General features: G+C 37.6%; 1 protein-coding gene across 4 annotated transcripts; it reads right to left on the bottom strand.

Annotated features, from left to right (window-relative positions):
• Window positions 1-13,185: 13,185 nt before the first annotated feature.
• On the bottom strand, window positions 13,186-64,684 carry TBC1D19 (TBC1 domain family member 19). Of its 4 annotated transcripts, XM_038135889.1 has the most exons (21): window positions 64,510-64,684; window positions 54,595-54,667; window positions 53,779-53,824; window positions 51,987-52,062; window positions 45,523-45,597; window positions 44,493-44,556; window positions 43,501-43,547; window positions 41,803-41,913; window positions 40,921-40,993; window positions 40,105-40,143; window positions 37,482-37,594; window positions 32,117-32,191; window positions 31,563-31,625; window positions 23,612-23,696; window positions 21,308-21,352; window positions 20,085-20,117; window positions 17,618-17,727; window positions 16,304-16,395; window positions 15,459-15,574; window positions 14,555-14,625; window positions 13,186-13,569 (listed from the first exon to the last, which is right to left on the bottom strand). In XM_038135889.1, the coding sequence occupies exons 1-21, from the start codon at window positions 64,606-64,608 to the stop codon at window positions 13,495-13,497; spliced, it is 1,581 nt and encodes a 526-aa protein (XP_037991817.1). In that variant the 5' UTR covers window positions 64,609-64,684; the 3' UTR covers window positions 13,186-13,494. The 4 variants fall into 4 exon arrangements, with proteins under 4 accessions (XP_037991817.1, XP_037991820.1, XP_037991818.1 ...); XM_038135892.1 differs by lacking the exon at window positions 53,779-53,824 and having other exon boundaries at window positions 64,510-64,563; XM_038135890.1 differs by lacking the exons at window positions 31,563-31,625; window positions 32,117-32,191.
• Between the last annotated feature and the right edge of the window lie 7,405 nt (window positions 64,685-72,089).

Below are 72,089 nucleotides of genomic sequence, written 5' to 3'. Positions count from 1 at the left end.
ATATTTAAAAAACTCTCCACAGTTTCCTTAACAAAAAAAAAAAAAAGAAAAAAAATTACAAACCTCAGGGGCAGAATTTCATCATTTTGCAGAGACCAGAAAAAATCTGACAAACTAGATAAAACTGTCCAGCTGCTAACATTATGAATTACTATTGTATATACCACATAAGATGATACTTGGCTTTTTCTTTGCCCAGATTGCTAGGTTAACTTAAGCCTAACCTTAACATTCTCTGTCTTTTCTCTGGAAACAGTATTTTCACTTTGTCCTAGTTTCATGTTCTAGAATCCCGTGTAAAGATCTAGTGTATACAAAACAAATAAGTTTATTTGTACAATCTACCACCTTGGCCCTTCCCTCATCCAAAGTCTAGCAGTAGGAATGAAATTTCTGGCAATGTTTTCCGATACTTGCTTGCAGGTTAGTGCCCAACGCTCCTGTGTGTGTGATTTCTTCCAAAGCCAAGGTGGCCAAGGTCTTAGACAGGTTTTTTCCAACTTTGAGTAACACATAGGTTATCATCCAGCATGAGGAAATCTGCACTTACTATGGTGCCTGCAACATCCCTCCTTTTCTTTCACTGCTCCCTTCTAACTGAAATGCTGGCAGGCAATGCAGTACCCCCTTTGTCCACAGAGCTCTCCAGTGTCTGCATTTAGAATGGTCACCGAGGATGTTCAAGAAAGCACCCTGGGCATCACTTCCTGCTGTTTCTGGAGGACTGCACTGACAGGAAGGTCTTTGATATATTTGCCTTTCTAAGATTGCAAACCTCTATTTAGGTCTTTATTAACCTTTGTCACGATCCGCCCTTATGGACGAGATTGTGATGGTTCGTTATCTGATCTCAGGGTACAAAACACCAACACGGCAAGGGGGTTTGCAGCAACAAAATCAGTGTACTTTATTGAACAATCACAGCAAAATGCATTGGAGGGAATTGGAGAGAGAGAGAGAGAGAAAGAGAGAGAAAGAAGAACCCTATAGGAAAGGAAGGAAAGACAGAGTAGGTATATCTACCAACATAGAGGCGATGCAATTCTTCGAAGTCCAGTCGATGTCCAGTCGAGGAGTCGCCTTTACGTTGGGGAAGCTTCGAAAGGCTAGCTGACTTGAGGGGCCTTTTATGTTAAAAGTTGGGAAGGAGGGGGAGAAAGAGCACAATAGTCTTGTAATCTCAACAGTGGGGAGAGCTATTGTTTTCCTGGTTCACTGCCTGCAGGCAAACATGATCAGTTCAGTTAGCTGTTCTCCACACACACACACCGCCCTCCTCCCCCCAGATTACAGATTTCAGTCCTTGAGGAGGAAAAAGAGTCTTGTCCACATAGGGATTTCATGTCTCAGTCTTAGAGGGAGTGGTTTCTCCCATCTCAGTCCATCTGCCACGGTGGTTGTAGAGTCTTCTGTGGAGACCACCAAAGGGTAATTCCAGAAGAGAGTCCAGCCAGGCTTGGGGGTGGAAAACTCCAGGCCATTGTTACAGAGCGGTGCAGGCGAAGGAAGGTCAAGATGCTCCTCGTCCTTTTCACTGGGAGCAGTGTAGCGTGAGGTACAATAACTCAAGTTCCAGTCCCGGGAACTTGGCGAACCCCCACCAAACCAGGATGTAGGATCCTCTTTCTTTCGGTGGTCTCAGTCTTCTTTCACGACGATCGTGAGGCAGATGAGAAAGCAATCTTGGGCAGAGTCTTACACCACCCCGTGACTCACGATTGTCTTCATCAGTGGGGCTCATATGTCGGTAGTATACCTCGGAAAACAGAGACAGTATGACAGAAGGGGGAAAGAGGGAGAGAGAGAAAAAGAAGAAAATGGAAAATAGGAAAAGAGAAAGAAAGAAAAAGAAGGGAAACAATTGTTCAACATGATTAATATCAATTCAAAACAATATTCTTATTGAACAATCACAATAAATCATAAACAATTAAAAAGCAAAAGCAAAATAAAATCACAATTGATTTAGAAAATAATCTCTAAAATGATTTTATCCAAAATAATTCACGATGAATCAGAATAATTCTCACAAAATCATTAAAAGAAAACTAATAATTGTTCTGAAATACATGTTCTAGTTTATACCCATTTTGTGTCAACGGTCTTAGGAATGTCTACAGTATTGAAAACATCAGCCAAGTTGTGAGCATTGATTATAGCTGTCAGCCTAGTTAGCCGTTTCATCATTCTCCAATTCATTACAAACAAGATTATGGATAGAACAAAACCAATCAAAACTAGAATGAGAAGAACAACAATGGGATGACACATGGTATTCAGGACACTTGTGGCAGTTGGTGACCACCCGAAAAGAGTGTTCCACCACTGGTGCTCGGCATCTCTCTTTACTCTTTCCAGGACACGGTGTATCTGTTTTACATTGTGATGAACAGTCACCAAGGTTTTTTGTCCGTTTTTCTTGATCTTTTCCAAAATCTCGCTCAGGTCCTGGTGGAGCAACAGTTGTCTTACCAATGTGAGGTTCATCCCGATGGGAGTGGGTTCTAATTTGTGGATCAGCGTGTAATTGGATTGCAAAAGGTAGTGAGACGTAACCGGAGCTTCATAGGAAAAATCACATCCTGCAATCTTAGTAAAGTTACAAGCACAAAAATTTGAATGATTACTGGTATCTACGAATACATCTTCTACAAATACAATATCACAAGCAGTTCTAAAGCATGCACATCCGTTGCCTATGTATATTAAAACTGTTTTAGAAGTCTCGTTAGGATGAATTTCAAAATGACAGATGTTTTGCTCTGTGTCTAAACAAATATCCTGAGCGGTTATTGCATTGCTTTCACAGATGAACCCTTGTTGTTCTCGGACAATACAAGATTCCAGGTTAACAGTTTGCCATTTGTTACCAACGTGGCGGGCCCATTCCCTATGTCCAGAAGGATAGAGAATGGCTCCGTCGTGACTCAGCCCTAATGGGATAATAGGGAATATGAAATGTACAGAAGCATTGCGTATCGTTAACACAAAAGCTGTGGCTGTGTTTGTAATGGGGTCATAGGTAAAGTTCACCAGGTTCCACCAGGATTGGAATTCTCTTTCAAAATCAGTGGCACTTTCCCAAATTATTTTCCAAATCTCAGTAGGAAAGATGCATTCTTCCCCTTCTCTTATAATTGAGGCAGAAACGGACTGCATCCATAATTGTGCCTGGATACAGCTGAGAGCCAAAGAAACATTGTTTTGTGTAGCACTCAGTACATCAATCACCAATCTGTGGTCATCTATATTTACCTTTTCCCAATTCGGCAAAATGTTTGATAGCAGCCACTGATGCGTTCCCAGAGCCAATAAGGATGACTGCAGTGGTTGCTGAATTTTAGTCAAATCTTTGGTTGTGGCAGCCAATTTAATTAAGTTCAAATAATTTACACATTATATGTAATATCATCACCTGGTGTTACCATAAAGGGAAGGGAAAACATTATTTTTGTCGTCCAGCGCCAGTGTTGTCATGGTTTATCAGGTCTTCATGTTGTCCCTCGGAATTCTTCTGTAAAAGCAAACACAACAAACTCTGCCACAAAGAGGCAGGAAAAGTTAGAATGATGGAATTGTCAGAGAGGTTTTTAATATTAGTGGTACTTCCCCTGTAGCAGGGGAGTCCATCCAAACAGGTTGTCCAGGGCAATGTGCTGGGTTCTTGAAGTCATCTGGTTCCTGTAGTGAAGGAATTATGCTTTGAACTGTTGGGCAAAAAGCAGTGATTTTGGGACACTCATTAACCCCCCATCTATAATAAGAGGTGTGAGAAATCCATTTAACCCCTTCACCTTTTGCCCAATCCTGCACATCTTGGACAGTAAAGTGAGAAACATTATCAGATTGAATTTCCTGTGGTTTTAGGAAAATTCCAAACCATCCCTGCAATGCTTTAACAGTATTATCTCCAGTAACTCCTTTTAAAGCATTGGTCTGGACCAACACAAATAAAAACACAGCATAGGACTCAGTATAAATACAGACAAGGAAATAATTTTGTCCCTCATGTTGGAAAGTAGTCCAAATAGTTAACAGTTTTTTAACTTGTGCACTGCTTTCTTCCTCTCTGTTAGCAGAAGCGGGGGAGAAAGGAGGGGTTACTTTAATCACAGAGGCAAGTTTGTCTTGGCTACTACCCAGGCTCTCAGTTTTGGGTATTGCTAAGTTTTTATCCACTTCTATAAGAGTTAAGCTAACCACAGACACCCCCCCTTCCCAGGTAGAGTATCCTTTCTCAGCATCTTTGAAACCACGGGAATAGAAACAAACAGGTTTTGTCGGGCCCTCAGAACCCCACTGCAAGATGTGTACCGATAGTTGTGAAGAGGCAAGTTCCCACTCCACCTGGTAGGGATCTGGAGGATGGATAGGGTCCAGGGCTGCTATAGTTTTTTGAGGGAAAATTGCTATAGGTTCAAATGTTCCTGGGAGCCCTTGCATTAAAGAGGCCATAATTTCAGGCTTTACAGGTGATTGCATTGGTAACTCAGAACTAGGAATTAGTTTCTTTTCATGAATCATTTGCAGGCAGCCAGCTTTGTGAATGTTTTCCGGGAGTTGGTCAGGGGTACCAGCTATGGTTAAAAGGTCTCCCCTTTCCAAGGGGTTAAGTCCCTCTGCCCGATGAGCTGTGCACTGAGTCAGGGACTTTTGATCTCCCCCAGGGAGAGACACTTGACATATGTATTCTGTTTCTGATTTGTGGGAGAGAAGCCCATACTCCTTTGCAAGTTTTGTTAATTCAGTAGCAGTATATGGGTTTTCCTTGGTGGTTATGTGCGGGTCAAAATCCTCATCATTGATATAGTTATATTCTGTTTTAACCAATGGCCTCAAGCGAGGACAACAGTGCTCGCCGAGGATTTTTGCTGCCTCAAGTTCTTTGTGTGGATATATTTGTTTGATGTGTGGAACTTCTTTTTCTTCTGCCTCTGTAGAGGAATCAGAACTATGTGTGTTTTTAGCTTGTTCCCTTCTAAGTGCAGCTCTTAGTGTGTAAATTTCATTTCTATCTTCATTAAGTTGTTTTTGCAGAATTTCGACTAAATTTTGCAAGGATTCAATTATTGCCATTTCCTCACTTTTCCGCTTAAAGCGGGTTTCTACAGCTGCTGTGAGACAGGCTCCCAAAACTGAGCAGAGGATAGTCTTATTTTTGCCCAGTTTTAGCCTATTTTCATGTTGCAGAGAGCATATTTTATTAATAACATTTTCTAAATTAGACCAATTGCAGTTTGCCCATTCTTCTCCTTCTGTAGAAGGTGCGGCATTGTATTTACCAAGCAGAGCATAAAATTCAGCTTTACCTTTTACACTGAGGTTCTCAGTCATTTTGTGAAGGGACCAAAACTACGACAGGGAGGTACAACTTAAGTTACAAAAACCGCACAGCCTTTGCTGTGTTTCCCTTCGCTTCCCTGGGTAGTTGAAGAGACAAAATCTGTCTGAGAGGCCCTACTTAGTTTCTTCAGGAGAGTCTCTTCCTTCCCAGACAGTCCAAACACACACACATGCACATGCACACAAAGCAGTTTTTTGTGAGAGGATCAAAACTACTGCGGGGAAAATCAAACACACAACCTCTGTCGTGTTTCCCCTCACTTCCCCGAGTAGGCGAAGGAGCTAACCTGTTTGGGAGGCTCTGCTTAGTTTCCTCAGACGCCCCTTCCCTCCCAAACAGTCCAAATACAGACAAACACAACAACAAAAGCAGGTTTTTGTGAGAGGATCAAAACTACCACAGGAAAACCAAACACACAACCTCTGTCGTGTTTCCCCTCACTTCCCCGGGTAGGCGAAGGAGCTAACCTGTTTGGGAGGCTCTGCTTAGTTTCCTCAGACGCCCCTTCTCTCCCAAACAGTCCAAATACAGACAAACACAACAACAAAAGCAGGTTTTTGTGAGAGGATCAAAACTACTGCAGGGAAATTAAACACACAACCTCTGTCGTGTTTCCCCTCACTTCCCTGAGTAGGCAAAGGGGCTAACCTGTTTGGGAGGCCCTGTTTAGTTTCCTCAGATGCCCCTTTCTCTCCCAAACAGTCCAAATACAGACAAATACAACAACAACAGTTTTCCCCCTTTTGCACCGAGAGATCTTTTGTGAAATCCCAGAGACAGAGTCCCAAGTGGAGTCTGTCAACCAGGATCCTGTCCGTGACGCCAATTTTATGTCACGATCCGCCCTTATGGACGAGATTGTGATGGTTCGTTATCTGATCTCAGGGTACAAAACACCAACACGGCAAGGGGGTTTGCAGCAACAAAATCAGTGTACTTTATTGAACAATCACAGCAAAATGCATTGGAGGGAATTGGAGAGAGAGAGAGAGAGAAAGAGAGAGAAAGAAGAACCCTATAGGAAAGGAAGGAAAGACAGAGTAGGTATATCTACCAACATAGAGGCGATGCAATTCTTCGAAGTCCAGTCGATGTCCAGTCGAGGAGTCGCCTTTACGTTGGGGAAGCTTCGAAAGGCTAGCTGACTTGAGGGGCCTTTTATGTTAAAAGTTGGGAAGGAGGGGGAGAAAGAGCACAATAGTCTTGTAATCTCAACAGTGGGGAGAGCTATTGTTTTCCTGGTTCACTGCCTGCAGGCAAACATGATCAGTTCAGTTAGCTGTTCTCCACACACACACACCGCCCTCCTCCCCCCAGATTACAGATTTCAGTCCTTGAGGAGGAAAAAGAGTCTTGTCCACATAGGGATTTCATGTCTCAGTCTTAGAGGGAGTGGTTTCTCCCATCTCAGTCCATCTGCCACGGTGGTTGTAGAGTCTTCTGTGGAGACCACCAAAGGGTAATTCCAGAAGAGAGTCCAGCCAGGCTTGGGGGTGGAAAACTCCAGGCCATTGTTACAGAGCGGTGCAGGCGAAGGAAGGTCAAGATGCTCCTCGTCCTTTTCACTGGGAGCAGTGTAGCGTGAGGTACAATAACTCAAGTTCCAGTCCCGGGAACTTGGCGAACCCCCACCAAACCAGGATGTAGGATCCTCTTTCTTTCGGTGGTCTCAGTCTTCTTTCACGACGATCGTGAGGCAGATGAGAAAGCAATCTTGGGCAGAGTCTTACAACCTTGATTGTTGCAAAGCCAAACATCTACCACTTCCGCCTTTTAATTGTGTGTTTTCAAGACTGAATATTGATTAGCTGCCTAAATAAATAATATCTGCCATAAACCAACTCTGCACTATAATCCTTACCCCTTATCCCCATTACCACCTAATGCAGGAATGGACTGATAACAAATTTAAAGTTTTTCCAGGATTTCTTTGTAACAGAATAAAAATGTATTTCTCAGGGGAAGAGAACAACCCCAATTAAAAATGTTCATATTTTTCTGTAAACTGTAATTCCCATAGACAGGAAATCCAGATTAGACAAAACTATGTAAAGATATTTGCTGAAGATTGCAAAAAGAGAAGAGAGAAGAAGATAAGGCTCTGGAACAGAAAAATATAGTACTACAAGTCTGAATTTCAAAATTTATACAAACATATCAAAAAGACATTTTATCTTTTGTATGATTAACAAAACTTACTCAAGCTTTTAAAATAAAAAAAAAGGTTGAATAAAGATGCAATATAAAGTCAGTAGAAGAAAGTGTACTTTGTTAAAAATACAGGTAGCAAATGATCACTTTTTATGTTGCAGAGGTCACAGTCTACAGTGTTTGAACACCTTTTCCACACACCCTTTTTCCACACCTTTTCTCTTTCTTTCGAGGATTGCTTTCCCCGCAGTGGAAGTGCATTGGGTGAGGCAGAGGTGGCAGATGGGCTCTCCTGCCTCTGTGTTAATGGAAATGAGGGGTATTAATGCTCCTAACACCCCTTTCCCATGTCTATCAGTTAGCTGAAATGCTTTCAGAAACTGGGTACGGTTAGAATGTATTACAAACTAAAATGAAACACCTAATTATGTCTTAAGGTCAGAAATGATGGAGAGAACTTCACCAGCAATGTGAGTTCTGCTAGCAACTGGAACTTCCTTCACAAGCTGTAACTATGCCAGTTTTCCACAGTTAGAACTTGATGTTAACATTCACGATCCACAATTGGGCTTCAAAGAAATGCTTGTTTTTGTAACCTAGATGCACTTGGAAAAAAAAGGAGAAAAGGGAAAATGTTGTGACACTAGACTTATTATCAAAAAAATTCAGATAAGCAATAGTACTGAACACATTATAATAGTACTGAAAATTAAATATTATTGCTTTTTATATTTTCTGCTGATGTACTATTTATAATTAGACTTATTACGGTATAGCTATCCTAAATAGAGCTTTTCAGAGAGAAAAAAAAAACATACCCATAGAATGTAACACTCAGAGAGCATTGAGTTTCTTGAATAAATGAACAATCAGATATCTACTAAAACATATTATGTGGATAAAACATAATATTTTGCCATTGACTATCAGATTCCAACTTGTCTCTTAGCAACATGATACAGACTTTTTTGTTTAAAGCAAAGCACAGAAATTGGTCACGTGCTTTGTCTTGCACAAATTGTGTCTTCAACTCTTTTGTTAAATATTCCATTTATTTTGGTCATAATTCCAAAAGAAACAATTTGTTCAAACTGTTCAGCCAACCACAATGTCATTTGGCAAAGCGCTGTGGTCCTTCATAAAGCCAATTCTCTAGAGAGAATTGTTTGCACCTATCTGTAGTCCAACATCTACAACATGCTGATTTTGAAATCTGGGCACACAGAGGCCCCTCTGCAACTTTCTTCAGAGAACCTCAATTTCACTTCCAGTAACCACCAATGTGTGACAAGACACAAAACCAGGTGAACCTCCCTGGGCCTAAAAAAAGACTCAAAAAAAATTGCCAAAAAACAGTATTTCTCCCTTGATATTAATTTTAAGGCTGATCCCTGGTTAGATCAGTAGCTGATCCTGGTAAGCACAGTCAGATGGCAGTACCACTGTTAATGTGCTGCAGTCTTACAAAGCATGGTGATGAATCCAAGACAAACATCTTGTCCTAATCACAGACTCATTCTGTCCCCCTTAATAATTGGGGATTTGTGCTGCACTGTGTCCTCCACAGAAAATACAAGCATCCCGAGATGCCTCTCCAAAGCATAATTGGCCAGTAATGACACAATTTGGTAGGTATACTATTAATTGCCTAATTTAAAAAATACTAAGTTGAAACATTTTAACACTGTTTTAAAGCAGAGCACAACTGTCAAATGGCTGGATCAAAATGATCTTCCCTGCATTAATAATTTTGTTAAGGTACTGAAAAAGCTGAGCATAAAGTGTACAGGAAAAAAATCTTTCAGTGACTTCAAATAGCAGAATGTAATCTCTAGGTTCTAGAAATTTTGGTTTATTCCATGGTTATTTGCTGCAATAAGGGGTTCAGATTACAGATGTGCAGCCCCTCACTACATGTGTAACCTTGTGCTAAAAGCCTGAAACCTCCAGAAGGGTACCTTCTGCCTTCTGTACCGATTCCTAAAGCTGTGAAGAAACCCAAGTGCTGGAGTTGCCCTTCAGGACTTCTTCTGAAAGTACCCACAAGAATGATACCCACTATCATCCCTATGCTGGAGGAGAAATTATTCACAGGAGCTGTTTCTCCTGCGGTGCTGCCCAGTCCAACAGGAAGGCTGGCTAATGCCCCTGTGCCCGCCATTCTCAGGGGCCCTCGCCTCGCCGGGGCCCTGGCCCTGCTGCACTCCCTGCCCAGCAGCTGAACTTCCTGGGGCTGGAGGAAACCTGCTGGAGCTGGCTGGGCAACACAAATATGTGCTGCAGCTAATTACCTTTCTGCGTGGGCTGTGGGGATGGAAGCTGCTGGTCCAACACATGCAAGCCACCAGGCACGGACAGAAAGGGCCTGGAGGAAAAGGAAGCGCCCAGCAGCTCCCACTGCCCCAGCTGCATCCGTCCCCTCCCTCCCCCATTTCCTCACATAAAATACTGGACAGAATATTCTATCGATTTGTTAAAATATGTTGAAAGGCTCTTCCCCTTTGTCACTGAAGATACAGCCCTTCAGTTTTGCAATTTATTTCAATAACTTTTATAAAATGCTAATTTATTGTTAATTAACAGCTCACTGTATTGCTATCCCCAAACTGATCTTTATACAGCAATTCTGTTTCAAGGAATCCCTTCCATCTTGTTGGAAACATGTTATAAAATTCATTGGAAGATAGTAAAATAGGTGCAAGCTCCAGCTTTTTTTTTTTTTTTTGCTGTTTTCTGGTAACAAGTAGAAATGTGTCTTAAACTGGAGACTCCTTGCAGCCTTTTCCCTTTACTGGGATATCTAACTGTTTTATAGTCTTGTCATTTCTCATAATAAAATTTGTTACTATGAAAAAAAATCCACTAAAAATTGTAAACTGTTCTAGTTATTCAGTTGTTCCATGACCCAGCCATCAAGATTTGAGCTTCAACATATTTTGGAAGTACTGAAGGAAGATAACTTGGGTACATTTTTAGACAAGCCTATTTACTTTTGCATTTTTTTTACAACAGTCTATTTGACATTACAAGAAACCCTTGACAGACCATAGCCAGAATCCTAAGGTAAGCAGCAAAATATCTGATCATTATCTATAAATATGAAAACAACTGGTTCTTGTACTGAAATGTCTGTTTATATTGATTTCAGATAGGGAGGAATGGACCAAAACAATTTGACTAAATTGAGCCATTGGACATCAAGCTGAGCCTGTTTAAAACAATGTAATTATCAAATTAGATATGATTCTATAATCACATCTGGCCATTACTTAAAACAGCAAAAATAAAAGAAGAGTTTTGGGAATTTGGAAGTCAAATGACAGACTACAGATGTCAAGAAGTTTGAACTGATCTCTAAAGTTAAAGAATTAAAATTTCAATAATTGATACTAAATATGTATAAGAGAAGTATCTAGCTGCAAGACAGAAACCGGTCACTTTAACATTAAATTAAATTAGCATTATTTAAGCAAAGGAGATTAAAAATACAAGTATCAGCCAGAATCTGAAATAGAGTATTTTGCTGGAACTAAATGAGCAACTAAGGGGAACACAAAAACAAAACCGCTTCATTAAAAACAACATTTTAAAATAGATTTTTAAAAATATATAAAAATCTAACAGTATAGTTGAAGCTTAAGGTGAGAATCTAGTTCAGCTTTTAATCTCATCCTAATCTCATTTTAACGCACTTACGCTCAGTATTCCTGTATACAAGAAGGTGTGTGGGCACCCTCATGAGCTCCAGAACACAAGGTTCCCTTCCAGTCATCAGGAGAGACACTGGTGCGGGTCAGGCACAGTTTAAGTGCCCCAGTGGGAATGTAAGGAAGATGGGAGTAAAAAAGGGACCATATTCTGTTAGTCACAGAACTGCTTGTTCAAACAAGAATCCAACAGTCTCTATCTCTGCCTACTTACAGCATTTCCAAATTTATTGAAAATTAAAAAGAAGAGAAGATACTGCTCAAAAATCCTAATCTGGGAAAAGTTAAGGTGCTGTTCAGATTCTGCACTGTGTATGAGCACAAAGCAAAGGGAATTAGAGGGTCAGCAGGCCTGTAGGAAATCTCTCTTGCTATTTAGTAAATACTTTTAATTCTTTATAACGCCACAGTAACCTTGTAATGACCTTATTGAGCCTCAATCCTTGTGACTGCTTTGTAACATCATAATTTCTAAACTGCTACCGATTTTGGGATTTTAAAAACTGCAAAATGCTGCATTTTTAGATGTAGATCTGAAGATGAAATAAGATCTTGTGGTTTATACACCAGCTGAGTATCCAGAAATGCAAACAGAAATTCAAGAGAAGAGAGACTGTTCACCTCCTTGAAGAATCTACTCTGTAATCTTTAGCAAATCACTTAATCTTTCTATGCCTTCATTTCCCATCCATAAAACAGGGTAATACTTGCTGTAAAGGATAAAAGCTATCACATCTTTTTAAAAACCAAGTGTCACAGAAAAACCTCTAGTTAAACAGTTAAAACAACTTCTTGCAAATATTATGGAAAACATCAATTTTCTCTGCTATCCAGAGCAAATTTTCCCCAAATATTCTCACACATAGAATCTGCTAAGCAGTTTGATGCTTTATATAGGAAGTGATACCACCACGTCCACAACTTAACCTCTTTTTAAATTAGCCTTATAAATTTACTAGTTCAGTAAGTTTCTACTACATTATCGTGACAGAGACAACAAGATTCACAGACATATCGCTCATACCCCTACCTGAGACTACAGCTTAGATCACTTGTCAAATTTTGAGCAAGGTATGAAGGATTCATGTTTCATTGACTTACATTCAGTATGGCAAATAATGACAACTACATGTACATAAGCACGTACATGTTCATAAACCAGACAAAGACAGAAGTCCTATTGCAAATGCAGTAACTATATAATCCATTATTTTTTTTTTGGCTTAGAGCCTTTTTCAGGTGTTAACATACACTCAATCAAATCAGATTATTGATTCCAACTTTGGTATTAAACAAATCAAGCAAATTCTGTGAGGAAAACCTCACAAAAAGGTATGAGAGCTAACAGATAATGCCAGCCTGTCTGTAGTGACAATCCATCACACATCAGTATGGGCAGGCCTCTTGCACTGAAGCCTGAGCTGTTGAATCACAGAGGCTGGAAAACTGTCAAAGGCGTAGCACTGCCCTCCCAGAGAGGGTGTGGAGCACAGCAAAAGGACTCTTGGCATCATTCTCAGGGCAATATTTTGTCTCATGCAAAGACGGGCTCCAACAAGTTCTGAAGGAAGCTGTGCTCAGGCCTTCTCTGCAGGGAAACACATTTGGTGCCTTTGATGGGACTCTGGGGAGGAGTTCAGCAGACGCCTGAGATAGCTCTATACCTCACCAAAGACAAATCAGGAATGTGTGACTACATCTCTGTGTATGAAAAGAATAAACAGGAGCAGTTAACATGAGAAAGAACATGGAGAAAATTTCTGTGAAAAGAATAAATAAGATAGGGATAGCAAAATTGATGTATGATCCCATCTTTTCCTCAGAAAACAAGAAAAAATAATCTTGCAAGTAAAAGTATCTTTATTTTCTCACTTGACAGTATTGGAGATGATATCCTCTAAGCTGTGAGCCTGAAAAAGTAATTTCATGCTAAAAGAATATGAGCTTTTACAACTCTGACAATAACATCACAAAACTCAGATCACGAATTACATTTACTTTATTTAATTTAATATTACATGCATTTTAGACAGTGATTCATATTATTTCCTTGCACAAGTAGTCATTCTCAATGTACAAGTAATAACCATTGCTTTTACAGTGGAATTCACTAGCATGCACTTCACACAATCGTGTGCAAAGTTATTTTTTCCAGTTAGAAAATATTAAGGTAATTATTTCTAAATTGATTTTATACATGGAGTTTAATTTTGGTTTTATGCAGACATTGCATAGTTGATGCTTAGCTTCTCCAGAAAGACTGGGATATGGTACCACTATTGTTGAAACAGATCAAGTGACAGTAGCAAACAAGAAGATTTGAAGAAGAGGCATAACTTTCAGGGTTGAAAGGTCAGCAAGGACAGCCTAGGATGAAAATCAAAAAGGCTTGTTAAATTTGACAATTGAATCAAATTGCCTTAAAGCAAGTTAAGAAGTCAGGAAAATATTCAAATACTGACTAGAATACTGCCAATAATTAGATGTGGACATGGCTAGAAACAAATTATACTGGCTTATGTTAGTACCATATGGAATAATTTTTCATTCTAACATTTCAAAGAAAAAACAGGTTTACCCAATGTATAGTACCCAAGTAACTTTATTTTAGCCTTTAGCCTTACTTCAAATATACACGACATCATGGGTGAATAAGGAGTCTAAGATTTCAACTTGTTTCTAAAAATAATTGGGAATTAAGAATCCTTGTCCTGTGGCTTGGCTAGTACTTGTGAACTAAGTCTAATGTAATGCCTCAAATAATCAATGTCTTCTCATGAAAGTATATTTTAAAAAATGCCAAAGAAAGTGATCATGAACTCTCTAAATCTGGAAAAAATCCATCACTGTATTTTTGAAAAAAAAAAAGAAAAAAATTAACAGGTGACTATATATAGTAATAATCTTCATGCTAATAGCTTCATTTTCTTCATTTCCTATGGCAGTACACACAGTGAAATTTCAGATTCACATTGACAAAGTTATCTTGTAAAATCTTTGTAATTTGTAAAACAGAAGCAACTAAAATGTACCAAGGAAAAGGCTACAAACCTTTGCAATATTTCAAAAACAATATATACCACTAACACAGATTATATATTTAAAAAAAACTTAACTGAAAAAATAATTTTATAACACTGCATTTTTATAGCAAATATGCTTTATTTCCTTTTACTCCAGAAAAGAAGGATTATGTACTGCATGTTCACAATTTCCTTATTTTTTATCTAAGGTAAGAATTTAGACAGAAAGATTTGCACTATGCATCATGTGCCATGTGAAGCTGAAATTACTCTTACTGGCAAAGCATCAGAAACTATTTCAATCTCCTCTAAGTGAAACTTATCCTTACTTCAGCTGCAGCCAGTGATGTCACCTCCATCAGGTTGACTGCTCGGAAAGCAAACACAGCAGCTGCCAGAACTGAAAGAAAATGTCCAATATTTAGGTTTCTGACCTGATAGGTAGTGTTTAGAATTAATCTTGGTATAAACTAACAGTTTTCACTTAGTTAAATTATTTTGATTCTGGAGAATAATATACAACAGGTGGCCGTATTTGAGTTTCTTCGACTGCTCTTTTAAACAGACAGGAAAAACACAACATTCTTTCAGGAAAGTCTGAGTCAAAATGCCTGAGTTTAAGATGAATAGCTTTTAATTAAAAGGGACAAGCTGTCTTACATGTACAAATGAAACCAAAACCTTTTCTCTTCTACTCACCTACTTTGTATTTAAAAACTGACTCCACTGAAGATACATGTTTTCTTTAAAACACCCATCTTAAACCTTCCTGAACATAAGGACATTATTTAGCTACAAAACTTTCAAAGTGTCTTAAAAGATGCCACTTCTAAGGAAGAAATCCAGCAAAATCGGGGGGACTCTCAATTGCTTTAAGTACTGTAGAGGTAGTTGCCATAAATAACATGAATGTTGTATTTTGTGAAAGGTGATGAATTAATTTACCACTACCACTGAAGCTGGGAGAACATTCTGTGCTCTGTTCAGAAAGCACTTAGCATTTTTTGAGTATTGCCATTAAAAAAATTACCTGACATGTTTTTTATTAAAGATGCAGTACTCATTCAATTCCATTTTTCTAGATGATATATGCTTTGATATGTATATAACCTGCTGTCGGCAGGTTGTCAAAGAGCAACTATTTTCTTCTCATCGCAAAATACATTGAAGCAAATGAGTATTTGCCTTACATTCACACAGACTTCACATGTTTTGTAAAAATAATTCTATTACCAGCAAGAATTTCTAGAGAATTGTATCCCAGGATTCTGTCCCACAGAAGCAAGAGCTGGTCTGTAGCTAAATAACCAGAAAATGCTCGTACCATCCATTTAAATGAAATTCGTAGCCTGAAAACAAGTGACAAACAATGGTTATTATATTTCTGCCTACCATAATGACCAGATTGTCTATAAATTGAAAATATTTCATTATCTTTCTGCATTTCTCTTCTCTTCCAGGAAGAATAAGCATTTTCTCTTGTTGCAATAATAATCAATATTTTAATTTGCAACAGCCATCATAAAATTATTTAGCATCTCATTTGATAAAGTACTAATATCATTCTCACAATCATTCTGATCAAACAATCACATTAGAGTAATCTTCAGCTATTATCACCCTCAATGTTTCATCCTTTCTGCTATTATGCTATTAAGATGGATCCCAATTAAGACAAAGCAGTTTTCAGGTTCTGCTGTGCCTGGCGCCATTAGTTCATTATTGAATGACTCGCCCTCTTGCCTCTTCCAGTACCTTCTGCTGCAACTAACACACCTCTGTGTCTTCTGTCCCCTAGGAAATACATCACTTAGTTCCATCAGATACAACATGAATTACTGAAACTTAGCTGACTAATGCAGCATAGAGCATTTCTCACAGAGCAATTCTCTTTCACAGAGCATACAGAAGAAATGCACAAAGCACAAATACACAGGTTAGACAAAGCACTCCATCCGACTCTCAAGAAAAACTGGAGTACTGATATACTTTTGTGTAATTTCCTTTAGGTCTTCAATTAAAACACTACAGAACAGCACTTTCAGAATATCTGTAACAAGTCAGAAAGAAGTACTTACGGCTGAGCTCCAATTTCTCGGAGGTGATAGAAGAGCTGCGGCAGATGAGTTTGTAGAAGAGTCTCAAAAAGCAAACACAATGATACAATGCCCTAAAGAAACAAGATCATATCATGAATACTAACACTCATCCTGTGAAATCTGGGAAAACAGTAGCAGCACATAAGTGTGCATGAATTTTTAATTCAAGCAATAAAACTATTAATGATACAGTATTCAACTCAGGTGAGAAAGGCACAAGCAATTCTAATACCTTCAGTCCCTAAAGCCTTGCTCCTGAAATTCCATGTATGTATTAGCAACATGGTATGTTCTGATAGTCCTTTGCAGGTCTGAGTTACTTATGGTGTTTGTATGTCAGGGTTGAAGTACTTAATGAGTTATTATAATGTAACCTACTTGAAATACTTCCACTTTGATGAAACAGACCTCAGTTGCACTAAAAAATACAGGATGTGAGAAGACGTATCTCTCTGATAAGTAAAACCAAACAGCAATATGGATAACTACAAAAATAGCTGAACATAAACACATTTTAAAAATTGTTTCAAAAATTACCATGGCAATTAATAGCTTCTTGCTTGACCCCTTTCTCTGCTATTAAAGATGGAAAGCACATTGAAATGGCTACGTATTGTGCTTTCCATCTATCCAAAGATAGAATTTTCTTTTAACCAGGAAATATTTTCAAAAAGCAATGTAAATCTTCAGCACTTTTTGAAGGAAAGAAGAAATACCTACTCCGTTTTATTCTTCCCAAATAGAAGACAAGCCAATTTTTACAACTCTTGTACATTCAAGACAGCTGATCCTGGCCACAAACAGACAAATTATTTAAACTCATCTCATAGTACTAAAAAGCAGGTGCTGTCATACCAAGATTCTTCATTTAAAGAAACAGACTCTGAATTGGTATAACAGAAACAATATCTCTATACATATATTTTAGTCCCTTTACCCCAGACAATATTTCAGAGTCCATTTACATATCTTTAATGAAAGTGAATTTGTGTGACTCTTTGACCTGAGAAATCTATTGGATTAAAAAACTTGACTCTCATAAAAGACCTTATTCCCTCATAAAATGAGAACTTACTATTTTAATAAGGTACATTATAGCAAAGACTAACACTGACATAGAAAACAACAATATCCAGACTAGAATTACCTAATAATTTTTCCAAGCTTGCCTGAAATATTTTAGTATATTTAAAAGGATACATTTCAATCACACAGAAAACCATGCTACTGTATATTATTGTTCTGTAGCAAACAGGATATCAAGTGAGTGGATTTAATTCCTAATGAACTTACAGAGGGATGAGAAGAGATGGAATGGAGTCTGAAGAAAAAACGCACATACATCTCACGGAATATCTGATACAATTTGGAAGGTTCATGGTACAGAAAACAAAGTGGAGCAACTGAAAGGATAAAAGAATTATAATTGACTCAACACTGTAAACTGCTAAGAGTTCAATGATTAAGTGCATGAAGTATGATGAAAAGTCAGGTAATTTATAGTACCACAATTTACAAAAACAGTACTAAACCAATTACTGAGAAAGAAGTATTCCATCACAGTCTATCATTTAATGTAAAAAGTCAAAAAAGGGAGTATGATACATTCTAGATATTATTCCTACATATTTCAAGAAGCTAAACCAATTAGAACCTGCTTACTACAGTGCTGGCTTCTGAACCATAAGAAATATGCTGTAAGGAGAGCACCCCTAAAGTGTACAGCAATGTGAACAGTGTAAGTTTTTGATTAAACTGACTCTAACTTTCAGTGTGCCATGGGGCCAGTGACCAACTCCAAATTGATGCCCTAGTTGTGAGGCTGCTTGAAGACAGATATTGTGAAAATTAACACATTACAAGAACACCTTTTGGTTGCCACAATAACATCACTACGTGTGACAAACTCATAAAGACACGTTTATTTCTTACAAGATCTGTAAACCATGGACATTTGGTAGGTTACTGTTTAGAAGGCTTCGTGTAGACCTGATTCAAAAAAATAATTGATTACATTTGTAAAACAGCAGCTCTGAAACTTTGCTTGTTTTGTAAAAGTAGCATATAGATAAATCTGTTATATGCATGTGCTGTTCAAACATAATGATCATTCCTTGAGACTGACAGTCCATACACTCAATGCATTCTCACAGACAGCTGTCATACCTTTTCGTGAACAGCCTTTTGATCTGTCCAGTCATCATGCTGACTGCTTCACTTTACAGGTTTAAGCATTTTAGCTGACAGTTTACATTTTAACACACTCATAGTTTCTATCTCTACATTCACCTTCCCCTCCATTTTATTTACAATAAGCTAGGGATATGGATATATTTGCATGTGTATGTACACATACACACATAGATAAATGTACATTTCTTAATATATATACGGATATATGTACATGTGAATTTATTTTCATATCTAAGTATTACAGAGTGTGGCTTAATAAAAATGGTGTCTGTGTATGAGAGGTGGGGTGCTAAGGCAGGGTGAGATGTTCACAGAAACATGTATTTCCACAGGGGCCAGAAAAGCAAAGGGTGTTACCCGTGCTCATGTTTTCAATGCTTGAAGATGGATGTGGAAAACTTGTCAGTGTGCACATGTACATAAAGGCCCAGAGGGTAACAGAACAGCCTCTGACAGCTGGCACCCTGACAGTGAATGCATGCAAACAGGAAAAAGGGTATAGGATTTTCATAAGGACCCAGACACTTCCTCACATAGCAGCACAGCATGGAATATAGCAGATGTTCTGCTTGGTCCCAGCCACTGTAGCCACAGTCTTGAGCTACATTACCATCTTTCTGCTGCCTTGCTTTTCACCCTTCCTCCTTCTCAGAGCCAGTATATTCTGAGCCTGTGCAAAGACCAAGGACAGGAGGGAGGGAGGAAAACTCACACCTCCATTTGGGAGACACTGTTCTCAAGGGCAGAGTCAAATCCAAACATTTTGAAAAGCAGTTCACATAGAACAAGTGAATGTTTTTAAGTGAGTCCCTAAGGAAGAATTTGTAACTTAAGTGCTCATTACTCCAAAGACTCTGGATTCCCTACTCAGGTTCAAATTTGCATTTCGTATTTCAATTCCATTATTTTAATGATTGTGTGTGATCATTAAACTTCATTATTAGCAAAACACAGCATTTTAAGTATAGTAAAATCTGCTTGCCCTGTGATGCTACGAACATCTTTGATAAACCAAAAGAAAAAAATGAAAAGCCAAACCATCTAATCTCAGATCTGCAATAGCTGCAATACGTCTGTAACCCCAGCAGATCTTTTTCCTAAAAATCTTGTTGATATTTGTGCTTTCCTCTATGCAGTAAATTAGCAAGCATTATATTATGTAATGCTCTTTTAACACCTCTTGTAGGTAAATGTAGAGAGCAACAGGCCTTTCACATTATTTATGTTTTTAAGATTTTTTTTCATGGGTAACTTGGTCTACCCAGAAATGAAACACCAGAAAGAGCACTTTGTTGGTAAACTTTATCTCTCTAGTCATACACATTAAGATGCATAGCTTAGCTCAGCTATTAGCTCTCAAAGAAGGAACTTCCACATGGCAGCAAGCTGTAATATGAGTAAATAAAACAGCCTGAAATTTAAAAAATTCTATTCAACAATCTTCGTACACAAAAAACCATAAAAGTACATACACAAGTTTGAAAGTTGCAGAAAAGTATATACAGCTTTAAACTTAAATATGAGGAAAAGCAATCCTGAGGTTTTAGCTTATGAGAGTTACACTTACCATACATAGAAAAGCCATGGAAAGGAATTACACCTGCAAAACAAAAATATTTCTTTTTTTGTTCTTTAATAATCCTCTTTATGCATGCAATAAATATTATTCCCCCTCATATTATCAAATTATATTCTGCCTACATCAGGAATAAAGTATTTCCTTGTTATTGCACCTGCACAGATCTCCATCTTGTACATACATAAGTACAGTATCAGCCATGTCAGTATAATCAGTGACATGCTTAAACACAAGCTACAGTTCCTAGAAAGTCAAGTAAAGCTCAGTTTCCATGAAGTTGATACACAGAGGCTTTGCTGATATCAGAACCTAATTTCAGATAAATGACAACCCATAAATGTCATGCACTGACAAGAATGGAGTAGGAAAAAAAGGAGGCCAAGACCTCTAGTAATTCATGTAGTACTCAGGTAGAACATTCACAGTACTTGGCAGTTGTAGCATGACAGCTCGCTCTTCCCAGCTGATCTTAGCTCCCATTCACTAGATTTTATATAAGACTGGTAAGAGGTGGCTGCTTTGGCAAAAGATCGTAAGAACAATGCTTCATGGCTACAAAGCTGCAAGAATTTCAGAGGCAAACACAGAAAAAAGTGAAACAAAAGTATGTACTGCAACTGACTATACTGAAATACAGAAGACATAAAAGACAAGGCCAGAGACACAGATTTAAGATTGGTGACGTAAGGCCTTGAAAGCAATAGGAAAGAGCTTGAACTTGAAATACAAATGGAGGAAAAGGATTCAATGAGGGATTGAAATAGTCAAGGCATGAGCTGAAAAAAACCAATTTTAATAACTGAAGTTATAACAACAGCAATGATATTAAAATTACATAGATCTGTTGTGTCAACACACATTTTGAAAGGAGAAGACTTTAAGGTGTGGTTTGTTAAGTACTGAAAAGCTGGGAGGTCAGCCAGTTTCAGCATTTATCATTCAAATCCTCTAAGTGCTGATACAAGACTGAATACAAGTTGCTGTATCACAAAATGTTTTCCTTCTCCTTCCTACACACAAACTCTCTGATCACTAACACCAGGCTGAATGTGGGTTTGCAGTAGCTTCCATCCAGCTTACTCCTTCAAATTAATGGATTTCACAGAGTAATAGCAAAACATAACTTTTAACAGAAAAAGAAAATATCATGTATTTGAGAAAAAAAAATCTTTCCAAACTACCACTAGAGGAGGCAATAGTACAATTCATACCATTTGGAGGATAGAAAACAGCATATTCTTCCATTCCGAGTTTTCCTGTGAACCATCAAACCACAAAGAAAATGTAATTAAGCTGTTAAAAGGTATAAATATTTAAACAATTTAAATTAAAAAGTAGATTTTAAGTTACAATTACAAAAATCATAACTAATTACATTATTGACCATCTGACATTGTCTAAAATGTGGCAAGCAATGCAATGGGACAGGTACAATGTCAGATATAAAACTGAAATGCAGCTCCAATAAAGAAGGATGACAAAAACAAAAAAGAGGAGGAAAATTTCAGCAATGCTGTTCCACTGAGATTCTATTTGGGTGTTGATTTTATTTGGTCTTAGGAGCTCTAAAGGTGTTTGCTGCAGACCTGGAAGACAGTGAAGCTCTAGGAGGGAATCAGGGCAGACTGACCTAGGGACAGGCAAGGCCTTCAAGCAGATACAATGACAGATAAAAAATATTCAAGGCATTGTTAGGTCTGCAACAGAGGAAGATGGATGTTCTGATACAACAAACAAATATTTAAGTAATCCGCTGATGCAAAAGAATTAAATCAAGAAAATCACTGATCATATAACTTCTTAATTTCCCCTGCAAAATGAACACATTATATTATTAAACCATATTTTAGCTATAGAAATTAATAATCCAAAATCCATTAATAAAATTTAACCATTTATTTAGAAATAGAAAAGTGTTATTAAACATAATTACAACTAATTAAAACTTGCAATTATTTTAGTTCTAAAATGAGAACATTCAACTAAAAATTTAATTAATTACATGAAAATTTATAGAATATTCTGTGAACTCTATTTATTCTTCAAAATAGACTTTAGCACATGGAACTTTTGTCAGATTCAATGGAATCTGGACCTTGATGTTTTCCTATAGCATAAACTGACTAAAATAAAATAAAAATTAACCTGCAAAATTTCTGCCTATTACCCCATGAAAACAAAATCCAGTATTTTCCAATTATACAAATGAGTTGTTTCATTAATCTAAAAATTATTTTCTCCTTTTCCTTTCAAAAGTTTGCTAGTTGCGCAGCCAGGAATTATAATCTGGGAGGATGAGTATTTTTAGCATAAAGCACATCTCCTGGAAAATCAGCTAAAAATAGGACATACAAGCCTTTCGGATTTGCACTGCACAGATTTAGGTACCAGCAACATCATTCCCCAGGATTTGTCTAGGAATACGCAGGATGTTCTCCATTGCTGTGTTTCTGGGCTACCATGCTCTGTGTCTGAAGTGAGACCTGCGATCCCACTGCTGTTTTGCTCTCAGGTGAGCCCTTTGCTTATTTCAGGGAGTAGGTAAAGAAAACTCCATCATTCAGTGGAAGACAGTAAAAAAAAAAGGAATTAAAAAATTAGAAAAAAAGATTACTTATAGCGACATAAGAGGCAGCAAGATGAAAACTCTCAGCAGAGGTCTGGGGCAAAGAAAGTACTTAGGGATCATATTTGGCTAAATACACAGGCACCAGGACCAAGGAAATCAACAGGAATGTAGAGGATGAAAGTGCACGGGAAAAAAAAAAGTGATTGGATTACTGAATGACTCAAGAAGGAAGGCAAAATTAGGAACATCTAGGTAAAATCAAGGCAGCTGAGGTTCTAAGACACATGGAAACATCCACAAGAATGGTATGAGAAGCTGGCAGAGAAGGCAAGTGGACTGAATCAAGAAATCTAAAGATTGTTAAGAAAAATAATGAGACCTCAAGTCAAAGAACATCCAAAAATAAGCTAATACTCTGGAAGATGCCATGCTTTTGAAAAAAAATCAGTTCTAAGTATGCTTGGTAAAGGTCTACTCTCCCATACTACTGAACAGAGCCCACAGATCTTCAGCAACACGTTCTGCTCCTGTCTACAAATATTTGCAAAATTCACTGCTTTGCAAAGACAACATTCTATAACAACTTCCAATTGCTAAATTTATTGGAGGTGCAGAGGACAATATTGTCTATTTAAATGTCTAGCTCTGATGAAGATAGGCATTGTCGTGATTTTACCATATTGTCATAGTTGTGTTTCCTTTCTCCTGGTAAACCACTGCAGAACTATATACAGGAAAGTGGAGTAAAAGAACAACATTGCAATCTGTGATCAGCTTCGAAACTGTCGTAATAGAATCTATGCAGAAGTTAGCTGGATACATTTTTATTAACACTCTTTAAAGGGTAGTCTACTAGGTGTAATGAACACAAAGCAAATTCACAAACTGTATTAGTGCATCAGTCAACAAAAATCTACCTGATCTTTTTAAAAACAATTCTTTTTACCTTGTATGTATGATTTGGGTGGGGTGGCACTACTGTAAGTAAAGTGCTCCAGTACAGATGTATCTCGGGAAAAACACAGCAATACCTGCAGAAAAGAAAGTCAGCTGATTACCCGGATCAAAGCAATGTCAAATAAATTTAATGTCTTAATTAGTATATATTAGATGCTATTTATGAGAGCCAATAAGGTTGAAAGCTCTTCACCACCTTAGTTTGCTTTCCAGCTCAAATTTCCAGGCTCACTTTAAACTTGCTATAATTTTATATTCACTTTCATTTGTTATCAGCTTTATACCCACATTCTTCAACCCTCCTCCTTCCCTCTCGGCAGGTGTTCATCCCCTCCTGTCACAAGATTAGTGAATGTATTTGTACCTGGCTGCTTTTACATCTCTTAGAGTGTTTTTCAACTCAGTTACTATGACCTGGGGATGTCCTAGTAAGTGAATAAGCAAATTAATAATTTATACTCTCAAATGTGTGCAGCTCTGGAAGAACTTACATTTGCTTTCATTCCTAGGATTTTCAAAAAATGTTTGCATGCAATTCAGCTCTTTCAAAAAACAGATTATAATGCTCACCTTGTATCCTGAAGATCAAAAATACACATAGTATACTCTTAAGTATATTTGAGTTGTATTGTTTACACAAATGAAGAAAACTATTCACAGCAACTGAGTATAAAACTAAGCAGTAAAAGCATTCAAAAAAAAAAACCACAATAAAGAATCTCATCCTATCTGGAGTTGTAGAAATGGTAGTAATTAGTACTGCACTTTAAAATCTTCATATTTTCATGCACGGAAAGGCTGCACTATGAAGAATGTACACGAGAGGGCAGACATAAGGCAGACTTCAACCCACTGCTGACTTTTGTACACCTGAATCCCTCTCGTTGGATCCCGTTGGAGTTTAAGCCCAGCTGAAAACCAAGCATCACTCAGATGCTTGCTCAACCCCCTCCCTCTCCCTCTCCACCTGATTGGAATGGGGAGGAGAATCAAAGTAAAACTTGTAGGCTGAAATAAGAACAGTTTAGTGAGAGAATAGCAAATGATAATAATAAAAGACTAAGGCCAGACCCTTCCCAAACTCAGATTGGCCACCCAATTCTGGGTAAGTCCCCCCAGTTTCTATAGCAGGCATGACGTTCTGTGGTGTGGAATACCCCTTCCTTCAGTCCTGGCTATGCTCTCTCCCAGTTTCTTTTGTGTACCTGCTCACTGGCAGAGCATGAGACAAAGAAAAAGTCCTTAGGATAAACACAACTTAGCAATACCCCAAAATATCAGTGTGTTATCAACACCATTCTCATTGCCAATCCAAAACACAGCACTTACAGCTACTGAGAAGAAACAAACTCTACCCTAGCTGAACCCAAAACACTCTGCTCTTGAAGATTTTAAGAGTTTATTTTAACTGTAGTCAAGGTGTAAAAGGAGGAAATGTTTCACTACATAATTTATTGTGAATAAAAATGAATGGATTTTTCCTTCTACTAATTGGTACAAACATCTTTCACATATCAGCATTTGTCAAAAGGAAACAAGCAAAATGACACATCTGACTATTATTGCTTTAGTTTTTTTTAATGGAAAGCAGGTCATATTTTGAGACTTCCTACTTTTTTGAACCTCAAAACTATTTCTCAAATACAAACATATTTTAAAAACAAATACTACTTTCTTTATCTCAAACAGTTTAAACTAAATATTATTTTTGTGCAATACACAATCATGATCATAGCTGCCAAAATATCACTGACAATAACAATGCACAGGCAAATGTAATTCTATGTGTATGTTAACTGAGGTGAAAGAAAGAGAAACTAATCTGAACAGGACATAAACTATGTTCTCTCACAGGGGAAAGAATGTAACCTTCATTTGAGGCCCTCTTTTTTAGGAATACAGTGTCCAGTACCAGTATCTGGAAGTCTTTAAATGAAGACTGCATCTTTGTAAGCGATAGACTCTGCTCAAACCTAAGTTATGACTACACCCAAAAAACTCTGAGCAAGGTTCTCTGCACGTACTCATTCTGCAGGATATAAGACTAAATGATTCAAATTGAACTTCTGGCCTGAAATAAAGAATTTACAAATTTACTAATCCATATGTTATTTTCCTCATTAACAAAATGATAGTGCTAAAGAAACAATGGTCCTTTTCAAGTACAGAAATATTAACCAAAGTACTGGATATTTATAATCCAACTGAAAAGAAAACCACTAAATTAAAATCATTGAGGGAAAGAAAAAAACCCAAAGTCAAAGCTTTTATCAAAAAGAAATAACTTCATTAAAAGCACCTGTATTTTATTTCAATAGTTATGAAGAAGTAATAAAAATAAGTAAACTTTGGGAAAAAGAAAGCAAAGATATTAAAGGAAATAAATTATGCCATTTCATAGTGTTTTTCCTGAAAACAGTTGTATGCCACTGAAGAGGTACCAATAATGCAACAAAATAGCCTCATCATTATTTTAAGCCCAGATTTTCTCGTTTTGATGGACATTTCATCTGTTCCACAACACACAAAGGACACAGTCTGCTCAATGACTTGGAAAACTTAAGAGGCAGTAACTAGTCATGAAAAAAAACCATAAACCCAGTGCAAACCCAGAAATAATGTATCTGATTTAAACTAACACTTTCATTATCTATCTTATTTAGCCAATATTTAATTCCATTTATCATATTAAATCAATAAATAATTTCCCATATCACAGTGAGTCATACTATAAAATTCTTCCAGTGGCTATAGAACAAAATAATTTGGCAGTAAAGCATTTGCAAATTAGGTTGGAAGAGGAAATTATCAAGGAAAATGGATAACTTTTTTCTACAACAGCGTCTGAGGAATGCCACAAAATAGCAATCAAAACTAGAGCAACAAATAATTAGAAGTTTGAGATATTTTCTGCTTCAAAACCCTGCAGTAAAACTAGCCACATAATTTTTCAGAGATTTTTGGTGAGTCTTCTTCAAACTACTAAAGACAGTTTAGTCTTTTTAATGATTTTCATTCTGCAGCTATTCTTTTAGTCAGCAGAGATATAAAAAAAGGAAAACATTCAGCTGGGTTATATATTGAGAATGATGAGCAAAATCTCTTTCTGATGGTCTTAAAACAAAAGATTATATCATATACTAGTTCACAGTTCTTCATTGTTTATAACCCTGTGTCTACTGCAAGTGTCAGTTAATGACTAATTAATGCCATGTTAGTCTACATAACAAATGAAAAAGAACTAGGAATTGGATTTTCAAATCCCAAGATGAAGACACAGTATTAACAATAATAATGAAGATCATCTTCAGCCATTAAATCAAGAAAAATTCTTACATGTAAATATTTAGTGAACAAATATCAATGTTTGAGTTGACATTATTCAGACAGTTTGCAAATTTCACAGAATCACAGAATAACTAGGTTGGAAGAGACCTTCAACATCATCAAGTCCAACCCAAGCCCTAACACCTCAACTAAACCATGGCACTGAGTCCCACATCCAGTCTTTTTTTAAACACATCCAGGGATGGTGACTCCACCACCTCCCTGGCCAAACTATTCCAACACTTTATCACTTTCTGTAAAAAACTTTTTCCTAATATCCAACCTATATTTCCCTTGGCGCAGCTTGAGACTGTGACCTCTGGTTCTGTCAAGAACCGAGAAAGAGACCAACCCCACCTGACTACAGCCACCTTTCAGGAAGTTGTAGAGAGTAATAAGGTCACCCCTGAGTCTCCTTTTCTCCAGGCTAAACACCCCCAGCTCCCTCAGTCGTTCCTCACAGGGTTTGTGTTCCCAGCCCCTCTCCAGCCTTGTTGCCTCCTCTGGACGTGCTCCAGTATCTCAACATCCTTCCCAAACTGAGGGGCCAGAACCGGACATAGCACTCAAGGTGTGGCCTCACCAGTGCTGAGTACAGAGGGAGAATGACCTCCCTGCTCCTGATGGCCACACTATTCCTGATACAGGCCAGGATGCCCTTGGCCTTCTTGGCCACCAGGGCACACTGCTGGCTCACGTTCAGCCGGCTGTTGACCAGCACCCCCAGGTCCCTTTCTGCCTGGGCACTGTCCAGCCACACCGTCCCCAGCCTAGAGCGCTGCAGGGGGTTATTGTGGCCAAAATGCAGGACTCAGCACTTGGACTTATTAAACTTCATCTTACTGGACTCTGCTCATCCATCCAACCCTTCCAAGCCTCTCTGCAGAGCCCTCCTACCTTCCAACAGATCGACACATGCTCCCAGCTTAGTGTTATCTGCAAATTTACAATGAAAGACTCAACACCCTCATCCGTGTCATCAATAAAAATATTGAACAGAACTGGCCCCAGCACAGACCCCTGAGGGACACCACTGGTGAAAAGCCACCAGCTGGATGCAGCACCATTCACCACCACTCTCTGGGCTGGCCATCCAGCCAGTTCCTAACCCAGCAAAGAGTGCTCCTGTCCAAGCCATGGGCTGCAGCTTTTGCAGGAGTGTGATGTAGGAGACAGTGTCAAAAGCCTTGCTGAAGTCCAAATACACAACATCCACAGCCTTTCCTGTATCCACCAGATGCCTCACCTGGTCATAAAAGGAGATCAGGTTAGTCAAACATGACCTACCCCTCCTAAACCCGTGCTGGCTGGGTCTGATACCCTGGCCATCCTGTGAGTGTGGTGTGATGACACTCAGTATAAACTGTTCTGTAACCATACCTGGTACAGAGGTCAGGCTAACTGACCTATAATTACCAGGATACTCTTTCCAACCTTTTTGTGAATGGGCATCACACTGGTCAGCTTCCATCCATCTGGAACCTCACTAGAGAGCCAAGACTGCTGGTAAATTATGGAGAGTGGCTTTGCAAGCTTGTCTGCCATCTCCCTCATTACCCTGAGGTAGATCCCATCTGGTCCCATGGCTTTATGAACATCCAAGCAGCTCAGGAGTTCTCTGATTGCCTCCTCTTGGATAACAGGGGGACCATTATGCTCCCTTATACCATTAACCAACCCAAGAGGAACGCTGTCCTGAGGACAAGCTATCTTCTCACTAAAGACTAAGACAAAGAAGGCATTAAGCACTTCTGCCTTCTCCTCATCTGCAGGTACTGAGTTCCCTCTCATCCAATAGAGAACAAATGTTGGTCTTACCCTTCCTTTTGCCATTAATATATTTGAAAAAACATTTTTATTATCCTTTACAAAAGTTGCCAAATTAAGTTCAAACTGAGCTTTGGCCTCTCAAATGTTTTTCCTACATGCCCTAGCAACCCCCTTAAATACTTCCTGAGAAACCTGACCCTCCTTCCAAAGATGACACATTCTCTTTTTATTCCTAAATTCCTTCAAAACCTTGTTGCTCATCCAGGCTGGACGTTTGCCTGATCAACTAATCTTTGGGCACACAGGAACAGACTGTCCCTGTGCCCTCAAGATGTATGTTTTGAAGCATGCTCACCTTTCCTGGACTCCTTTGTTTTTAAGGGCTGCTTCCCAAGGAACTCTCTGAGTAAGTCTCCTAAATACGTCAGAGTCTTCCCTCCCGAAGTCCAAAGAAGGAGTCTTATTGATGTTCCTCCTAATGTCATCAAATATTGAGAATTCTATAATTTCATGATCACTGTGCCCCAAGCAACCTCCAACCATCACATCTCCCACTAGCCGCTCTCTATTTGCAAACAATAGGTCTAACATAGTCCCTCCCTGGTGGGCTCACTCACCAGCTGTGACAAAAAGCTGTCCTCCACACACTCTACAAACTTCCTGGACTGCCTCTTTTCTGCTGTATTAAGTTCCCAGCAGATGTCTGGTAGGTTAAAGTCACCTACAAGAACAAGGGCTGGTGATCCTGAAACATTCTCCAGCTGCTTATATAAGTTGTCCACCTCTTCCTTCTGGGGTGGGTGGATGATAACAGACTCCCAGGAGGATGTCAGCCTTGTTGGCCTTTCCCTCAGTTCTTACCCACAGGCATTCAACTTCATCATCATTAGTTTCAATACCTATGGCATCAAGAGCCTCCCTAATATAAAGGACCACCCCTCCACCTCTTCTTCTGAAGAGCTTGTAGCCATCCAGTGCAGTGCTCCAGTTATGTGACTCATCCCACTACGTTTCCATGATGGCAACTACATCATAGCTTTGCTGCTGTACCACAGCTTCTAGATCTTCCTATCTGTTACCCATGCTGTGTGCACTAGTGTACATGCACCTCAGCTGGGCTACTGATTTCACCCCTAACTCAGGCTTACCACCCTTGGGCCTGCTTCCATAGAGCCCATTCCCTTCTCCCTTCAAACCTAGTTTAAAGCCCTCTCAATAAGTTTCACCAGTTCATGAGCTAAAATCCTTCTGCCGTTAACAGAGAGATGGAGCCCATCCAGCCCCAGCAGCCCAGGTGCCGAAAAAGTTGCCCCATGATCAAAGAACCCAAAATTCTGCTGACGACACCAACCCTTGAGCCACTTGTTGATAATGTGGGCACTCCTATTCCTTTCATTTTTCTCTGCCACCAAAGGGACTGAGCAGAACACTACCTGTGCTTATGACCAATCAACCACTTGACTTAATGCCCTAAAGTCCCTTTTAATTGCCCGGACACTCCTCTTTTCAATCTCATCACTGCCAGCCTGTAGTATCAGCAGTGGCTAATAATCAGAGGGCCGAATCAGCCCAGGGAGCCTGTCAGTAATATCCTGTACCCAGGCCCCAGGGAGGCAACAGACCTCCCTGTGGGATGGGTGTGGTCGACATATGGGGCCCTCGGCTCCCTCAGAAGGGAGGCATCTAATAGACTACCCTGATTTTCTTTATTTTGATGTTAGCAGTGTTGATCCACCTGACAGAGGAAGCGTAACTGGGAGGCTCACTGGGCAGATAATTTTCTTCTACATCATCTGGCTGACCCTCTTGATTCAGGGCCTCATACCTATTCTGAAGTAGGCACCTGGGTAGGTGATGGGGGTCAAGAGGAAATTTTAATTCTGAAACAAATTCAGATATAGATCTTAATATTGTGTCTATTTTAAAATGAATATGTCATAATTTCATGAGGTTATAGCTTTAACTATTAATGTTTACATGCTGAATTATTAGCAGAATAGTATGCTCAAACAGTACTGCATATTTTTATATCTATATGGATTAAGCAGCATTAAGGACAGTTTCTTGCCTAGTTAAATTACTAGCAGGTTTATGTATTCCCATCAAAAGAAATTATTTAGTTTCACATAGCTTTAAACAAAAAAATTAAGCAAGTCTAACATAACGGATAAGACTAATGAAATCAAAAGCATTGTGGAAATGTTAAGTTTGCTGCATGACAGTTATGTTGACACTGCAATCAACTACACATTAAGAAATTCATAGATGTAATCTCCTTCTAATTATGGGCATTTGATAGGCACCTACAAAGATAATTCTTTATAAATTAGCTGTATTCCTGATTCCTAGGAACAGTTTTGCGATGGGAGAAATCCTACAAGTAACCATACCTGTCACTACCTTATTAAGAATCAATGTGTTTAATTTAAAAATATGTCAATATGCTTATTGCAATAGATCACTGTAAAGCAAGGAGGTATTTTAAATGGAACCCTGAATATACTTCTTATTACTTGATTTTTCTATACACAACAACTTTTAATTGTTGGGGGTTATTTACTGCAAAGCTGGAAAGGGTAAAATATGGCTGACTTCGTATTTTCCAGTTTAGTGCACTGGAAAGACATTGTGCACGGTCCTTGATAGCAGGAGTTTTTAGAAGCTTGCCGTGTTTAATCTGTTTAAGTGTCCAAGATTACTATGCAGAAGAGAAAGTATATGCAATGAACAGATGTATCTGTCCCACTGTAATCTGCCTTACAAAGGCAGTTCTCTCTCCAAAGATGATACAATCCCACAGGAGTATACCTCCTAGGTTTTCTAACCAAAAAATAGTTACATACCTGATATAAATAATCCTCAAATACAAAATAGTAGTCATCGTTGCTTGCTGTCAGCTTTACATCCTGTAATAAAAAAATATAAGACTTTGAAGCCAGAAGACCTCTCTTCAGATTCCCATGGAGGCTAAACTTAACATGGTGAGAGAAGACACTGTTTCACTCACTGTTTCACTGCTTCACTTTCATTCAAAGAACTACAGTTAAGCTTAGACTCCACATTTTAAAATTTAAAAATGCTGCATTAACTTGATGATTAAGTATTCAGAGTTGAAACTTGAAATGGAAGCAGTCATACTCTGTTGGTTCTTTCTCACAAACCCAGTTAACTCCTTCAAATGAAGATACCATTCCTTTATGACTCAACGGTTCAACTCAAATGTCTTACATGAGAGACAACACAGGCACAAGGAATAAGTTCACAATAATAAGTTCACACTAATTATTTTCACACTCCTCAAAACCAAACCATCTAGTATTTTATTTATTAAAAAAACCAACAGAAGATATGAGCGCGATGAGCACATAAATCACTCACTGTTTAGTGAATTACTTACTTTGTAAATCAGGCTGTCCACTAAAAGGTCGTGTTGAATCACATTTGACTTAAGCTGTTCATAATACAAGATGTCCTAAAATTAAGAATATTACCATCATCTGTCTGATTCATGACCTGAATTTATATTTTAAAAAATTAATTTTCAGCAATTAAAAAAAAAAAAGCATGTATTCAACTGAAAAAAGCACTGCATATTTATGAAGCATCTATCATGGTTTGTTCTAGTTTAAGTCCTAAGAATTGATATTTGAAACATTATAAAATGACTTCACCTTCAGATAAGTAATAAAACAAGAATGAAGGGACTAGTTCAAACCAAAGACCCCTATCTTCCAACCTTTGGTTCTCTTTACACCTAAAATCTTTTCAATGCTCAAAATCATTATGTTTTATTTCTTTGTTACCCTCTATTTTCATGCACCCCTCCACCAAGAGGTTCAGTCTTATCTTTAAGCTTTAGTGAGTTGCTGCAAATATTTGACATTAAACTAGTATGAACCTGTAAACAGGTTAAATTTGTGCAAAGATTAAATGATAAATATACATAAAAAACTGGTGAAGAGTACAAAAAACTAGGATCTGTTTTTAAACTCCAATTATTTCCTGAATGTCTATAGAACATACACACAGGTGAAACAATGGGGAAGAATCAGAAGAACTTCTCTGCTTTACTTATTCTATCCCTTCCTTCTTAGAAAGAACTTGCAAAGGAAAAATAGAATTAAATATCGCATCCCATAACTCCCAAACTCCTAAATATCTCTCTGCCATTACACCTACAGCCGAATAACAATTTCTAATTGATGTGAACTAATTGATAAATTAAGTCAGCTATCCCAAAGATCCTTTCCACTTCACAAAACTATTTTGATTTCAAGGTATCTATATGGACACCACACAAATATTTGTATATTTCAAACTTCACAGATTTTCTGCTGATTTCTTCGATAAATCCAAGTCCAGAGTAAGGATTTGAAGAACAAATGGGAAGTAAGATGAAATCTTGCAGGGAGAGAATGGTGAATAGTGCACACTTAGAAACTATTAGCATTAACATATTACTAAACTGCTAAGTTGAAATGAGGACAAAAGCTGTATTTACTAAGTACTGATGCCTCCCACAGAGAAAAATTAAAATTTTCCTTTTGAGAAATAAAAATGAGGAGGTATAAATATTACACCATTTCTTTAGGAAGGATCAGACATAAATATGTACTAAATGCAAAGTTTCTGCAGTATGAACATAGCATTCTGTTCTTCAAAGCTACAAAAAACTACTCAAATACTCAAGTCATCATTTTAAAGCATCAATACTGTAGTCTGATCAAGTACAACACTGCCAAATGAATAACATTTTTTTTGCCATCTCCAATGACTGTCTATATTAAAACACAAGAAGCTAATATTTAAAAAACAAACAACTCAACCAAAACCAAAGAAACGACACACCAAAACCAAAACTCATGGTTGGGGGGTTGGAACGACAAGATCCTTAAGGTCCCTTCCGACCCAAACCATTCTACAATTCTAAGAAGACCAGAAGGACAAGCTGTTCACTTAAAATAGAACTCATGCAAAAAAAAGTTTAGGAAACACATCAGAAATTACTAAAAAAGGACTTGAAAATCTAACAAAATTATAACCATTCTAGGAATAAAGGTTTTAACTCCTTATTTGCCATTCATTCTCTCTTAAATTGTGATTGCTGTGATGCAAAATGAAGCTGGGCTTGGGAATCATGCCAGGTTTTCAGACACAACTTGGCTACAAGAGGATCTTGCCCATGTCTCTTAGTAAGACAAGAGGCTTGTGATTGATGCTCTATTAATAGATTTATTCCTTAGATCTGAATCATAAATAAGATTTACTTTCAAGACACAAGACCCTCTGGTGATCAGTCTCTCACTTAGACAGTGAGGAATATTTTAAGAGCCTCACTTAGCCTTTAAAAAATATTCTTCTTTTACTACTTACTGGCTGCATTTCTTTTTCTAGATGAGAAATTCCACTACTAGCAAGTTTCAGGAGTGTCTAAAAATATTAAAAATATGTTACATTTCTTATGTTATTTAATTTTTTTTTCAGTTATAAAACAAAAATCTTACCATTTTCATCTGATTCAATATTTCTTCTTTGTCTGCCAAATTTTCAGGTAACATTGATTTGTAAACTTTTTCTCTCTCAAAAATGTGTCGCATTTTTATATGGATTGCAGCTTTTCTGGAAATTATATGTGGTATAAAAATACCACACCTCCAAATATACTTATCTTTCCAAACTGAAATTAAGTACACTTCAGGATTGCAGTGAGCAGCCTTCTTGACCTTACATAGCCACATCCCAAAACATTCCTATTGTATCCGCTTGAGAGCATATCTTTCAGCAGAACCCAGCAAAGCTACTTTAAACAGAATCTGGATAGTCACCTTCTCTGAAATAAAGGTTTGGATCACTCAGCAACCTCTGTGCTGGCACAGTACACCTGCGTCCTGGCATGAAATCCGTGGCACTAGAGATACACTCTCACTGATGAACTGTTGGCAGGTCATGACCCGTTTTTAGTCACCCTTGCCATGTGACTGCACTATTGCACTTGCCTTTCAATCTAACAAGGACAAAACAATTACCTAATCAGATTACATAAAGAGAAAACAGACAAAAGAGTAAAAGGAAGACCCTCCTGGTAAATTCTTGAAGAGAGTCCAAAGCTCATTCTCCTTTTGCCAGAGATCTATGAAATCTACTTGTAAAGTACATCCTTCTGCAGCCAAAGATAATGACAGTCTGTTACTGTAACTGGGTTTTCTGCTGTTTGTATGGTACAGAGGGGACCTTTGGCTACTGAGCCTAATGTCAAAAACCTTCTGATAAGGCAGATATAGATAATGTCCCATTATGAACTTGCCACCTCACCTATTTATTAAGCCTTTAAACCTTGGAAAAGTAATACCTATAGCAAAGTAAAGCATTACTGATTTTTCCATGCTGGAATTTTCAGAATTAAGATTTTCCACCTATTAACTCAAAAAACTTAGAGGGAGAAGAAAAAGCCTATCAGATAATAAACAAACTTCTTTCCTAAGCACTGTTTCAGTAGCATGCAGAGACTAAACAACTCTGTAACACTATGAATAGAAGGAAAAAAAATTAAACAGATTCTCAGTAAGTGGGTGCCATCCATTTCATGCAATGAGACAGACAGCCCACAGGAAATAACTGCGATTCCGTGATTCAAGACCACATGATTAAAGTATATATGCAGCAAATTGGACTGTTTACACAGACAATATTAACTGTGACACTGTTCACCTTCAAATGTTTGTCTTTGCAAACTTAAAAAGGCTCTTTTAACACAGTTCCTCTAAAGTGTACCAGTACAAATGAAAACTGAGAAACGATTCATTGTCAGGCAGTGTGTTTATACATTTCTAAATAATCCTGCATACCTAGCTCACAGTTTATCATTTTTATTATTACAATGCTAGATTGTTAGTATCATTCCTTGCTTGGCTGTATATTAGCTTTATACAGCAGCTGAGCTTTACTGAATAAAATTGTCCAAACAAGAATATTGGATGCTAGCACACAGAGTGCTGCCCATACCAAGCTCTCATAATGTTTCACATCAAAGAAAGGAAATTCACAGTTCATGTGATTTAAAGATTCATACAGCTATAAATGTAATAGAACTCAAATTGCAAATCAGAAATATTACAGCAAGGAATATCTGCAGACAACTCAACTCCAGCAGAGAAACTATTCACAAGAAGTAGAGAAAGGAAGTGTTAGATAAACCCATAAAATCAATATGAAATTCATCAGATTATAAAACAGCTACATGTATATGGAAACTGCTTTGCTATACTTCTCAAAAAATAAAGCCATGTATTCAGTCTATGCACAAAGGACATCTCAGGGTGTTAGCATTTTGGCAGTAGTCACACCTTACTTCTGTGTAAGAAACATTTGTTAATGCAATGCTTAAACTGAACCATGGCTATTCAGCTTATAACATAGCTGTGGTAACCCACGTGCTGTTCTACCTGATCCATGGGCAGCCTGCAAGGACTCATTCAGAAAACTGATCTTTAACTGCATGTACTCAAAGCCCATAAAACAACTTTAACTTAGAACCCAGGATAAAAAATGCTATGCAAAAATAGTCTTGGAAAAGAAGACAGAAGATTATGACAGCTGTTACATTAGAAGAACAGTTTCAGTTTTGCATGAAGAAAAACATTTACATGCACTTACCTCACAGCATAAATTATTTTCTTCAACATAGTGTATCTTGTCCCAACTTGATAATCTTTGTTTTCCATGGGTACTGAGGGTGCATTTTGTATTTCACCATTTTTCAATCGTTTATTTCAACAATCTCAAAGTAGTAGACTAATTTCCCAGTCTGCATCACTTTATCTGCCCTTACCACTTTGTCTCAATGTTATCATTACCATTTTCTAGCCACTTGCCCTCATCTTTCTGGAGTTCCTTCAGCATAATCACAAAGTATTGTCTCACCTCTAATTCCTTTCACACAATCTACTCAGTTCAGTCTCAAGGCTCTGGATCTAGCAGAATGTCTCTGAAATGAAAATTTCTACTGTACTCAGTCTCAGAATAATGTATATGTTTAAAATAGTTTATTTTTCTTTTTCATATATAGCTGACAAGTATAATTTGCTAAGTGTGTAAAAAATTATCACAAGGTAAATCATTATGTACATATAAAAGCCTCACATCAAAGTTTCCCCAATTAGGCAAAGACCTTAAAGAGGGATTTAACTTTTTAAGGTACATTAAATATAATAACTATGGCATGGCTTCAGATACTGCAAAAATTTCATTGCTGAGGACCTGCCTCAAATATAAGGTACAATAAAAAACTGTTGCAGTACAAGAAACAACCCACATCTTACCAGCTCCTCTATAAGTCTATTTGATTGTACCTATGCAGAGTATATACCATAATACATAAAGCAATTTATAAGATATGTAAATCCATTTGATGACAGGGTCAAACAACCAGGAAAAAGATATAACACATCTTTTTATAAAACTTAGCAAAGATATGAGCAGTTCAGTCGTCTTCCCAGGTATTTTTTCTTCTCCCTTCTAAAAAAAATCAGCATTGTATAGGAAAATCTCAGGAGTCGGTCAGATTCTACAGTATTTTGCTCATATATCTATTAAAAATTAGAAAGAGTGGCAAAAGCTTCACCACAGCACAGAGCTTTTTAAGTCATAGAATGTTTATCAGTTTCTGTGACAACTCAGTAGAGCATTTCTATTTTGGAAAACACATCACTAGAAGATACCTGCCTCACCTAGTCTTCACATTTTACTCTCCCTTCACTACTTACCTCTGGCTGGTTAGAAATGTTAAGAATGAGGGCCCACAGATCAGCTCGGAGTGCTGTTGGACATCCCTGACGAACATACTGCTGAGCTGCAGCACTATCTTGCTCCGCTAAAACTGCAATAAACAAAGCAGGTAAAGAGTTGATGCAGTGTAAGACTTCCATCAAATACCTTTATTTTTAACTTCAAAAACTGGCTTACCATGCTGTAAGCATTGCTTACCAATGCTGTAAGCACTAGCTAATAGGAAAATACTGAAAAGATCACGTTTCCACACTGCAATTCTTAAGTAATTCCTTGGGAAACAAGACAATTGGTACTAATCAACAAGGTTGTACTACACTTTGTCATAAAATAGCACTTAGTATGTACACATGACTATATCAAGGCTAGTTGCAGCTACTAAGCTGGCATCATGCAGAACAAGCAGCCATTTACAGCCACAAAATACTCCTGGTTTAACTATGAGTGGTATCTCAGTTCAAATAGGAGACTGCCACACATTCTGACTTTTTTTGTGTCTTCCTTCTTTCCATGTCAACTACATGAGTATCTTCACAGATAACTGTGGGGTCAGAATTTTCCATTCCATAGTGTACTGTCATATTCTCTCATTATTGGTGTATTTACTCTAGAGGATAAAGACGTTGAAAGATATTGGTTTGCCTTCATATTGACATAAAACAAGTATTCTACTGCTGACAGGTTTGCTTATTTGGGTCACTGTTGTGAAGCTTTAGGCTGCTCTGTCACAAGGGCCTCATGCTGAATGCAGTACTGTTTATACCATAGAACAGATTATCTTTTTCCCTCCTTAAATCTATAAACTTGAAAGACTCACATCTTCAGCTATTGTAATCTGGTAAAAGTGTTCCTCACCAAGGGTGTGTGATGAACTGTACCCTGATACCCAAAATGTCTTTCACATGAGAGAGTTGGGAGAAATTTCCGTGTTATTATCTAGACATTACATAGGTGTTCGACCGCTACTCGGAAGTTTCCTAATCCATTTCCTCTAATTTTTCTGAAGTCTCTATGAAACAGCTCACTTTTCTGTATCTCACTGAATTTGATATTCACAATATCTGCTCTGATATGACTTAGAAGGATGAGGTTTGGAATTAAATATCTATCTAATTGATTTTTCTTTCCTTCCCTTTTTGCTTAAATACTGAACAGACCAGCTTGTCAAATTTTTGTTTAACTTGCAGAGCTCTAACACAGACATTTCTATGATCCTTTTTCCTGCATGAAGAGGGCAAAAAACCCCATCCCTACATTCCCCACAGAACATCAGAAATACTGTGATTCATCCTGGCGTCCATGAGTATTTACCTTATTTTTCTTACTGATACAGAAAATATTAAGAAATAGTTTTGGTATATACAAGATGGTATATACAATAGTAAGTAGTTTTGGTATATACAATAAAATCCTCAGACTTGGCAATACATCTAATATAAAACCAAAATCAATACCTCAGTGGCAAACAAAGTCATAACTAACACCTGTTAGATCATGCAGCAGGACTCCCAGTGAATGAAAAGGGATTTCAGTTTTTGGTCAAGGCACTTACATATTTACAAAATTTTTAGTCTTTGAATATAGGAAAAGCTAAGGCATTCTCTAGAATAGAGCTGCTTGGTATAGACAAGAGATGACGAATGTGAATGACAATGTGGAGTTGAATGAATGGCTAAAGAAGTCCAGAAAAAATCATTTATTTGGAAGAATGGGAAAAGAACAGAGAGGTGGACAGTACCTAATTAGTTGCTCTTGGATTAGAAAATTGACAGTGCAGGACAGAAAGACTACAACAAAAGAAGCAAGAAAGCAAGAAAGCAAGCAAGAAAGATCATTGTTTTGTTACTGCAACAAAAAAATTATGATGAAGCACTTTTGGGACAGTATCCTGCCAATTTTTTCTTTTGATGCTAATGTTCAGCAGGAATAAGAAGAGACAGTAATGAGTAAACACTGATGTATTTCAATCATTCCTTGTATGCTTCTTCTATAAGCAAACTTAAACTATTAAATTATTATTTCTTTTAACTTCCCCTTCATTTGTAGGTTATTTCTTAACCTACAAAAACAATCCTGGAACTTTTCAGAAAAAGCAGTATAAAGAGACAAGTAACTGAATATTCCATAGTGGCTAACATGGAATACTAATAGTAATTGTTAATACTGCAATATTCTGCAATTGCAACTGATTATTGAAAAGACTATTCTGATTCAAAGGCATAGATCCCATTACAATAATGAGATCTTTGTGTGCAGAGGAGGGACTCCACAGAATTTTGATTTTAAACTGAAATCCAGTAGTGAAATAAGTTAAGTTGCCACCAAAAAGATGACTATGTGCTTCCTATTTTGTTTTTATTGAAATACCTGTGGAGCTTTTTATCTGATAGCTACAGGTAGACAGCAAATGTTTGCATTTCTGTCCCTGTCCCTGTCAAAATGATAACAGTATTAGTGATTGTCTATCTAAATTACAATGGCATTACTGATACTGCTTTGTGCTAGTCTAAGTCTAAAATTCTAAGAGGTACATGCAAATACAAATTTACTAAATGCATTCTTAACTACTCATAGTTTATTACAGATAAAAGAGATCCATACCTTTCTGCCCAACACGCACATGTTCATTTTCAAAGAACTCTAGAAAATAAAAACACAGAAAAGCATGGCAAAAAATAAATGAAAAAGACACCCCAGCTGATAAGGTATTTCGTATTTTTAACACACATCATTACATTCAGTTGCTATTTACTGCTAACATCACTAAAAGTTAACCTGCACCAAAGTTCTTTTTCAAAAACTAATTTTGTGTTTCAAAACCAAAAATATCAAAGCAGCACTATACTACATGATTTTCAACTAGGCAAGTTTCCACCATTTTTATGTAGAAAGACCGTTTTAAAACCTCTTCCTACAGCACGAGTTTCATACATGGAAAACCAACAGAGATTATACACTAAGTTACTAAGTATTAATATATGGATATATCCTGTAATATTTTGACAATGGTTATTTTAAATGTTTGTATGTATATTTGTGTATATATATATATATATATATATACACATATATATATAAATACACCTATCTGTTAGCTGGATTAACATTTACTGATAATTTCTGTATTTCCAGAAACAAGCAATGTGGTTCTCTAGATCTTGAAGTGTTCAAACATATTGAAATTAATGTGTTCTCTACTTAAGGTAATGACTTTAAAACTTCTCCAAATGTGACTCTTCATATATGCAATGTTTTCTATTATTAGCTAAAGTTTACTATGAAAATCCCTACAATCATAGTTACAGAACAAATATTTATAGTTTTCTATGGGAAAAATACACAATTTTTTTTTATAATTTCGAAGGATTCTACTCATTAGTGTTCTGTTTGAATGACTGGAGCATGGCATTAGCTTACCAGGAGGCACTTGTGCTGAATCATCAATACCTAGCTGTCCTATATTTAAGCCTAGTTCACTAAAGTCTTCTTTCTGAAAAGGAATAGAACCATAACAAAGTAATTAATATGTTTAATTCTTTAAATCACTTGGGATTTCTTCTGAAAGGCTTAATGTGACTATTTTCCAAACCAAATTAAGTTCTTCTAAATGCATACCTTTGAAATAGAATCTCACACCAATTCTTACTCTAGTTTTACATGTAAGACCCAGTTTGCATGTCAAGTATGAGCTACACCTGGGTGTAGTGAAGTGGTGAATGAAAGATCGGGTTAAGGATCTCTAATTCCCATCTCTTTTCCAACCCAGGTGAAGGTTTTTCTACTAGCATATAATCTGCAAAAGTCTCAGCAGTGAAGCACTGAGAAAAACTCTCCCATATAATACACTAGTGCTCAAACATTTCTTTTCATTTACAACCTGACAATAAAGGGATTTAAAATTATATTGAGAAGAAAGTCAGAAGCTAACTCATTGTCAGGCTACTGATCTTCTACAGAATCTGCAGAATTGAGATGTGCTACAAGTTTGAAGTTTCTTGTACAGAAGAAAAATGATTAAGTGAATAACATGTACATAAGTGTATTTTTGGCACAAATTAAACCTGTGTGGCATAAAATGAAAACTTCTCTACTGGCACAAATTTTACTTTTTATGTTTTATTTTTCATTAAAAATATTTTTTCATAGAACTTCTTTATGCTCTGTATTTTAACTACATATTTAGATTGATTTTCACTTTGAAAGGGAAAAATTTATGATGATACTAATATTCATTTTTATTAGTTAGAACCATTTTCATTAGAAAGAAAAAAAACCTCTTACAAGAAAAAATATACTTACCAATTCTGGAATATCTTTAACTTTTAAGGGAACCTGAATTAGTCCCAGATGATTTCTGAAACTAGGCTGCTCTCCATTTTCATAATTTGGGTTTCGAAGATTCATCAGTACCTTAAAAATTGTAGCTCTGTCATTTTTTGCTTACATTCAGAAGTCTTCTCAACATCATCAGCATTACAAACAGTACATTCAGCATAAAATCGTTTCCCACAACTTATGTATATATATATATGTGTATATATATATATACACACATAAATGATCAAATTATATCTTAACATTTTTAAAATCAAAAAGTATTGAAATTTTTAAAGAAGCTAACATAGTCTACTTTGAAAAGTCAGCTCAATAAAAAAGCAGAAAAAAATTTTAATATACATAATTAAGTGCTGGCTACCTAGTAATGTCTTGACTAAAATTTACTTCCTCGTGTAAGCTATACCAACAACATATTTGTGATGGCTACAGTATCCAGGATATTTTTCAGCATTACTTTTCTCTGAAAGAATTTCTATCCATCTTCTTACACAATCAATCTTACAGAGCTTCCAATAAAAGTGCTACATAACTTGCTCCTAAAATAATTCTTTACTAAACAACAATATATCAAAATATCTTCTTTCATATTAAAAAAAGAAATTACAGAATTGAAAACTTAAAGCAAATATAATTTAAAGGCCAAAGAATCACCTCAAGGTAAGTAACTGCTATCTATAAAGGAATTTACAGTCTCTAACATACTGCTATTCCAAGGTATAGATTTTTATATGATGTTGAACTGCAAAGATTCTTTCTAACATGAATTTCCAGCTCTTATGAAATTCTCTCATAACACTGTACCTCTAAAGTTCTCACTCTTGTTGGTATTCTAATACCATATAATCTCACTGTCAGACTTGTTAATTTAAAGAAACTGCAAACTCTGGAAAGAAAACAGCATAAAAGAAAAAGAAAGTGATCATGAGGGTCACTGAATAAAGCTAAAAAAAAAGAAGGATTTATTTACAGATCCCAGATTAAAAACACACCACAGCTGTTAGTACAATGGTGGAAAACAAAATAAATAAAACATTTTCAACATTGTTTTGATTAACTTAACAGAAGGAGTGATATGTAGTAAATACTGTTTTACTATGGTGTTCTGTGCTTGAGCCATAGAAAATGATGAATAATACTGACATTTATGGCTTTAAAGATTCCAATAGTCACCGATTTTTTAATGGTCCAGTTTGATTACATACAAAAGCCTTGAAATTCCACACAATCCTGTTTCATGTTTGATTTTTTACAACCTTCCTAGATGACCTACAATTACAACTGCATACAAGTCTGCAATCTACTATCAAACAGTCTATTAGCTTCACATATTGTGATTTATGAGCTTAATATATTGGAATTGAAAATATAAAATGGTTTACAAAATCACTTGAGAATGGCTCTCCAAGGAAAAAAAGCTGGACCCAGACTATGCTTTAGAGAAGTTTATCACAGGTTCAATTTAAAACTGCAGGTTAAAAAAAAGGAACAACAAGGTTTTGTTTTGTAAACCAAACATGGATTCATAAAAACCATGCCAAATTTCACTTGCTATAAATAACAAGTAGCATGAAATACACTTAGCAATTATTTTTCCCACTTCATATAAAAGACTATAATGGATACAAGCCAATGGCTGAGTATTGTTTCATAGAGGCTTACCTCAAGAAAATCTTTAGGTGCATAAACAGGCCGGAAAAGACTTAGATCTGAAGTAAGATTTCAATGATACTATGTTAAAACCAAAAGATCAAAAACACATGTGCCATATTTATAACACAATCTAGCAATTTAAATAACAGATTAGAGCAAATATCAAAAATCATGGCAACAACTACCACATATTCTGTCACGATTATGCTACTGATATTTGCCTTATTTTTTTAAACCTCAGATAAATGAAGAGGAGGGTGTTCTTCAAGGTCCCTTCCAAACCAAACCATTCCATGATTCTATGAAGAGAACAGTAGTCACAGGAAGCTTTTACTTAATCCTCAAAAGTGTTCAGACTGAAGCACTCTTAAATTAAGGAAAGATATGATTTTCAAAAGCAGCGTATTTTTTAACAGCTTAGATTATTGAATTACACACACTGCTGTCAAATGAAAACTGAGGAGCAGTACTAAAAAATCCATGAAAAGTGTTTGCCATCAGAGAGGTGGTAGTGTGATACAAACCAGCACCTCTGCAAAATCCTTTTAAAGGATTAATCCCTTTAAAGGCTATGAACTAGCATGAGAGTAAGCCTTGCTTTCCCCAAGTATAATATCACTGATTATTCTGTGCAAGAGTTATATTTATCTTTTGTCAAGATAACATCTTGAGCTTAATTATCCACAGTTCTGAACATTTTCTGTTAGTCTGAGTTTACATTAAGAGGAGCTCAGTTCTAGTTGAATAAATCTCTAAAGCATTGGAATATGGAATATGACACAATAACCTCTCAGTAGTGATTCAATGTTAGTACAATAACCTGAAACAAAATAACAAGGAAAGAAGTATTTATTTATGCATAATGACACATAACCAATGAAAGAAAGATCAAAATCAATTTGCCTTGAAGAGATTAGATTAACCTTTGACTGGTAAGTAAGATGTGCATCCTTCCTTTCTATGTACAAAAATTTAATGCATGTAAATTTAGTTTACCTTACCTGGCTCATCAGTTCCCATTTCATTCCATTTGTTAAGCAGTTCTTTTTGTTCATTTGCAGGCCTCTGAAATACAAAAAGTGTATCTTCTTTTTTTTTTTTTTTAACAGAATGAATAAAAATGCTTATTTCAAATATGTATTCATTTCAACTATACATTAATGCAATGTTTTACAAAATAGCAATACAAACTTGTTTGCTAACAAATTATCCCTAGCCTGAAGGTACATTACACTGGGAAAGCCCAAGTTCAGTTCCTGCAAGGAAAGAAGCCCATTAAATAGTTTCATGTGTTTAGCAATGAATTTAGGATATTTAGTACTCAGTTTTGTGTTACTGAAGATTTACTGCCCATTCCGTAGAGCTGTTGGACTCTATCAAATTCCTGTCCCTGGCAGCCATGAAAACCAAATACAGCAGCATCCTTCAGCTCATGATGAACCATAGAGGTTCTGCCACCTATCACAGAGGTAAAACAGGGGAATGAACAAAACATGCTAAAGTTACTCCCTAATTCCATGATCTATTTAAAAAAAAGCCTTCATATTAATTAAAAAGAAACCAAAAAACCAAAAAAAAAAACCAGACCAGAATGAATGACAAACAAAATCAGCAATGTAGCAGTATCTCTCACTCCTCATGTACCAGTTCAACTACAGCCTTCTCTGCACACAAAGCACATTTGTGTTGCACACAGGTTGAACAAGTTATACAGTTGAGTCTGCACACAAAATACTCTGTAAGAGCAATGAACACAGCAATTAGCTTTCCAACATGCTGCTCCCTCAAGAGGATAACTACTGCAACAGCAAAGAGGAAAATCTACCTAGAGCATTCATCTCCTCCCAAGCTGAGCTGACACATTCATTGCCACCATCTCTGAAAATTATTCTGCATTATAATTATTTAGATGCTGAACCTGTGGCTCTTGATAACCATGTCTAAAATGAAAATTACATTACAAGTGTGCAAGATGAGGCTTAATTTCAGAGAAAATGTCAGCCTGAAAACAGAAAATTAACAACACATTACCTTCTGTGCTAGTGGGATATTGAGTTCTGTGGACATGCTGTTCAGACTTTTCAGAATTCGCTTCTCCCAGCTTCCCTAAAATACACACAAAAGATAAAATATAAGGAATTTCTTTTTCCTGAAAATTGAATTTACTATGCAATAACAAACAGTTTTTTGAAGTCAGATATATATAAAAGGATAACAAGAGTCACTGACTGACATCTGCAAACATATGAAGGGAATATTTATATGCTTCTTTACATAGAAACAATAGATCAAACAGATCTCATTCTTTACAACACAAAAAAAGAACCAGAAAATTTAGTTGTTCATATTTCATATCTTTCAAAAATCATGTATTCCACAATTACTGATTTTTATATATGTTTAGTGATCAAGCTTCTTTATAGATCAACATTTAACAAATTTTTCAAACAATTTTTAGAGATCAATCAACTGTGCATAGCAAATACCTTCTCCACTTTGGGGCCTGAAGAGACTGGCAGTCTTTCTCCACAAAAAGTATCTTAGATGTTGTCAGAAATTAAGGAAAGTTAGAAATCTGGTATTCTGTAATGCTTAAAAAAACAGTTCCTCTAACACAATGCTCAGGAAATAGTTGTCTAATCAGAGAAAACAGAGGTAGACAATACCTCAGTGGCCAGTGGACAGTTTAAAAAGCAACCAGATTCTTCTGACAATTGCACTGGGCTTCAATAGTGCCTACTCCATAGCTAAGTCCTCTAAAATTAATGGCAATTAGTAATGACTTCCTTGTCAATGGACTTGGTACTTTGCTTCTGTGATTACAGCACCCCTGGTGGGTTTTATACTTAATTTAGTTTTCTGTGGATGACAAGCCAGACCTCAATCACATGAATGCAAAGACTCCTCCAAATTTCATTTAGTTCTATTTATTGTTTGTAATTTGCTCTAGACACAAATTTTACAACAGTTAGCTACTGTTTAACCATGCTCCTCAAAGTTCTGTCCAAAAGAGGCTGCTGTTTATTAGACAGAAAGCAAATGAAGGGAAGGGCAGCTAAAAAAATTTTAAATTCTTGTCTATAATGTTTCATTTCAGCAATCATTTACAAGATCCTCTCATCCCTTTTTCCATCAAAAACTTGCTATCTTTCACCGGAAATTTTTCCTCATAATCAAGTCATCCCTTCACTTTCTTTTGTATAAACAAAACAGATCTGATTTTGAATGTAAGGAATGTTTTCCAAATGGCATACTTTTTATCATACTCTGTAAAATATTTTTCTTTAACTGTATTATCATATTTAAATTCCTTTCAAATGCTGCAGTTACACAATACTATGCCACAAACTGGTTCACCTATCACGAAGTAGTAGTATCAAGCATTTACTATTTTGCTAAGAAGTGAGGTTTTGTTGCTAGAGAAATAAGGAGTGAGAGAGCATGAAGATTACTAGGCCATATAGGATAAGAAAGGGGAAATGGAGAATACACAGGTAGTTGTAGCAAAAACAAAGATAAAGTCTTTTTTTGGTAAAAGCGTAGTCTAGATCAGATTGCCAGCCTCCTGTCCAGCCAAATCCTATGTGTCCAATGTTGTCTCTCTAAGGAGATTATTCCAATAGCTGACTGTTACCTATGTGAAAAATTTTCCTCTTCTGTCCAATCAGAATATTCCCAGGAGTAACTTGTACCCATTACTTCTCATCTTTTCCATGTGACTCTTGTAATAAGGAGTCTCCATTTTCTCTGTAGCCATCCTTTAAATACTGGAACAAGGTCTCCCCCCCTAAGCCTCCAGTTCTCAAGGCTGAACAAACCCAGCTCTCTCAGCATTTCCTCACGTCAGGCTTCCCAGTTTTTTGAACATCTCTGTGGCCCTTCTCTGGACCCTCTCCAGTCTGTCCACATTCTTTACAGTACAGTGGGAACCAAAACTGAACACAGTACTCCAGATGTGACCTGACTAGTGTTAAGTAGAGTGGGACAATGACTTCTTTATCTCTGCTGGTGATGCCCATATTGATGTAGCCCAGCATCCTACTGCCTTTCTTTGATGCAGCAGCACACTTTCCACTCATATAAAGCTTGCTGTCAACTAGGTCCTTCAGGTTCATTTCCTTCAGGCTGCTCCCCAGACAGGTAGACCCAAGCCTGTGCTGCACTCTGGATTATGTTTTCCCACATGCCAGATGTTACATTTGTGTTTTTACATCGTAAATCTCGTTAGCCCACTCTTCCAGCATATCCAAGTTTTTCTGCACAGTGACTATGCCCTTCTGACGAGGCCACTTCTCCACTTGGTTTGGTACCATTGGCACCATCACTTCATGATACCATCAAAATTAAGGGAGGACAGGTGGAAGGGGCATAGGGAGTGGAATAGTAGAGATATGCTTAAAGATATGAAAGCTACAAAAGAAGATGAGACAGATGGAAGCTTTGCAACACCAAGAACCATCTAATTCCAAAGAGTAATGGAGGTCAACATACTTGGTGTGACTTACAACTGCCACACCAGACATGAATCCACTCACTGCCCTGGCTATGCAACATGTTGGTAATAAATCACAGTCATAAACTGTGACAAAATTCATCTTTCAAGACCCAGTAAAAGATATTCAAATAAATGCAAAAAAGACAAAACCAAAGTGAGGGTTATACAGCCCTTCCAAGCAAGATACCATGCCCTCTCTCCAGGACTGCAGGTACCTGAAATGAGCAGAAACAGAATGCACTGTTCTTGACTGAAATAAAAGGCAGAGGGAGAGGTCAAAAAGTCATTTTATTGATGGGAACAATACATTTAACAGGATGATTCCCCTAGTCTTATGAAGAAATTCAACACTGAGAAAATACACTATTAGGATTGCTATGGTTACAATTATTCAGTAAAATAGCTGAAACTGAGAAAGGTAGTACTGCAATTTGGAAACAATTTCATAACATCACAGAATGGTCTCTAACACCTAAAGACCATGCCTGAAGGGAGACAGAAGGATTATTAGCAAGGGCATGCAGTAATAGGACAAGGGGGAATGGATTTAAACTGAAAGGGTAGGTTTACTTGAGATAGGAGGAAGAAATTCTTTTCTGTGAGGGTGGTGAGACATTGAACAGGTTGCCCAGAGAAGTTGTGGATGCTCCATGCCTGAAAGTGTTCAAGGACAGGTTGGATGGGGCTCAGAGCAACCTGATCTAGTGGGAGGTATCCTTGCAAGGGAAGGTTGAAACCAGATCTTTAAGGTTCCCTTCCAACCCCAACCATTCTATCATCCTATGACTTACAGCATTATTTTTCATTGCCATTAATGCTCTATCCTTCTCTAGAAACCTGGTTTTCTTTTGAGGTAGGAAAAGAAAGCAATATAAAAACTTCAGTCTGCCTTCTATGAGAAAACAGAACCAATGTGAGGAGAAAAAGGGTTAATTATGAACATTTTAATACCTACTCTAGAAAAAATATTAATATCGCTTTAATCACTGACTCGAAGTCATTCCAGTAACTATCAGAGATGGTTTTCTGGGAATAGTACCCTTATTTCCAGAATTCTGAAGTAAAGCAAAATTTATTAAGATAGAAAAGGATAAAGAAGTTGTCAACAAACTTGTAACAATGGAAACAGCATCTTAAATGGTGACTGTATCTAATAAAAATAGAATATGACAAATATGGACAACATTTTTATATGGGGACAAATTTTGATGATAGCACCAAAATATTTTTTCCAACTGCTGTGATGCTAAATGAAAATAAAGTAAAAATTTAAAAAATCTACCTACAAATAAAAAAACCCAGTCTTTACTGTCAAAACATTAATTAGACTTTCAATACCTATGAAAGTAAATTGTTAAGTTTTCGCTTTTATCTCTCTCCCAAAAGGTATTAACAACCTGTACACTTGTATTTTAGCTATTTCCAAATATTTTAAGCAAACAAAATCATTGAAACACTGGCTTTGTAAGCTTTTGACGTTGTTTATTTAACCAAAAGAGTAACAAAACAAAACCTAGTTGTGATTCAATTGCTCTGATGATGCTTGTTTTCTTACAGGCCCATTATCTACAGCAATAAATATGTGTCATCTTGAAAATCAAACACTTGCATGTATCTCAGTGGTTTTAGAAAAGATAATGTTAGTTCTCTAACTGTATATTTATTATTATTTCACAACTACCCTAATTTACCAGTATTTCTCTATGGAAAGGGTTTACGAGTCTTTATCAAAGAGCTGTATTTCAAGAAAGGGTTTGAAAGAGCATTATACTGCTTTGGCTGGGATAGAGTTATCTCTCCTCATAGTACTTGGTATGGTGCTTTCTTTTGCATTTGTGACCAAAAGGATGTTGATAAAATGTTGTAGTGTGTCATTTTTGTTGCAGATGATGTAAAGTTGGTATGTTCTGTTCACCCCTGTTCACTCCTGTTACATGGTTCTGCCCTGGTTCTCCCCTCCCCATCAGTTCATGCCAATCCCCTTATCTCCACCCCAATTGTCCTTATTTGTGATAATTCATTACTGTAACCCCTCCCCAGACCCCTATCCATCACTCAGCGTCCCCTCCCGTTGTTCCAGAATCTTCTGCTGTTCCCGTCGAGTGATTGGATTAGGAGCTGGGGTCCCGCCCCCAGTTCAAATGCATTTGTTACCCCTACAGTCACTCCTTTGTTGCCCCCCACCCCCCTGTTTCCTGATTGGACCTGGGTCCAGTTCCACCCCTGTTCTCCGCCCCCTTTATAACCCCGTGTAGCCGGCTGCCCGGGGTCCCCGGTCGGCTGGTTCCCCTGGTGTCCAATAAAACCGGATTTCTACCCCCGGACGGAGACCCTCTTTTCTTCACTTTGCCGCAGCTGCCTCTAACTATTCCAGCTAGGCGCTCTCTGGACACAGCAGTGCCTCCGGAGAGTGCCCCCCGGTGCTGGCTGTGTCGGAGCTAGCCGCCGTCGATCCTGCTCCCCCAGCCGGGAGCAGAGGGACACAGTGCAGCAATAAAACACAAATGGTTTAGCTATTGCTGAAAAGTGCATACACACCTTCAAGATCTTCTCTAATTCTTCGCCAATGGCAAGGAGGCTGGGAGTGCACAAGAACTTGGGAGGAGACAGAGCTAGGACAGCTGACCCCCAGTGAGCAGTGGGATACTCTAGAGCATACAACATCATGTCCCAAATAAAGAAGCTGGGACAAGCCTGGTGATGGAAAGTAATGAATGTATTCCTATTCTGCTTTCTTGACATGTGTAGCTTTTGCTTTGCCAGTTAAACTTTCTGTGTAACACGATTTCTCACTTTTGCCCTTTTGATTCTCTGCTGCATCTCTGGGGGAAAGTGAGTGAGCGGCTGAGCTGCCTACCAGGGTTAACCCACCTGGAGGACATGGATGACTAATACTCTTTGAAATAGGGAATCAAATTTTGAAACCAGCAAAGACAGGACTTCTGCTCAGTTTTAAACTACTGGAATAACAGGTCCTTCTACATACAGCAAAAAACACTGCAAGTATTACACACACTTTTGAAAAAATAATAATCCATGAAACTGGTTCAGACAAACATGCATATAGCTATATCTCTCTGGTTTTTGGATTAATAAACTAGTAAGAGGGATTCTTTTCAGGTTGCAAATTGTGGCACACAAGAAAAATTGATTAAAGCAATCTTTAGCCCCAAATCATAAAGACTGAAACCTAGGACAGAGAAGTAAGACTTAGGGGAATAAACAACAATATGATTGTAAAGGTAACACAATTTGTTGAGTATTTTGTAAAAGAATACTGCAATGTGTTTCTAGGTATCGCGGAATTAAATACACCTTTATCCCTACCTCAGATGTTTTTGTTAGAGCATATTCTTGAAGCTTGTTATTTTCTTTTACATTTTTATGTGGATTTTTTTGTTTATTTCAAATGGCATATGTTAGCAAAAAAATTAAACAAACAAGCAAAAGTATTTTTTCCTAACACCAAAAATCCTTGTTTAATCTTTACAGTCCAGTTTCTCTTATTCTCTGTCAATATGCCTTAAGCTCCTTAGCTCTACATTTTTCTTCTTCCTTTCACATTTTTAAGAACTAAATATATCTCTTCTTTCTGAAGACTGCACTATCTCTGCAGCCTGCTATCTTTCATCATGAAACTGCCTGCGTCCCTTCAAAAAAATGTTTTTGTAACCCTAAGGAAATGACCTATAGCTACCCATTTTTTTCTTTTCAATGAAACCAAATTCTCTTCTTTGACATATTCACATCATCTCTATTCCACATTTTTCACCTACCTTTCACTATATCCTACTTCCTTTGTGGCTGGAGAATTACTTGAACATTTTCTGTATTTATGTAAAATGTCATATATACAATATTACTATTAACTTTGATGCAATTACAAATCTGTGCTTTTCCTAAGGTACAAAACCTAGAAACACAGTAACATTCTACAGAGTAAACCTCAAATAGTCTAATTAAAGCTTTGATATGAATGGTAAAATTGGTAACTACCAACCTGTGCTTTCCTCATATAGGCTAAAGGTTCTTTAATATGTTCAGGTGGTGCTGCAGGATGACAGGGTGAAGGAAACCTTAAGAAGAAAATATGGTAAACTTTAAATATTCTGATGTTTTATTTTGCTTAATTAATCCCGTATTTGTAAACCTAAATATAAGTTCTTTCATGAAAGCACCAGTAAAAACACAAGTGTATGTTGATCAAAACTGAGTATTATTCTTAAGTATTTTTATCTCATCCATTCTATGGATTCAAATAAGATAACAATATGCAAGAATTAGTAACATTTCAACATGAGTTCTTCTTGTATTAAAAATAATGCTCCCTTATAATTTCACATACTTATAAAATAAAATAATTACATTAACAAATCAAGTATTTTAAAAGTGTATTCTCTTCACATTATGTCATCTTTATGATTGCCTGAAACTTTCCAAGTCATCACATTTTTTTAAAGAGACAATATTTTTTTTTGAGGTTCTCTTTTTAAAAATCAGTAGTGAACATGTACGTCTGAAGTAATTAGAAGTTTAAGTGAGGTATTGACTTAAGCAAAGATAAATATCCACTCATGAAAATTAAAAACTAAACCAAACCACTAATTTATCTTTCAGTAGTGTAGGTTATTTCCAATGAGTTTTTGCCAAACATTATATCCAGCCTAATTTTAAGTGTCTCAAACGTCTTTCAGGAAACAAAATTTACACATAGCTTCTCTAATAGCTAGCCTGAATTTTCATTTGTTTGAATGCATTCAATCACTTCCTATGATATGCTTTTGGGAAACCCTCCCCAAATTTCTTCCCATTTTTAACAGATAAGATAATTCTTGTGCCTGCTACAAATTTGTTATGGACTATTCTGTTCCAATGTGTAAAACAGAATCAATATCAACAGATTTCAGAAATGCTGTTTCTTGGCTTTTCCACAATGCCCATGAAATCATGGTGTTCATAGTTAATTTCAATTTTCAAGGCAAATTTCGTTATTTTGCTGCTTATTTCCGTGCATTAGCCCTAGAAACAGGTAAATATTTTTCCCTGGAAAGATACAATGAAGATGAATCCTTGCTAAGAGACAGAAGCATTTTGCAGAATTAAGTCCTTCATACTACTAAATATACATTGTGCTAAACTGGTAACTCTAACAAGCTTATTTACATTAGCACAAATAGATTTGCATACACAATTCTTATTTTATAGTCGCAGTCATGGTTATATCTGTTATGAAATTCACCTTTCCACTGTGCCAGAATGTAAAGAAAAATTATGGTTCCCAGAAGTCTAATCCAAAGTTTGCTGAACAATATTAAAAAGGAAACTTGGCCGATTTGACTGCGTTTATAACCAGATCCCAAGCATGATGGGCACTGACCTAAGAATCCTAGAGATCCAATATCTTCAAGATTTTTAAAAATAATTAATACAAAAAATATGTACAATGCTGTGACCAATAACTCAATCAAAACTCATCTGCAGCAACTACCTCATTTACAAAATTATATTATGACCCTTGGTACCTTTGGAAGTAAAGCCAAAATGAAAATACAAAAGTAACTACAAAATGTGGTGACATTTATTTCATTTCTTCTTTAAAATGCACTTGAGTGCAGTATTTTCACTAGGATGAAAAAGAAATAATGGCACTTTAAAACAGAAACTAAGCAGGTACCCTTGCTATGACAGATATTGCAGACTGCAGTAACACAACATACAACTCTATAAACAAATGGATCAAAAGTAAATCACGTGAAGAGAACTCATTAAGTGAAAATACTAAATAAACTCACATATTGAGTTCACTATAAACAGCATTCTGAAGCTTCTTTTCCCAACCTGTTAAAATTAAAAAAAACAACCAGAAGACAACTTTAGGAATTAATACTAATGGAACATCAATCAGAGGTTGCTTTGCAGTCACTGGAGTTTTATGTCTGGTCTCAGTTCATGTCTACCTACCAGAGAGACAAAAGGAGACAAAGAACCCTTAATCTAATTAAGATAGGAAAACTGCAAGTTGAAACCTCTATAGAGACCGAATATCCTTTATTTCCATCTGCTGTTCAAATAATTACAATATAGTTTTGGTTAAAAAATTTATATTCTATTTCTTAAAGCCATCATTTTATTGAAACAACCATTATTATTAATAGAGACAGTGTTCCTGATGATGATAAATCTAAGATCATTTATCATAAAATCCTCACATTATAATAACATAGCCTACAACTTTCAATGCAAATTGGAAATTTAACTAAAGGTAAAATTTTTAAGAGTATCTCCATGGAAGTTAATTTCCATTTTCAGAAGTGATTGAACTCTCTGTTCACTCAGAACTTTCAAAAAAAAATCACCAGTATCTTATAAAATGATAAAAGCAGTTAGCATAGTATGTTTTTCAAAATGCAGATGGAATCCAACAACACTTTTCCCTTTTAAATTTTCTTTATCTGATTTAATAATCTGGAATCACTGAATGTCTGCTTCTGGCTACTGTCAGTGACAAGACACCAAGCTCCACAGACTACTGTTTTGATCAGTTATATCACATATGTTCTTACATACATCTATCCTATTCACAAATATGCCAATGAAGTATTACAAACCTGATGTCTTCAGAAAATCCTTAATATCCTCTTTTAGAGATTCCAGCTTAATTTCTGGTTTGTGTAGGCTAACCTAATATAAAAAATAAATAAATAAATAAGCAACAAGAACTAAAGAGAAATTACATTATTCAAGTTATGAAGTAAGTAATGAACATGCTTAAGGTTACACCCAAAGCAAACTTCTTCCTTGAGCAATAGCAGTCAAAAATATCAGTTAACTTTTTTCTTACTCAATGTCTTTACCTTTTTCATCAATGCTAAAAGGTGTATGTGGGGAAGGAGAGAGAAAAAAAGGAGTAGAATATGTAATGAATGCATATAAATATACATGTTTAATAATCTGAGCAAATACCCCACATACTTAGCTAGACTAAACACATTAAGGAATTGGTCATAAGGTACACAGGAAAAAACTAGAAGCCAATTCCTGTATTTCACCTGAAAGAATTAAAACTGAAAACATTCCATGATTTTTCACTTAACGTCCCACAGCTCACCTCTTTCAGGTAAGAAATGCCATTTTCAAACCAAAAAACCGACTGTGCACCGAACATTCCCCACTGCAGCTGTGACTGCTGGGTATACACAGCCTCTTGCAATGAAATGCACTCAACACACTAACCAGCACTAACCAGCACTAACCAGCTTTACAACCATAGTATGACACAACCATACAGATGGCACTGCACATCTTTCAGCAACAGCAGGACCAGCTGCTACAGCAGCTCCTCCTTCTGTAGCTAGATCAAGAGGAGAAAACCAACACATCACAAAGGTCCAAAAGGACAACAAGCAGAAACCCAGAAGTTTCTGTGAAGTGCTTTCTAAGACATATTTTCCTAAGCATGGTACATGGCAATAGCTGGTTAACATCAGATAATAAAGCTAAAGGTTTAGAGAAAAAAAAAGTAATGTTGCATGCTAACTTGAAAATAACACCAGAAGATCTGTGTGTCCACAGCCATGACAGCTCCAGGCATATATTACAAGCATATGGCCATATCATCTACATAGAAATGTGAGACATCTCTTACTAAAAGCTACTCAACAATATGCTGTAGGCATATCAGCTACCGATTCTATTGCAGCAAGCTTTCCTGCTGCAATAGAATTTTAATCTTTATTTAATTAAAAACAATCTTTCACCAACTTGTGCAGTCGTCCAGCCCTAATAGCACTGCTGACAGCATGGCATGCTTTAAGTCCATGGCACACAGCTAAAACTCCAAAATCCTGTACTTTGCCTTACAGTTTATACATAGAAAAGGGTGTTTCTGCACTGGAAAAGCTGGTCTAGGTGAATTCACAACGCAGAATTTTAAGAAAACCTTTCCATTTTCCCCACATGAAAAGAGGAATGGACAATAATGGAGAGAAAAACAGCATCAGCATTTCAAGTCCCCTTGCCATTATAGGTACGGGAGGCATTTGTATTTGGTTTATTGACTGCAATAGCAAAGAGACTATTTCTCAGAATGCTTCTGAGAAAGAAAGGTCATCATAAGCACAGACCAGAAGGTGTGGTGAGTTGCATAACTCTCATGTCAAATGACAAACACTTATTCCATCCAGCACAATGGTAAAAGCTGCCAAAGGACGGTTACTAATGTCTGAGAAACAAAGATTTTTTTTTTTTTTTTTTTTATTCTTGAGCAGCTCACAAAATACCCTTTTAAGCAAAAACCTCAAGGAGGATTTTATGAAGAATTCCTTTTGAAACTACTTCGATGGAAAGTCCTATGTCCTTTTTGGACACTTGTCAGGCAAAGGGTTTTCTCTGCTGCAAGGCAGTGGTTTTGTGTGTTTACTGCAGAAATTTTAAATAAAGGAACACACATCAAGCAGGGCAGATTTTGCCATACTGTTCCTCAGAAGTTTTTGTGCACCCTTTTGTAAATGTTCAGCTTTGTCTTGTTCAATTTGGCTAATTCTAATCTCAAAATCCATGAGATTAGGATTGCCAGACTGTCAGGTCTGGCACACTTTTTAGATGGGCAAAAAATCCCCTCACAAATTCACTGACAGATGATAAATCACACAAAGAAAAGAAAGCTCCTGTACAATCTGCTATAAAATGGATTAATTATCTTGACACTGGAAACAGTACAAGAAATTATGTAAGTGTAATCAGAACAGAGTTTTAATTCTCTGTTGTTCACATACCTGTGAGCTCTTGGCTTATTAAGGAGTATCTGATACTCCTATTGACAACAACAGGGGGTTTTCTTGAGATTTCTGGAAATTTTGGAAATTGATACAGCATATCACATTAGAAGGCATTAAGGAGTTCAGTCCACAGACTACTTCCCATTTTCCCTGTCAGGCCAAAAGAACAACAGAGGTCTTTCTTGTAAACTGCTGTTCCCAACAGAGCCTGTTCCCCAGCTGCAGAACACAAAATCCAGGACTGTCCTGTATGCAGCAGAAAGGCAGTCAAAAAGGAAACAGGACAGCGCGCTGGGGAAAACCTTCCCCAAGGATTACATCAGTCCATCAACCTGCACTGGTTACCTTTGCCTCTTCATACCCATGTATTCAGTCAGATATTATTTCATTTTTCCTAGCCCTGATGCAGCCAATATTCTTAGGCAAATTTTTAACTTATCAAAACATCTGTCTTTAGCACCTTTCCTGTGTCCTTTTTCTTCTCTTTGCTGAAAAAGCTCTACTGAGACAAATTTTCACGTAAGAAATGGGAAAATTCCTCCCCACATATTATGGGGGCACTTTTGTCTCCACTTTTACCAATTCAGAGTTCAGTTGCAAAAGCCTCCTCCCATTTACACTCTCTTTTGTCTACTTGTGTACTACAATCAACACATTCCTAAGTGCTAAGCAGAACAAGAGAGCCACAGAAACTGTTAGGTTTGCTGATCAGCTTTCAAATCAGAAATTATATACTTGAGAATGTGGCAAACAGTTCAGCTGGCAGCTGCAGCCAGCTCCAACACAGACCACATTCCAGCTCTGTATAACACAACAAGGGAAAATACTCATTTTGTTAAGTGAAAGGAACTCTCTTCAGAACTGTTTTGCTGTAACTTAACAGTATGTTACCTCTTTAGAATTCACATGGGTGTTTATGGGAACTAAACTGAGGAATCAAGGGGACTTAGCAGAGGTGATGTTCCAAAATTACTAGTCCAGGTGTCCCACATAATTTTGTTTTTCCTTTGGATTAACTGATCTAACTTATTTCTGTGTTGTACCATGCTGGGAAACACATTTAGGTATTTATATTGTAGGTAGGGTTGGTTTGTTTTAAAGTGCTTGGTACAACACACTGATTAAGTCTCATTTGCATTTTTTTTACTTTGATTTTTTGGTAGAATGAAAAAAATATGTTGACAAAATTTTATTTATATAAAAAAGCATTACTACAACTTTACATAGCTAAAAATGTATGCCTAAGATTTACTGGGAGAAAACCACACAGTGATGAGATTTGTACTCATGAACTGAATTAACTCCCTGCATGATCAAAAAACAGCAAACACCCATGTAGAACTACCAATTTCAACACACACATCTTGATGAAAGGGTATCTTACTTCTATAAGAAAAGTATTATCTGTTACTATAAGGAGACTATAACATGCAGGGTAATAGAGAGTGAGCAATATAGGGGAACACTCCATGAAAGCAAAGGGTGACAGCTAGAACAGGGAAAAAGCCAAATATTCAGAGGCTGAGTCAGGACACTATGGAGCCCTTAAAGGAAATAGGGATGAAACTGAACATTTCAGCAAGAAATAACAAATCATTTTTAATAAATGTTAATGCCTAGCAGCTTTTCCTTGTAAAACAAGCATTTTGCATAATCTTACGGATAGGGCACCGAGGTCCAGGTGTGGGATGTCTATGTTCCTCTATAGTCTTGGTCAGCTTCCTGTGAATCAAGACACATCTGTCCCTTCCACATTCCTTCATAAAACAAGCCATCATTACAGCATTTCTTGGCGCCCCCCATTCTTCAGCTGTGCAGACCCAGACTTCAGGGACCTTTAAAATTTTGCCAAATTTGCTGGTGCCTAAGGTACCACTAAGAATCTTGTGTGTACATCTTTGATTTTGGCAAGGTATCCTGCTGAGATCTGGGCAGTCACCATCAGAAGTGATACTCTAAATGTACTCTCTCTGTACCTGGATGCCAAGATGGAAGAAAATCCAGACACTCAACACTACCGTGGCTGAAAGGAAGCAAAAGGATAGCACAACAGTAAAATAATAAAATTGGTGGAAATAGGAAATTGATTTACAGAGGAACTGAACACAGAGCTCAACCTATTTGCAAATTAGCATCTAAATTTGAAAGTGGCATTCAGTGATCATGACTGGAGCAGCATTGATCATACAACAGATCATCCATCAATCACAGCACTCAAAGAAGTATAGGAAAATAACTAGAGGGCCAGCAACATACTACTAAGAGGAGGCTTGACAGAACAAAGTGTTCCAGCATAACTCCTGTGTTAAACTATTTCTTTTCTCAACAAGAATAAACTCTGCAGAGAAGTGATCCAACTATACTGAAATGTGGAATCGCATCAGGTGAACACATATTTTTATCCTGTTGCAAACAGTTCTGCAAACAACTTTACACCATCCTAATATTTTTACAGGCTATCAACCATAATTTCTCTTCAAAGCCTTTTTTGTTTAGATAAACATGTACCCTCTCAAAGCATTTATTAGTGTTCAGTATGTTTCTGCACAAGTGCACAATGTTTTTCGGTTTTATTGCTATTATTTTCCAAATTACAATAAAACAGACTCCCCAAATATAATTCATCTTTAGAGTAAGTAAATGTAATGAAAGCTAATAAATATTCACAATTCCTTATGTACTTCATTCTACCATAACTGGACTTTATCAGGACCAAGCTGAATTGGTAAAATCCACTTCAAACACAACCACCACAATTTCATCATAATCACTCCCTAAAAACTTGAAACCCTGCAACTTTAAGGGAGAGATTTTAGTTTTTGTTATACATTTCTGTAACAGAAAGAAGACTCATTCTGAGCCTAACTAAACAAATTTCAGTAAGTGCAAAACCCTGATTACAGTGACAATTTTCCAATCCTTTTACATTTCTACATGAACTACAATAAGGGAAAAAGTATTGTGAACTTTCTTATACAAGTAAAAATAACCTAGCAGATACAGAGAGCTTCAATCAGCCTCATATGGAAGTGGCAGCTTCAAATGTTATGCTGTGGTACAGGATATAAGGACATATTTTAATGATGCAATTTTAATGTTTAATAAATTTTCTAGGTTTTGAATATAAAATTAGTGCTGAAAATAAAATACACACACAAGGCAAAAACCAGAATCCACATTACTAAAAAAGTACTACTCAGCCAGTCAAGCTTGCATTGCTTCTGAATTCCATCATCTGATCAACACATACTCAACTGCATTCAATTTAAAATTCACTATAATGCAAATATGACTGCTAAGCCACTTAAAATAAAGGCACAAGCTCTATCAGCAGGCACAGTAAACCCTTTGCCAAATACAATGCATGAAAATGAACCATTAATTTTCCATGATGACTCATGAGCCTACATTTGTTTGCTAATTTTTATTAAATAAATGCTACATTGCACAGAAACATTCTCCTTCTTAATTTGATCTTTTGTGTAAGTTGAGGTTAGTATCAATTGCTTTTTTTTACCTGGCGAAAAATATAATGGAAACAATATGCTGAGACATCTTGCAAACCATAAATTATAATAAATTATTCTAAGCTTATTTACCTACACTTTCTTTAGAAGCACAGTCAGGCACTACTCCAGCTTCAGAGTTCCTAGCGCTTCCCAAAGGAAGTGCCCTCCTCCTTTGCCCCATATGAAGTCTTGTAAAGACCCTTACCTCCCCCTTTGATCAACACTATCTTTAAAGCCTCCTCGCTCTATCACAAGTCTGCTCAAGCAGTGGTGGCAGGCTCCCCTCCTCTGGACAGTGTTTCTGACCATGATATCTCCTCTCCACACTTCTTTGTACCTTCAGGTACTTCCACCAATATATTATCACTCCCAAACTTAATTGCTACAGTGGGGTGGGATGGGGTATCAGGCCTGATTTTTACACTTATATCACCCCTTTCAGCCTACTGTAACAGCCCTTATCATGTTAGAAGTTCCTAGCTTTGTTAGAAGTTCCCCTCAGGTTGTCCCACTCCAGCCTTACCTACAAGAAACATTGGAGAACATTTATGCAGAAAATGGCAGGGGGGACTTCTTGCACTATGAGTCTTTCTTGTTCCATTTAAAACATAATTTAGAACCTTTAATTTAGAACCTTTCATTTTATTGTCACCTCCTGTTTTAGAAAAGTTCTTTTGAAATAAACTACTGAAGCTTTTGTCTGTTGGTTGGTTTTGTTGGGTATTTTTTAAACTTTGTCATTTGCCTTGGTCACTAGAGGTTCTGGGCAGCTCTGAGTTAGACTGATTTCTATTAGAGGTTTGCATGGGACAAAAATTAAGATAGATTAATCTCAACCGATTAATAAAGGCTTACTCAAAGGTTTTCAAAGATCATGAAAAATGCAGTTTCTGAATTGGCTGCAAATGAAAATGTACTAAAAAGGTAGCACCTTTTCATGTCTCTGAATGGTTTCATTTTTATTGTCTGTTCACTGACACAGATTTTCCCTAGAGCAGAATTTTAGCAAGATTTCACAAAATAATTTGTTTTAAAACTGCATTTTGTCCTTGAGATATCCATGTTTTAGTTTTTCTAAACACCTCTAATCTCTACCTTAAAAACATTTACAATTTAGAAAAGGAAGAGAAAAATTAAGACAAAAACAAGCGAATCTGATTACAAACTTGCACAGTGAAATTGTGCCCAGAAAATGAGGTCTCTCCTCTGCTACCCCACTAACGGTAGCAGCAATTCTACCTGTTGAAAAGTAAGTACCTAATTTTTTGGTTTTTTGTCACTGTTACTCTTTCCTTTCAAAGACACTACACAGCATGCTCAGAAGAAATTCAAAAGTGGTAGGCACATTAACACTCTTAGCCGCATTAATCTCTCTTATTAACTGCAGTAATATATCAATATATCGAAACTCAACCTACAAAAATCAACCTAACATTTATTTATTTACTCATTCATCACTTGTGTGACACTACCTCTACTTTAATCCTTGGGACAAAATGTGATTATCTTGGTATCCCCAGAGGTCAAGCTGTGACAGCAAATCATTTGATGCTGTATCACAGCCCTTGACACTAGCTCAGGCTCCCAGTGACAGCCAAGCAAAGCACTGGTTTGATCAGTTCATAACCACAGGGCTACTCTATCACCACGCACGAATAACGTCAGGATACTGTGTTTTCCCCAAAATTCTATTAACTCATCAATGAAACTGTTCATTCTGAGTTCTCCTTCCTAGAAAATAAGAGACAAATTTACAAAACATAGCTTTTCTAATAGCTAAAACACTGTTTGTGAGACTACATGTTCTCTCAAAATTTCAGGGATTATTATAATGGACCTAAGATCCATTTTGACTGCAATGTTTTCAGAGACAGTAAATATTCTTGAGGGACAAATATCAACATCATTTTCTACACTTAAGAGATGAAGAATATTTGTGAAGTATAACTGCAGTATAAATATCCAAAACAAAAGTAAGTTTCACTCTGATGCACTGATTCCAAAGACTTCTCAAAATACAGTGTGCATCTCCCAAAATAGTTTAAAATCCCCTAAAAAAGGGACCACCCTTCAAAATCACAACTTGTGCAGACCGAGCATTGTTAATCAGCAGACAAAGAACTCCATCACATGCTACCAATAAACTGGAGTTCAGGAGTAATGCACAGCAACAGCTAAGATTTCATATTTGACAGTGCATCTCCAGCAATACCCCATGTAATGGGAGGAATATCAAGCATTAGCTTAAAGCAGAGTGAAGCAAAATTCAGAAACTTTCAGAATCCTGTACAGCTGCTCAGGGCAGAACAGGAGACCAGCCACTGACTGAGGGGCACTTAAAACTGCATGGTATAGCACTAACATGACTGTCCAAGCTTTATAAACAAAGCAAGTCTTCCATGCATGAAAGAACATAAATGCGTGCAAGGTCAATAAAAAAGCCTCCTCTATCAAGAACACACAGATTCCTGGGAAACACAGTGTACATTTGGCCCTACTAATTTAAACTACAATCTCCAAGAGATAATTCACTCGATTGAGAAATACCATTGTTGATGTATCTATAAACTTTCAGATGACTACACTAAACTATAGCTCTGATTTAACCTGCTATTATAAACCCTTCACACACAACTCTAAGAATCAGCTTGAATATTTGTTACCCTGTTTCTTTTCTTTCCCCGTGGCACTTCATATGACTAGAATGATCATGACCTATACAAACACTTTTTTTTCTTCTCCAAGAAGTCTGGAAAACAGTACTCGGCAAAGCCATCATAGCAGATACAGATATATCCAGCAGGCACCTCCCTGCCCTTTCAGACTCCAAACACCACCTTGGGAGGTGGACTGCTCACCTTCTCAGTGCCCACCTGAACAAAATGGCTTCACCAAACCAAGGCCACCCCTCCAGTTTAGCACCTTCTAAACGCCCAGCCAAGTCCTGAGGACACCCAGCTTCCTCCTGTCTCAAAAAACCCATGCAAAGAATCAAATGACTGTGAAATCTGGCCAGAGACAGGGATAAAGAATCCCGTGGAAGGGAGTGCATTCAGGTTTGTTAGAAACAGGAACAGAGTGGTTAGAACAGAGCCCTGTTCACCGCCTGTTTTGAGAACCAGGTCCGACTCTCCACTCCTGGTGTCAGATTTTTTAGGATACTCAATTTCCCAACATTTAGCAGAAACCAGCCTCTACACTCCTTTATAATTCCAGCCCCCTTCAAGCCATGTGCATTGGCTTACTCAAGTATTTAGAAAGCCCTGGCAACAGAAGCAAGGCAGACACACATTTATAAAAGCATTTAGAGACAAAATCAGTACATTTAAATACAAAACAAACAAAAGACAGGCAGTGTGACAGTGATGTCACTTGCTATAGAAAGCTTCAAGGACATTCAAAGAAGAAAGTCATGTTTCATTAAAAAAATGCAACAAAACTGATGGACAAATAATGGACATGGTATCCTAAAAAAACCCCAAAAAACAACAAAAAGAACCCCACACCAACAAAAAAACCAAAAAACCCCCAAGCTGTATAATTTTAAGCAGTGTTTGAAAAAGAACCCCGAAACCAACAAGATTTTATAAAACCCAATCCAAAATATTTCAGTAATGCACAACATTTGTTACAGCACTATGACTAGGTTATTGTGATCATGAAAATTGACGCAATTTTAATCTGAAACATACTAAATTAAATTCAGCTGAAATACGAAAATCTGGCTCCAAGTGAAGATAAGTTATTGAATATTAAAAAAAAGGGCAACTGTTACCCCAGCTACTAAAATTTACTTCTGTGCGTATTTTTTTCATTTATTTTCACTTCCTTTCACCAAATCCTCATTTTCTCAGGGACACTAGGGGAGCGGGGGAGGGTGAGTGGAATTTAAGCTCTCCAAATCAAAGATTAAAAAAGCAATTCGTTTCAGGACCTATATTTGAAGCAGTGAGATTTCAGACGGATAGTCTTCATATTCGCTGCGAAATCCTTGGGTCCCAAGGGGAAACACAATAAACAAGGCTCTAGAAACCAAAGACGCCGCTCTCCGGCCCCGCCGAGGAAGGAGAGGAGCGGGACAAGGAGGAAATAAGGGAGGGGACAAGGGGCGCCGGGGGACCCCGGACCCCCTGCCCACGAGGAGGCCACCGGGGGCGACGGCCGGGAACAAAGCGCCAGGGAGGGGCAGCGAGGAAGGGAGGCGTGCGTGGGGACACAGCGGCAGGTCAGGGCTCACCCGGGCCTGTCGCTCCAGCTGTGAGTGGAGGCTGGAGCCCTGCAGGCGCTGCACGACCCTGGCGATGGTGAGGGACAGCCCGCGGTCCGGGTCCAGCATCGCGGCCCCTGCGCGGCCGGGCCGCCCTCGCCGCCGCACCGCCGCGTTACCCGGCAACGGCGGCAGCGGCGCCGGCCCGCCGCCGCGTCCGGGCGGCAAGCGGAGCCGCACGGAAAGGTTCCGCGGCGCCGCACGGAGAGGTCCCGCGGCACCGCCGCCCCCCGTGAAGGGAAAGGAAGCGCCCAGGGCCTACAGCTGCTCATGGGCGAAAGGAACGACAGAAGTCAGAGGCTTCGCTAACAAACAGAAAGTTTTATTAGAAAGTTACTGGAAATTTTATTGCCCTGACCTCCTATATAAGAAGGAAGGGAAAGAGATGACGGGTCCTGGTCCCAGGGCAGCGATTCTGCTGCTGGCGTGCCCGGGCTCCTGGGCCGAGACCTCTTTTTGGACAGATTTGTCCAGGCCGAAGACACATTTCTGTGTGCTTCTCGAGGGATACAAGTCGGCCCGTATTGATGCGAAGTTTTCTTGCATTTTTGGGTATTTTTCCTCGTCTGCTCGGCACGATGAGGCGTTCGTTCAGGCTCGGTGCCGGGAGCCCACACAGCCCTGCGTGCAGCCGAGCGGGTGTGTGGCCCTGTGTGCACAGCCCGGCGTGGTGTACCTGCCAGGAACTTGCGTCTGTTTAGCCTCTCTGGGAAAATCTGTTCCGATGTGCATCAGTAACAGAACCGTGTCATCAAATTTTTACTTAATAAACTCATTTACTACGTCAAAATACCCATTTTTTAAAGTCCCAGAAGGATTAGGAAATAAGCTAAGAGCGGAGATAACATGGAAAAGCTGATTGTTTGACCTCTAAAGCATTAGGACCCATTTTCAGCTCTGAGGATGACCTCTGTAAAACAAAGAATGTTTCAAGATGCTGAAACATCAGGAATATAACTTTTTCACTCTTGGAAGTGACAGATATGAGGAAATGATAGATGTCATCAGTTCCATCAATAGAAAAAACAAATGCATATAATAGGTATAAAAAATGCACCTGAACTCATTTGTCCACAACCAGTTTTGACTTACCTGTGAGCATTTCTGGATAAAATGAAGTTTAAAGAAGAGTAGTAATAGAAGGTCAGAGATGAAGTTCTTTAATGAACTGTAGAGAAACCTAAAAAAGTCACTTAACGCTAATCAAAATACTCAGGAGACGTTGCTTCTCAGTTCGTGGAGAGCGTGGGGAAATGAAGCACCCAGTTGCCTACCAGTGCCTTGAATATCTATTCTGATTTACATCAGGTTTTCTGTCACTTCTTTTCTTACATGCATGCATGATGTTAGGGGCAACGGTGAACACATTTTTTTTCTTCCCTGTGTAATGAGAGAGTTAATGATATTTTTATCTACATTCCCAACTGAACAAGCATACAAAGCGTGATAACTTTCTGTGCTAGTTCATAAAAAAAGTCTGTGGAATGTTCCATACAGAGAGTACCTTGCCTCGTTTTGTTTGTGTTTTTAAATGACAAGGATCATTTGTTTGTGTGGGAGCATCACCTGCTCAGGAAAGCACATGCAGAAAACTGGAGCATGACCATGAGCTCTGCAGGTCAATAGCTGAAGCCCAGAGTTTCACATTTCAGCTGCAAGTGTGAGAGAGAGCCCTCCCTCCTTGCCTGGCACAGTCCTCAGCAGCGTTTTCCTTTCCAGTTTGTGAGCAAACCTGTGGACTGCCACAGGGACAGGAATCATATGTTGTGTTTGGTGAGCGTGTTATTTGTCAGGGCAGCTTGATATGAGAGGACTCAGGGGCTGGGTACATTCCTGCTGGTAGCACAGCACGGTCTCTGGCTGCTTTCCATGTGATCTGCAGGCACATTTGGCCACAGGGCAGGTCATGGAGTGGGACAGAAGCCACACCACCTTGCTGATTAGAAGTGTGTGTTCCCCTGCCACTGGGGAGTATGGGGAAACCATACATCAGGTGAGTTTCTTGTGCAATGCATAAGACTCTGCAGGTCTGCAAAAGCCATCCTGATCCTGACTATAGGTCAAGAAAACAGGACAAAAAACTAATGTCAGCTGCAGACGAGTGATTTCCTGCCACTGACTATCTCTGCTCTGAGGCTGCCTTTATAACTCTCTGGCTGTGCACATCTGTCCGTCTTCATTCCCTGTTTTTTTAGGCTGTTTCCAGTCTGGTTTCCCTCCACTTCATTTTCCTTTGGCCAGTTACATCTCCAGTATGGGTAGGAAAACTTACTTCTTGTAAATGCCAATCCAAGCTTAAAAGTAGGGCAATATAAAGAGATAATCTACAGAATCTTACCGAGGGCTGTTAACAGCTTCTTCTGTGTCCCTACCATATCTAGTTAAGAAACCTCCTGCTTAAGTGTGTGCTTCTTTTTTGTTTCCTTACAAGGAGTGGACTGCATAGCAACTTGAGAAATACAGGGTCTTTATTAGAAAATATCACTTAAATAACAGACGTTGGCAGAAATCCCAACTAATGCTTTAGCCTCTCCCCCTGGTTTCACACAACTGGTTTAACTTGGTTCCTGTGATAAGTTTTTGACAATTACAGCTTTTTCATCATGATTTACTTTTAAATTGCAAGTAAGCAACTGCAGTACAGTCAGCATAGAGTGGTTTTATGATGTCCAGTACCACATACCAGAGGTAGCCTGTTGGTTTTATTAGGAGGTCTGGTGTAGATGTCATCATTTTTCTATTCTGGCTTGTTGGTCTTTCCTTCTCAGTGTCTCAGTCTTACACCCTTGAACACCAATTGTTTTCCATTTGTATTTCTCCTCCATTCCACTGTAGTGCTCTACAGCATTATACCTTAGTTTACTGTGTTTTGTGTCAAGTTACTTCAATTAACTATATTGATACTGGTATCCCAAGTGTCTTTTATTAATATGCCACAGCAGGTCTGGAAAGCACCAAGAATCTGGAAACAGAAAGTAAAAGTTACAGTCGGTCAGCTTGGCTTTTTCCATGTAATATGGTAGTTGACATAATATGAAACTAGGCTGTCTGCAGGTATCACCAAAGGAGGCAGTGGTGTTGTATGACAGATAACGGGTGAGGGAAGACAAAAATATCCCAGCAAGGTCAGTAAAATCCCAACAGTCCCAATCACAAAATCCCAGCAGTCAACAAAATCCCAGCACTTCCAGTCAGCTGCTCCTAAGACACTCTGCCTAAGCCATTCACAACACCCACGCTGCCCTGATCCCACCATCACCTTTCATTCTGTTGCTGTGAGAAATGCCAAGTCATGAAGTCTCCTCTTAGGGCTGCTGTCTCTGCTGGGGGAACAGGGGTGCAGAGGGGCTGGAGTGGGAGCACTGCCCCCTTACCTGTGCTGAGGGTGGGTGCCTTCATGCACTCAGTGCTGGCAGGAAAAGGGAGCAAGGTGTGGTGCAGAGTAGGACTAAGTGTGCAGTCACTGGGACTTACTGCTGTGGGTGACCCGCTTCCCTTTCCTTTGCACCCTGAGTGCCCAGGGGGTTAATGCTATCCAGGGAGAGCTGCATAGTGTATTCAGCCTGATAATGCATCATAAATGCTGTGTAGCTCCCTAAGTTATTCCCTTTTTTGTTTTGTGCTACAAGAGACACTACCAGGAAGATGACAGTGTGGGCAAACCCCAGTGGCACTCTGGGTCAGGTGTAGGGATGGCGCTGTCCCAAATCAGCCAAGTGCTGCAGAAACCCAGGTTTAGGGGAAAAAAACCCAAAAAAACAAAAAACCAAAAACAAACAAACAAACAAAACCAAAACAAAACAAAACCAACCAAACAAACAAAAAAAACCACAAAAAAAACCAAACCAAAACAAAACCCAAAAAACCAAAGTCAATCAAAACCAAAAAACAACAACCCAACCCAACAACTTTCTATTTTCTGCCAAAACAAAAGGATAAGACATTAGAGGAAAAACCCTAACAAACTCAAACAAAAGCCACACACATCTTCCCTTACCCCCAAACCTCTAAATCCACCTTTCTTCAGACAGGGTACTTTTATCCCCGGTCAGATAAATTGGATTTTTTGTGTAGTTGGTTAGTGTTTTTTTTCATCCAAAGAGCTAGTCCTGTCCAAAATTTCATTTCTTTCTCCACTTGGAACCATTTTAATTCATGAGGGCTTAAAATCCATTACCCCAGTCCTGCATTTCAAGCCATTATCAGAACTTCACCTGTGAAATAAAGTGTCAAGTTCCAATAGATTCCTAATCCAAGCAGACACTTTCAGAGGACATCATATTCAGTCTTTTATTCAGTGTCCTCGCTCTTTATATTAGACAAATGTATATTAAACTTTAATCTCTATTGTGGGCCAATCCTGCAAGCTCCTCTTTATAATATCCACTGGTTTCCCTGTGCAGTCTGAATCATGATATATTGTTTGGAGCTGATAACAGATGTATGACAAAAGAAGAAAGATCTGTCAGTGACTCACCCTTCTGACTTTCAAACTTTATTCAAATTACCAAAAAAGTGACAGTGTGTATTTTGACAAGTTTCAATACTTTCTTCAAAATAATCAGTTCCTGTGGAGTAATGAGATTTTTTTTTTGCCCCAATACCACTGATGCAATCTGAAGAATGTAGGAAGTTTAGATGGTGTATCTTCACTTATCAGAGCAGAAAACATCTCTTATTGCAGAATGTTGTCCATGAGAAGTAATATATTTTCTCCAATATGTGGCTGAACTTGAGAGCTAGACTGACTTCCAGTGATGTTGAGGATATTCAGTCTAGTCTTTGGAGTTTCATGTTGCTCCAGTTCTTGATTTTAGGTAATTTCCTACCAAACCTTGGCTTTAGATGCTGTAAGCTTCCCTAGAGAGGACCATGTATTTCAGGTGATCATGTCTATTAGTGGTACTTTTTTGTAGCATTTCTGAGTCATAGCTGGAACTGTGGGTTATCGGATATGTAACAATACTAACATGCACACAGTCCCTAGTTTTCCTAGTGTTATTAATTTAGTCCATTTTTCATGTGTTCTATTATTAGTCAAGTGACAAGGGGTTTAGAAGTAATATTCTGTATGTTCTGGTTGGTAAAATCCCATGTGTGCACTTGCCATGCATGAAGATGTAATTATGCCAATGTAGGATTTCTTGGACTTAAAGCAGAAATGGAGTCCATCTAGGCACACACTGAAGAGAAACACATGCTGAATCACAAATACAGTTGATACGCAGAGAAGTTTATGTACTTCACACATGGCATGTATATTTTGTTTCTTTAAATTGTATGTTGACCTGAGAGCAAGTCTGTTGGAAAATGTATACAACTATTGTACTTAGCCAAACCTTTTAAAAGACATGATTCAGCATTCATGAGCAAGCGTTTTCTCAGGTCACACATAGCAGCTTACTTTAGCTATTTCTTTTAAGGTTTTTACAGAATTGAACCAATTGGTCTGTAAGGGAGGAAAGCAGTAAAAAGAGCTGTCTCATCTCCATGTCAGAGTTTACTGGTTGTGTGGGTGTGCTAGGGTGAGATTCTAGGTTCTTCAAACCCGTTGACTCCAGTGAGTCAATGTGATGTGGATACAAGCAGGACTTGGGTCCTGTCTGCCACAAGAAGTACGCTCTTTTTGAAAATAGGAGCAATCTGATCTAGTGGGTGGCATCCCTGCCCTTGGAGCGGGGTCTTGGAACCAGATGATCTTTAAGGTTCCTTCCAACCCAAACTTTTCTATGATGCTATGAAAATATCTAAAAACATATGTGTGGTGATGTTTTAATATCTCCTTTTGAAAAATATCAAACCCTCTCATTGTCTGTTTATTTGTTACACAATATTGAGCATTACTCCACTGAAATAGCTTGTTGATGCTATATCCTACTTATTGCAGAAGGGGAATTTTGTCTTCTGTGGAAAATGTAATAAATGTTTTAAGGTAGTCTGTTGTACGTCTGTTCACTGCCTGGAATATATACAATTTACTACACAGTCATATCAGTGCGTGTCGCAAGTCTTCAACAACCAGCAGACCACCTTGGTTACTTTATGTAGTGTCTAGATCATAGCTGTCTTCTCCTTAATCATTAAGTGGTAATAATAAACTTCAGTTGGCAGAACAAGGAACTCTTATTGAGTGTGTTTTGTTCTTCTGATTAAGATTTGATGACAAAGTTGATTAATCCTTTCTCTTTTCTCTTTTTTTTTAATGTGAAGGATTATTCCATTGTTTCATGTCCTTGTTTGATAAATTTTCCAATAGAAGAATCAAAAGTGAAGAATAAACCAAAAGGAACTAGAAACTCTTGAAGGGTTTTTGAAATGGTTATGGTTCACCAGCTACTGTAACTGTTCAAAAAAAAAACAATCTAGTTTCAGTCAGAATGATTTTTACTTCCATTACAAGGATTTTTCACGTATACTTTACCTTGATTTTCGCTTCCTTAACTTGATGTCTGCTCTGTTGGAAAGACAGCTGAACGTGCAGCAAAAAGGAAATGCTGAATAAGCAGAAGATAGCAAGCAAATCTTCATAAGTTTCTCAGAGTTTTTTTCTCCAGTGATGATGCTTTCCTTTGCCTGCATGGACAAATAAATGCTGTGTATCATCGAAAGGGAGCACCGGGCACTGATTAAATATCATCACCAACTATGGAAAAGAATCTTCTCTGACACATCCCGGGCCATAGTGGGGGCCTAAAGAATCCTATGTTGAAACAGTTGCAGTAGTCCTGTGTTGGTTCAAAAGAGATTAAGTCATAATGTAAAACTGAGCCCTAATTTCTAAATTTCTACTGTTTCTCTGTTTATATACAGCAATACATTATTGCAGAAAATTGTCTGAAACATTGATTACTAATACTGCCTGTTACAAGGAATTATTGTGCATACATGAAGCACAACTAGATGATCAAACTTTTACTGTGGAAATAAGTTAATTATAACAACATTCTCAATAATTCACCCAAAAAAGAGTGGAACAGTGGGATGGAAGAGCACAGATATGCTAAGCACAGATCTGAAGGCTGGATTCAGAGTCGTTGAGTGGCAGACTACCCTGCTTTCACTAACCCAAAACATACAAATTAATATACGAATCTGCTTAAAGGAAAAATGACACCAAAATATTATACACAGCTCTAGGGAGCACAAACAAACCCAAATGATTTGATTTCAGATGGAGCTCTGCACATTGAAACCAAAAATTTTGAATATAAAACTGCAGTTAGGTTTTCTGTTTTGCATCACTGTTTAGAGGTCTGTAAAGAAATCTTTCAAATGCACAACAAATTTGCCAAATTAAAAAAAGGACAGAGGTAGTACCTAAAAAATTGTATTATTTTGTTAATTACAGGATACAGGCTTGAATCTTAAAATCTATATTACAGCATCTTTCCAGAAAGACCAGGAAGGAAAATTAGAAAATATTCACAAAAGCAAATGTGCTAAAGGGCTCAGGAAGGGTTGAAACAAATAGCATTTATAGGAAAAACAAAACAAAACAAAACAAAACAAAACAAAACAAACAAAAAAAACCAAAAACAAACAAAAAAAAA

Source organism: Motacilla alba, chromosome 4 (assembly GCF_015832195.1).
Source record: "Motacilla alba alba isolate MOTALB_02 chromosome 4, Motacilla_alba_V1.0_pri, whole genome shotgun sequence".
In the NCBI taxonomy this organism is placed as follows: Eukaryota; Metazoa; Chordata; class Aves; order Passeriformes; family Motacillidae; genus Motacilla; species Motacilla alba.
The sequence above is the reverse complement of the archived record's forward strand: the minus strand, read 5'-3'. Positions and strand labels throughout refer to the sequence as shown.

Coding starts and splice junctions, on each gene's coding strand:
- TBC1D19 (XM_038135889.1), bottom strand. CDS start 64,608: ATGCTGGACCCGGACCGCGGGCTGTCCCTCACCATCGCCAGGGTCGTG. Junction 40,994..41,802: donor TTAAAGATATTCCAGAATTG/GTAAGTATATTT, acceptor ATTCCTTTTCAG/AAAGAAGACTTTAGTGAACT. Junction 21,353..23,611: donor ACCCAAATCATACATACAAG/GTAAAAAGAATT, acceptor GATGGTTCACAG/GAAAACTCGGAATGGAAGAA.